The following is a 72,089-nucleotide window of genomic DNA, read 5'->3' on the forward strand; positions in this document are numbered from 1 at the left end:
GAAGATATACCAGGCAAACACAAGCAATTTAAAAACTAGGGTTATAATGCTAATAACTGAAATTAAAATCCAGAAAAAATTTAAAATACAAAAATGACACTTTATACTGATAAAGATATAATTATTAATTCCTATGACCAAAATAACACAGATATATATTCTATCTATATAATGCAGGGGTATGAAAGATACAAGGAGAAATAGAAATACACTAATAACACCTTTTACAGTAGAAAATAGGTCAAATGGACAAAATTTCTAAGCATATAAAAGAATTAAAATTTCCAACAACATAATCAATAAGGTAGCTTTTATAATCACCTATTAATCCCTACAATAGATCAATCTCAAGTGCACTTGAACATTCACAAAAATGATCATATATTAGGGCCAAAGAAAATACATTATGTTCCATAAAGTTCCATAAATAAAGAAATATTTAAAGACATTCTTGGATCACAATGCAATAAAAAAGAAATTAAAAATAAACTCAATCCCTACCCGCCCACACAGAAGCTTTAAACAGCCAGTATAATTGGCAGAAATTTATTTCTTAAAGCTCCAGAAAAGAGTCAAAAGACTACAGAAACAGGGTGAGCACTGGATTATAAAAAGGCCATCTAATAGCAGGAGAATCTTCTGGCACCCTGGCTGGCCCCTCACCATCCCTCACCAACTTGGCCTAGAGGTGGCCCATACTCTCAGTACAGGTCTCTGGTCATGGTTCCAGAGGGAGCTGAGTAACCCTCATGAACATGCTGGGAGCATGGATGCATGACCCAGTCCGTCTGGTGGTGGGTGGCCTGAGGGACTCGCTGACCCAGAACTTTCCCTGCATGTACTAGACAGCTCATGGAACTCTCCTACAGAATGTTTTAGGAAATCAGTCAAGTTCTGCTGCCTGGGGTAAGGGATTGCAGGCTGTAGGATATACAGTGCACAGCCTGGGACTGCAAGGAAACTTTCCTAGGGAACAGGGAACATTCAGAACCATGTAAATGGGGGAATTCATAGAACTACACATGCACAGTCAAGTCAAGATGTATGCACAGAAAGGATCAAGAAGACTCCAATGCTTTGGCCTGGAGATATTCTCTAAACTGACTGTGTGGATAAGGAGAGCATTAATACAGGTAAATCTGCAAAGACTGGGAAAGGTGTTTCCTTTTTTACCACCACCGCTACCTTCTCCTCCTCCACCACTACCCTAACCACCACATCCTCCTCCCTTACCCTATTCCTCCTCTTCATCCTCCTCCTCCTTCTCCTCCTCCTTCTTTTTCATTAGCTCCTGGCAATCAAGAAAAGCTCTTCAGTAATACTTGCTGGATATAAGCTTAAGAAGCAGGTGCTAATCTGCTAATTTAGATGCAGAGCCGAAATATGATAACACATTAACGTATCAAAATGTCCATGTTTCTGGTGGTGATGGTAGCACGTTGTGAGTATGACTAATAGCATTTAATCATGGGTGTGGAGGTGGTTTAAAGGATATATTTTAGGTTGTATGTGTGTTGCTAGAATTAAAATTTTTTTAAATATATGAAAGCCCTTGGAAGGACTTCAGAGATTGAAAGGGATGCCAAATATAAAATTGCCACTTCTTTTTCCAACAAGTATTTTATGTATGTACTGGGGACATATCCACATCAATTAGACCATAGATACCAGTGTGCAGAAATGCTCAGTTTACCTACATTTTCTTGGACTACAGATGAAGAATTCTGTTCGATCTTAAAGGTGGTACAGTAATAGTCACGTGGTCCAGAAATAAGGTTCCACGATGGTTTTCTTGTTGTGAAGTTGGATTTTTTTGAATATTGAGATATTTTGTCTATAAATTATTTTATTGTGTCTGAATGTTTTCCTTGAAGTGTAAAAAATTCGTAAGTTAAAAAAATTCACAATATAAAATGTTATATGGGGGAAATGGTTTTGAAACACTTCCTTCTTTCAGTCAGATATACCATAAAGCCCTGAATATGTACTCCTATATAATAAATAATCTCATATACTAAGTACTTACAAGGACTTAACGCTCTAATAAGTTCTTATAAGTGTTACTCCAGCCTAATAACAGTCTCCTTGTAAGTATTTATTTTAAGAGAACCACGTAGAAATTGCTGTATTACAGAATAGTATTAGCCAGGGAGTCTCATGTCTAATAGAAACTGAAGCAGATGTCACAGTTAATCCCCTCATCACCCGAATTGTTTCAGCTATAGCAAATTTTTAAACTATCTTATGTTGGAGAGAAGCCAACCCCTCTCTCTGCTCACCAAAGTCTTTTACTTCTCATGGGGGCAAGTATATGGGAATTCTGTATTTTCTGCATGCTCTTTCTGCAAATCCGCAACTTTTCTAATTAAAACAAAAAGGGTAAAAAGGCCACATTTCAATGAAAGTTCACAAGACATTAAAGAAATGCGAAGTGATGGCCCAGCCAAAGGAGAAGATTAAAGCATTAGAAACCATCAGTGAGGAGATACAGACCTCAGACATACCAAAGACTTCTAAAAAATTGTTGTAAATATGCTGAAAGAGCTAAGGAAAACACGGACAAAAACTAAAGGAAGTCAGAAAAATGAAAGATGAACACATGGGAACATCAATAGAGAGACAGAAATTATGAAAAGGAGCCAAAGAGAGCTGAAGACTACAGTAAGAGGAATTAAAAATTCCCTAGAGGGTTCAACAGCAGATTAGAGCTGGCCAAATAAAGGAACAAAGACTTGTAGGTAAAATAATTGAAATCATTCCGTCTCAGGAGCAGAAAGAAGAAAGAATGGAGAAAAGTGAGCATAGCTGAGGAAACTGGGGACAACATAATATACACATTGTGGGAATGCCAGAAGGAGAAGAAAGAGGGAAAGGGGCAGAAAAAATATTCAAAAAAATTCAGATTTTTAAAATTTAATGAAAGACATGAGTACACACATCCAAGATGCTCAATGAACCCCAAGCAGGATAAATCTAGATAGACATATGCTGTGGCCTATTATTATCAAATTGTAGAAATAGTAAAGAGAAAGGGAAAATTCTGAAAGCCACAAGAGAGAAGCAATATGTCATGTACAAGGGAGCCTCAATAAGATAAAATGCCAATTTCTCATTGGAAACCATGGAAGTAAGATGGCAATGAGATGACATATTTAAAGAACTGAAAGCAAAAACCTGCTAGCCAAGAAATCTGCATTTGGCAAAGCTTGTCTTTAAAATAAGAGAGCGCAGTATTGTGGGAAGATGGTGGAGTAAGAAGCTCCAGGAAACAGCAACTCCACCTAAACAACTATTAAGCATCCAGGAATTATCTGAATCAACTATCTGGACTCCAACAGGACACTGTGCAGCATCCAGGAAAGAGTGGGAGGAAGAGGCTGGTAAATTCCAGTAAATACCTCTGAACTGCACACTTCACCTGGTAGCAACCACTGTCCATGCCTCCACTTTGCAGCATGCAGCAGTAAGGTACTGGCACAGCTTGCTGGTACCAGGGCGGGTCATAAAAACCCAAGATCCAGAGGATATGGTCGAAACACTGATCACTGCTTTTGATCAGCTACTTCAGATTGCTGGGGACCTGGCTCTGAGGGTGGCCATTGTTTCAATTACCCCAGACAAAGGCCGCAGAGGAGACTTAAAAATAGTACGACTACTCAGATAAGGCTCAAAGGGTCATTACTGAGGCACATGAAAAAAATTGGAATATAGATGGTGAGTTTTTAATCAGTGTTAACTGCATTTAAGGTAGTTGCTTAAGTGAATATCCATGTTCTTAGGAAATGGAGTGGAGCGTGACACAGACAGTACAAACTTAACTGGTCAGAAGATGGGTGGGTGGATAGAATAATACAGCAAATGTGAATGTGGCAAAATGCTAAAATCCACGGATTTGGGTGTCTGAAGGTAGAAGTATGCTCTAGCTCTCTGTATGGAGTTTGTATTATTTTGGTAACTGTCCTGTAAGTTAGAAAGAATTTCAAAATGAAAAGTTAAAAATAAAGAAATAAAACCAAAGAAAGATCTTCCACCTCAAAATTGAATAAACTTTAGCAAGTACTTCTATTAAACTATTTTGGGTATGAAAAGGGACATAAAAACAGAAATTACAAAATTTCAGAAAAATAATAATGAAAATTCAAACATATCAAAAACTGTAAAGTATATTAAATTATGGGCCTAAATCCCATGTCAGCAAATATGAAAGAATAAAAGCTAACTGAATTGAATTTCAAGATAAAAGAACTGTAAAAAGAACAATACCTTAAACCAAAATAAAGTACCAGGAAGAACGTAAAAAACATAAAACAAATTAATGTGAGAAGAACAGAAAATCAATAGATCAAATTAATAAATAGAAATCCTGGCTCTTTTTTTTTTTAACATGGGCAGGCACCGGGAATCGAACCTGGGTCCTCTGGCATGGCAAGCATTCTTGCCTGCTGAGCCACTGTGGCCTGCCCAGAAGTCCTGGCTCTTTAAAAGCAACCCTCAAAACAAACAAACCACTAGTTAATTAAATCAAGAAGAAGAAAGAAGTCATAAACATACTAAATGAAGTATTATATACAGCTGAACAAAAGAATGAAGATATCCATAACCAATTTGGAGTGATTTCCAGGATATACTGTTAGGCAGAGAAAAGCTAAATACAAAAGATTATTATAGTTTGCTATCTCTTTGTGACAAGGGGAAATTTTTGAATATACATATAACTATGTTTTGGCAAAATAGAAACACAGGTTGGATAAATCAGAAAGCAATAATGTTTGTTGCTTACAAGAGGTAGGGAAATGGAAAACAGATGGAAGCATAGGGGAAGTGGGAAGCAGTGGGCATATTCTAAATATACCTTTTAATGTGTTGGATTTTGTGTGTATGGGAGAAGGCTGTTAAGGTTCTACATATCCAAAACAGCAAGGATTGAAAGAAAAGAAAAATGAAAACAAAAAATAGATGCAAAAAAAGAATTCAAATGTAAATTGAATGATATAACCATACTAAAGAGAATAAAACAAATTCAAGTAACTTTTGAACACAGTACTTTGAATACATCTCACAGGCAGAGGTGGAGATGCAATTGGTCTTTTTATAGAAGGCTTTGTGTGTGTGTGTGTGTGTGTGTGTGTGTGTGCATGTGTTTGTGTGTGCATGGTACTGTTGTGACAATTCTGAAACTATTTATGTGTGTTGTAGGATTGAATGACCTAAGGGCCAGCACTCTTGCTGAGGGAGAAAAACTGTAGCATATCCATACAATGGAATATCCCTCAGCAATAAAATGATTGATACATCTCAATCAGCAGCATGCGTGAACACCAAAAACTCGATGCTAAGTGCAAACCTTATATCAAAAAGTGGATATTCTATGATTACATTTATATTAAATTCTAGAACAGGCAAAACTACTATATGAAAGAAATCAGAACTGTGGTTACAGGGTTGGTCGATGGTTTACTGCTGAGGGAGTCAGGGATTGCCTGGAAAGTGGCGCCAAGGAACTTTCTGGGCAAATGAAAATATTTCAGATTTTGATATGGGATGTGGGTCAAATGGATATACACATTTGTAAAGCCCATTTAACTGTGACACTGCAATTCAACTGTGTGTAAATTATATCTCAATAAGAAAAAGTTAAAGGAAAAATAATGGCCTAGCTTTATAATTTAGCTTTAATTATAATTATAAGCTTTCATCATCAAGGGTTCTCAGTATCAATGCACAAATGTATGTAAAAAACACAGTTGACAAACTTTGGATCTTCTTTCCAGCAAATGTAAAATTACTGGTAAAATTCTTTTGACTTTACCTCGTCTTTATACCTAATAGCAGGATTTCCTCCCATGGCTAGCTGCACTCTATTCCTAGCATAAACAATGATCTAAAGCATCAGGAATAAGCCCTATCTGATCTGCTGATAAATCCACATGTAAGCCATGTGCCCTGAGTGATAAGCAGCATGACTGTCTCTTGTTATGAAATACCACTATCATACACGCAATGCGATTTACCAAGCTGTGGTCCTCTCTCAGACAAGATGCCCTTTAAAACAATGCTTGTAACTTTACCTGAAATTTCACATATCTTAAGAGGGAGGACAAGAGTAATTTCCCCTGAGAAAAATTCCTACAAGGAAACTTGTATTGAAAAAGTCTACGAATATCTTTTATTACTGGCAATTAAAAACTACTTTGATCCAGAATGGCCTTCGGTAAAACAAACTACTACATTATTATATGGTTCAGTCTGTTTCTCTGGGTCTAATAACTCCCTGAGTAAAAATGTCCAGGCATTTTCCCTGCAAATAAGATTTTAATTCCATACAGTACATTTCCATGTTTGTTTAGATTCTAAAATCTTAATTATGACAAAAAGAGGCACTTGTTACCAAAATAGAAAACATATCTTATGGTTAAGTCTTCTTCTTGGCATGGTTAACATTTTTGTACATTTTAAAATAGTAAAAAAAAAATTTCCTGGAGTCAAGAACTCTTTGTAAATAATTTAAAACTAATTCTACATGTTGATTATCAATATTTGAATCTTAGAACAGTAGCACAACTTCAGAAAAGTTTGCTATAATCACAAATGGATATTTCCAAATTAATTCAATTAGATCGTTTTCAGTGAGTCTCTTAAGCAGGTAAGCTAATATAAAAAAAGAAGCCCCAGATAAGAAATAAGTATTTCAATTCTGTGTGGACTTTTGTATACTTCACAAGCTTATACTATCATGCCAATGATATCCTTCAATCCTTTCCATTAAACTAAATAAATCTAAATTTTTGGATTTGGTCTTATTTTTTTCACTCTAAGCTACTGCAATTCAAAATTTCCAGTCTCTATAAAATAATTATGCTTCATTTACAGAAGGATCCCATTCCTACCATTTCACCAAAATCTAGCGATATAACTCATTGTATTTAAAACAATGATTTCTTCAAATGTGTTTTTTTTCCCCCGTATGGATTATATTCTGAAGGCCCGTGGTACACCCTGCCTGCCAAAGGGAAAAAACAATGGGAAAAACATGGTTGTAAACAGCACCACTGGCATATAGCCACTAGATGTCAGTCCTGCAGTTAGCAGCAATTTACATTCTTAGTCACGATGGGCACAAACAAATTTTATGAAATCTAACCCTGATTAAGTACGACTATAACACAGAGATACCTAGAATTTTACATGGTAGAAACTAAAGTCTTATCCCTAAAACAAAACAAAAGCCTGATTTTTGCTCTTGTTTGGACTCTATAAAATGTAGGGGTTTTCTAAGTGCCACTGTTAGCGGAGGACAGTTGTGTTGGGAACACTTGTGGTGACTAATGAATTGACAAGAAAGGGAGATGTGCTACTGTGAGCAATGTTTTGAAAGAATTCGCTTGTGGAAACAGTGAAGCAGGAAGCAGAAACTTTCATATATACATAAAATTGAAATTTAAAGAACCTCTTTGTGTCTCCCAAAATGAATGCTGATTATACTCACAATAAAACATTCTTGCAGAAATTGATTTAAGAGTCAAAACACCTCCAGTTATTGCCACCAAAATCATGAATTAGTTCTGTTCTTCCAGTCATTTGATGTGCTCCTTGGTAAAATAAAAATGAGGTTTATCAGAGAAGTCCCCAAGGATTCTTGTAGAAACATGACATATGAGGTGCTTGCCATTTCTGGAAAGGGAGTAAACTGAACTTTTATTCATTTATAAGACAATTTCCTTCTAATTCAACACATCATCATAGGCTGTGCTAGAACTTCTCACTGTATGGCCAATCTCACCATAATGCTAAGCATTCTACTTAATTCCTAAATAAAGCAGGAGATAATTTTTTTTAAAGGCTCATAAATGTCTTTTGCAAAATCTTAGCTTCATCCATTACAAAATTAAGAGAGTCAATTAAGTGGCCACAAATTGTCCTTCTGTTTTGTGATTCTGTGATATGACACATCTTTTTTCTCAAAATAATGAATTTTTTTCTGATTACTAGCTCTAACATGTTAGCTGTTGTTAAAGATAGACAAATGTAAATGCCCATCATCAATTACGTTGCTTATCATTAACCGTGATCCCTGACTTTTGTGACCTAAAAGTTTGCAACTTTTTCCACCTCTCACACCAATACAAGTCAAGGGCTTCTTTTTCAGAGTTCTCCTTCTGCTCCCTCTACTCCCATAACTCCTTCCCCAACCCAACTCATCACCCCTCATTCCTGCCTTCCCACACCACACAGGCGCCTCTGAAGAAATATTAAGTTGGTGAGTCAGTGAGATCCTACCTGTCTAAATTTTGCTGCAGACAAAAGCACAGTCATAATAATTCATGTTTATAGTATGTTTCTAATGTGTTAGGAGCAGTGTATGGTAACTTGAGTACTGCTAACACCCCTGAAAGGATGAAATCTCCAAGATGCATTGGATTTCATAACTAGAAAACAGATAAGCATACAACAGCATTTTATGCATGTTAAGAAGAACAAGAAGCAGAATTTGGAAATTTAAAATGAATAGATCCAAACCATGCCCTCAATCTGAGTATCATCCAATTTCTAAGTATCCTACTAGCATAATCATGTATTCATTCTGTTTTTCAACAAATATTTGTCTGCCTACTTTTCTCCAACCACTGTGCTGAGAAGTAGAGGGGAAGCTATAACATAGGCAGATGCAATCTGACCCAAATAATGTAAAGTCTAGTACGGATAGTGATGAATCAAAGCACATAGATTTCTAAGCAAATGGTACAGAAATAAAATCACTGGAAAAATTAGGCTATTATATCTGTAATACTGTAAACAGTATTCCAATATATAAAAGAAATGCTGTGCAGAGCAGGCATGTAGTTTCTCCCAAGTGATGAGTCCTAACCTGCAGGATGACTGTAATATAAATCCCAGAGCTTTAGTCCAGGGAGTCTCAGGTGCATGTTGGGACCCTACTAGAGAACCCTTTTGTTCAGTTACTACTTTAGAAATCTGGGGAATGTTGTGTGCTCTGGGACCTGGATGAGACCAAAGCAGCAGATTTCTCAGGGAACAGAGTCTAACCTACTGTTTTCATTATTAATTTCACTTCTATTTCCTCAAAAACCTTATCAAAGTGTGTTGCCAACTACAAGAGAAGAAAGAACTGAAATGAAAGCCCACTGCCTTCCTCCTTTATAGTTTTGATGTTTGACTCGCTAGGAAAGACTAAATAAAAGCCCCAGAAGGCCTCAAAGCCAAACTTGCTGTCACTTTACACAACTTACAGAAGACGAAAAAGCTAATAGACTGTCAGAAGGGAGAAGTTTATTAAGCCCAGTAATTAGCCTTTTACTTTAGAGGGATCGGTGAGACTAAAGAAAGTAAAATGCACAAGGTAATTTGCGCTTTTTGAAAGGAAGAGAAAAATATTCAGGGCTACAGGAATAAAGGTACAAAGATTTAATGAACATTTGTCCAGCAATTTCCTCTGTACCAATGGCTTTCCTCACGATCACCCTGTTAAGGAGGTAGGACAGATGCAGGGTCTTTTCGTGATCTCTGCATGTGGGTCATCGAGAGCACAAGGAAACACATGACCTTGTGAATAGGCTACCGAATGCACTGCCTCACAGCATCAGCGGCCGTGAATGAGGTCAGTAAGAACAGAAGGACAGGAATTTCCAAATGAGTACCACTCTCGGAAGGTAGGTTGGGAAGGTATTAAGCACAAAGAAGCCAGTCTCAGAGAGGTTAAGCTGACTCGTTTAAGATTACGTGGATTAGACCCCCACTTTATTAGGTGTCCAGGTTGACAGTCTTCCTAATATACCCTATTTTCTCTTTAGAAGGGGAAGGAGTGGGCAGATTGACCTCCGGGGAAGGCCTACTATGTGCAGGAACCATTCTAGGTGTCATGTATGTATTATCTCATTTAATTTTCACAATGTCCCTGGAAGATATCATTATGATCTTCATTTTACAGATTTAGAGACTGAGTCTCAGAACATAAGTTACCTAGGGTTATCTGGCTATAGATATAAAGGCTAATTTGAATTCAGGTCTCACTTATTCAAAAATCTGTGAATCATTTCAAGTTGTCACCCATCCTACTACAAAGAGCTTTTAAGCTTATTCCATAGTACTTCCCCTACCTTTCTCAGATTGCTTAAGGTACATTTTCTAAATTAATACCATGCTTACTGACCTCAAAATATATGTATGCTTTAGTTTCCTTGGCTGTACAAGAAATACCATGAAATGCATTGGGTTAAACAATGGGAATTTATTCACTCATGTTTTGAGACTCAGAGAAAGCTGAAATTAAGACATCATCAAGGCAATACTTTCTTCCTGAAGGCAGCCAGTCAAGGACTAGTTGTCAGCAATCCTTGACTCTTCTGTCGCATGCCAATGCACATGGCAGCCTCTCCTGGCCAGCCTGTTCTCTTCTGGATTCCATTACAGTTTAGCTTTTTGCTTTCTGTGGCTTTCTCTCTTTCTAAATTTCGTTCTGCTTGTAAAGGTCCCCAGTAATAAGATTATGACCCATCCTGATTGGGTTGGGTCACAACTTAATTGAATAACCCTATCAAAAAGTTTTACTTACAAAAAGTTCAGCTACATGAATGGATTAGGTTTAAGAACATGTTTTTCTGGAGGTACATACAGCTCCAAACTACCCCAATTGGGTTGCTTCCTGCCAAGTTGCTTCCTGCCAAGTTATCCAAAGAGGTATTGGGGAAAACATTAAAATACTTAATTCAACAATTAGGAGCTATAATGACACAAAATGTTATAGGAATAGAATTAAATAGATAAATGCCAAAATATCTAAATAAAGTATTGATCAACTGAATCTCCATAGATTACCTACGAATAAATCAATGCTTTGGAGAGATTAGGCAAATATTTGCATATCAATATTCCTCAATTAATTTGATTAATATTAAAAGGAAATAAGAAATCACATTGTCAATATTAGAAATATTTCCATGTACAGTGAAATCTATTCTCAAAGAACATATTTTAGCAACAAATTGCTGTAAAAGAGGTAAACACATATTAATTTTTCTAAAAATTAAATTATATTTTCCATGCCCTAAAGAAAATAAAAGCCTATCATTAGTTCTCTTACAAAGTGAAACATTATTTTATAAAGCAAATATGTTACTCCTTATCCCAATTTACCTTCCATTGTCATAAAGCAAATGCCTCAGGTGCTGGTCATATCCTGACATGAAAAATAATTAGATTGCTCTTAGATAAAGGAGATTATAGACTGAGCTCTTTCATACCCCAAAAATGCTTTATCCAAAAGCAAGCAACCTAAGGATTGTTCACCATCAGGAAAACTGTTCATCTATATCCCCTCCCACTTCCTCAATATTCTGACCTGACCCCATCTGGTCAGCCAGCCCCACAATCCATTTAGAGTCCATAGCAGAAATAAAACTCACACATACTGTAGCTGTAATTCAATTAATCTTCTCCTTGGGTTTCCTCAGCTCTGTGCCAGGGTCATTTGTAAGGCCATCACTCACTCCAAACTGTTGCACCTGTGCTGCTATTGAAACACCCCATCCTCCCTTCCACCCCTCCCTCCACCTCTATCCTCCCAGGCATGGTGCCCTAGTCACCTTTTTCCCAGGCACAAAAGCTTTCCTCTGCAAGCGAGGAATGCTAGAATTCCCCCAAGCATTGGCAAGGAAATATTTAAATGTAATCAGAGGATCTTCCTTTGTTTAATTTTTTTTCCTAGGGAAATTAATCTCTCTAAGGTATTCGATGTATTCTTTTGCTCTTCCGTGAGGCAACATCATCACACAGTGCTGAAGTGGTCACAGCTTGCAAAGACTAAATATTTTCTTCTTCGCTGCTGACACAGTACTACGTGCCTGGTTTCCTTGAGCATCTCTAATTGAATACTTTGCATCGTTTATGTTGTTTTAAACTTGGCTGTGAGAAATGTGTGTGTGTGTGTATTCCACTCCTCCCCCACCAGAGGGTGAATGCTGAATCCCTGGCAGCTGTGGCTCCCCAGACAGCTGCCCCCATGCACGGTTCCCTCTATACCGTAACAAGCTGGAGAAACTTACCTCAGCTCTCCCTAAGACTTTGTCCTAGTAAAACAGTTAGATTCTGGTACTTAATCTTTATACGGTTGAAAGAGCTTTGAATGCCAAACTGGGCTTAAATCTCTGCTCTACCCCTTATAACTGTGTGAGTTTAGACAAATTATTTGACCTCTCTGAACATCAATTTCATTATTTATAAAATGGAGGAATACAACCTCATAGAGTTGCTTTGAGCATTAAATGGGATAATGTATACAAAGTATCTAGCATAGTACCTGGCATCCAGTGCCTGTAAATGTCCCTCATTTCTTTACTGTTGTTTAAGAATTACTGAGCATCCACAAATTGCAATTAGATCCAGCAGGCAAAGATGCAGGCAGGCTTAACCAGTACATCATTGCTGTACGTTGACATGATGTAGACACATCAGAGGGCTAGAAGGAATCCAAGCTCTTAGGCAGTGGTTCTCAGATTTACCAAGCTCAAAATCACCCTGAGTTTTAAAACACAGTACTGGGCTCCAACCCCAGAGTTTCTGACCCAGGAGGTCTGGATTGAGGCCCAAGAATTTGACTTATAAGAAGTTCCCAGGCGCTGTGCTTGCTGCTCCTGGTACTGGTTTAGAGACCATATTTTGAGACCCACCCATTTAGGCGATGTGAAAATGAGCTGCTTAGGGGAAAATACCGGGCAGGACAAGATAAACAAATCCCATATTGAACAAAATCAAAGTTTTGGGAAAACATCCCCAAAGGAGATCCCTCCTCCACAAATGGTGCCTGTATTACTTAGGCAGGGCTGCCAGAGTAAAACTCTAGACTTCCTCCCCCAGTGAAAAGACCCCTCTGGGATTTTTCTTTTCTTCTTCTTCTTCATTTTAGTTCGTTGTTTGTTTGTTTTTAAGATGCACATTATTTCCTCTTACCTGAATTTTTTGGTTAATAGGGTCAAAGTTAAAGTTTGCAATTTATCTTACAGAGGTAAATTACTCTCAGCACTGGTCCCTCTGGTTGCATACCCTAATTCGGTGATCAACAGAGGCAGATAATGATTCAAGTTCTCATCTCCCAACAACCAAGTACAGGAGGGACGGGTGATGTCAGGAGAACCAGTCAGGCCCTGGAATTGGAGAGCTGGGTGGTTACATACAGGACAACCTCAAAAGTAGCCCTGGCCACTGATGTGAACGGACATTCGAGAATAAACTTGAAACATGTCATTGGTAACAGAGTTCAGCAGGAGTTAGAAACAGGGTAAGACAATGGGTAATTGAAGCTGAAGGGATACAGACTGTGCAACAGGACTAGATACAAAAACTCAAAAATGGACAGCACAATAATACCTAATTGTAAAGTAATCATGTTAAAACACTGAATGAAGCTGCATCTGAGCTATAGGTTTTTGTTTTGTTTTGTGTTGTTTTGTTTTGATTTTACTATTATTACTTTTATTTTTTTCTCTATATTAACATTCTATATCTTTTTCGGTTATGTTGCTAGTTCTTCTAAACCAATGCAAATGTACTAAGAAATGATGATCATGCATCTATGTGATGATGTTAAGAATTAATGATTGCATGTGTAGAATGGTATGATCTCTAAATGTTGGGTTAATTTCTTTTTTTCCGTTAATTAAAAAAAAAAAAAAAAAAAAGAGAAGGGATAATTGGAGATGAAGGGATACAGACTGTACAACGGGACTGGATATAAAAACTCAGAAATGGACAGCACAATACTACCCAATTGTAATGCAATTATGTTAAAACACTGAATGAAGCTGCATGTGAGGTATAGGTTTTTTGTTTTTGTTTTTTTTGTTTTTTTTCTTTCTATTGTTTTAATTCTTATTCTGTTGTCTTTTTATTTCTTTTTCTAAATCGATGCAAATGTACTAAGAAATGATGAATATGCAACTATGTGATGTTATTAAGAATTACTGATTGTACATGTAGATTGGAATGATTTCTAATTGTTTTGTTAATTCTTTTTTTAATTAATAAAAAAAAAAAAAAAAAAAAAAAGTAGCCCTGGGCACTTTATGTGAACTCATTCAATCCCCATTAGAATTCTATAAGCTAGATATTACTGTCTCCGTTTTACTGGAAGCAGAAGACTAAAGCTCAGAGGGCTAAATCACGTGCCCATTTCTCTAATTAGTAAGTGTGTAATCTGGTGTGTGACTCCAAAGACTGTATTTCCACTATGCCGTTACACCTCTCTTGTCTGTAAAATGAGTGGAATGAATGGCATGATCTGTCTGGTTCATTCTGCAGCTTAGGAAGTTTCTTCTTCTAAATGTACAGTGAAATTAAAAAAAAAAAAATCCCAACACAGTCTCATAAATAATATCATTCTCTTAAAGTACCAAGCAGCATCTGAATATTTAACAACAGATTTTTCACCACCTGAGCTTGCCTCTGTTCTTTGACAGGGTCCTGACATCCCCCCCCCCCCCCACCAGCACCACCACGTTGTTAAGAATGAATTAAAGAAAATTTTGCATCTAAGTAAGTTGATAAATTATTATGAAACAGTGTAGATTGTGAGAAAAGTTGCTAGATTTTTAGCAAATGAAAATACAAGGTATATAGTTAAATCTGAATTTCTGATAAGCAATGAGTTTTTCTGTATAAGTTTGTCCCATGTGATACTTGGAACATACACTTAAAAAGTTATTAGTTGTTTATCTGGGATTCTAATTTAATCGTATATCCTGCATTTTATCCAGCAATCTAGCAGTAAAATTTCCTGCAGGCTTTGTCTTACTGGAAAGAAGGAGAGGAGAGGGGAGGGAAGGGGAGGGGAGGGAAAGAAAAGAAAAAGAAAAGGGGGGGGGAGGCGAGTTTAAAATTGAACAATAAAGATGACAAAGGAAAGCCCCTTTCCTCCTCTGGACTGGACACTACTGCTTCCGTCTGCACCGTGCACTGCGGTGAGGGAAGGCTTGTTAACTACAGCTGCAACATCACTTTATAAATCATTACTCACTTCCCGTCCATTAACATTACCAAACAGCAAGGGACAACTTGTAAGCTATTATCTGGGAGCCAAGCCCTTGCTTGAAGGTGCATCAAACACATTAGCTCACCAAGTACACTCATATATTTTAAAATAGGATTGCTCTTGCTTAAGGCAAATCCTAAATTCCCCCACTATTACCACCTTTTTAAAATTATTTACTCATAAATGTCCTGATATCCCTCTCTTTCATTGCATCCTTATCAAACAACCAAAGTTTCCAATTTTTACTCTTTTTCCCCATCATCATCAACACAGCAAAGGCATTGATGAAACACCTAAGACGGTTAGATAATGTATAAAGACAATTCAAAATATCTGCCCCTAGAAATTTTGCTAGGTGCTGGGGGTACAAAGATGAATAAGATATCCTTTTATGAAACCATTTTAAATGACTGAGAAATTTAAAATAATTTGGAAAATACTCATCAGATGTTTTGAACTACAGTGGATACCCGGTACCTACTCAAAGCACTATTAGCCTTTTCTTGGCACTACCTCTACCTCCCAGAGAAGTGGGTCCTGGCAATAATCTGAGTGGAGTCATTGCGTCCTTGACCCCTTGGCCATGGCAGCAAATTGTACCAAAGCACATGTTTAATCCAAGCTGTGCCAATTTTATTTTCTCACCTGGGAATTTGGAATCGAGCAGGGAAACAGCAGCTCAGCCTCAGAATGTGGTTGGGACAATGATGTGGAAACAGAGCAGCTGTAGAACAGTGGACTCTGTGTGTGGATCAGAAGCATGGAGAAAGCCAATCAAGAGAAAAAAAGAAGAAAGCAGACAGAGAGAATGAAGAAAGATGGCTTTTTAAATTCATTCATTTACTCAGAGTATATTTATTACATGCCTACCATGTGTCAAACATAGTTCTAGACTATAGGAAGAGAGAGTGAAGACACAAAAGCCCCTGCTCAACACAAAGAATCAATAAATCAAATTTATAGTGTGTCAGTTAAATGCTAGGGAGAAAAAAATTTTAAGAAAATAGAATAAGGAATTCTAGAAAGGTGTAGGACAATTTCAAACAGCATGGACGTGAAGACCTCCCTGAGAATAAGAAGTTTCAGAGAAGACCAGAGGGAGGTGAAGCAATGAAGTCGTTGAATGGAGATATTTTGACGCTTTGGAATTATCCTGAAATAAAACAACTGAGACAGCTAACTTCACAGCTTAAAGGCTGTGAAGGCTAAACACAGCTTAAAGGCTAAACTACATTTGCAAATACTCCCTATTTTAGTTTCATAGGTCGCTCAAGCAAATACTACCAAACTGGTTGGCTTAAACATTGGGAATTTATTAGCTAAAGTTTTGAAGCCAAAAGAAAGTCCAAATCAAGGCATCAAAGGGATGCTTTCTCCCTGAAGACTGGGGTTCTAGAACTGGCTACAGGCAACCTATGGTCCTTCGCTTGTCACAAGGCAAGGTGCATGGTGACATCTCCTGGTCTCTTCCTTCTCTTCCCGGTGCCTTTCAAGTCTTGTTTCCTGTCTCTCTCTCTGTCTGAATTTCATTCTGCTTATAAAGGACTCCAGTAATAGGATTGAGACCCATTCTGATTGAAATGGGTCGGACCTTAACTGCAGTAGCCTCATCAAAAGGTCCGACTTACAATGGGTTCATGCCTACGGGAATGGATTAAATTTGAGAACATGTTTTTCTGGGGTACCTGTAGTTTCAAACCACCCTCTAATATAACAGCTGTCTCCTCTGTCTTTGTTAAGTAGTCAATAAATACATTTTGTGTGCCTACTGTGTGAACTTAGGATAGGCGATGGGATGTAGTGAATGTAGAACAGTCACCTGGAGGTTGCCACTCCATGCCCCAGGCCAGAACTATGTGGGACATGAGAAAAGGAGCTGCCACCACCCAAACCGACCTCCAAGAGTGAGGTGTCCTAGGAGAAATGTTCACGTTCAATTAAAACAGGCAAATACTGGTCTAGAACTAGGATCAGGGAAAGCTACCCTGTTTAAAGACCTTGTTTGAACAGGTAGCACAGAATGTTTGACGCTTACTAATGGTCTAAAGATAAAATATTTTGTGTTCTTGTTTTATTTAAATAAAAATCATTAAAAGCCAGTCTATCTGTGTTTATGGGAGAACAGACTCTATTCCAACTTCAAATATATGTTTCTATGAGGCCATGAAGTCAGAGTAATTTCCACAAGTAGTAGATGACATTTTCTTTGGGTGAAAGGAGAAAGAACAGTAAACTGGAGTCTTCACAGGTTAGTAAGAGCAAACTAATATCAGTGCAAGAAAATGGAGGCCAAAGAATAAAGGAGAGAGAAATACACTGAAAGAAAGAAAAAGTGACACAGAACAAATCAGTTACACGGGGGAATAGAGTTCAGATGAGAGGCAATGGAGCACCTGCTGGCACTCCAGCAGCCAGTTCATGACGAGGCGTTGAAAGCTGGGCAGGTTCTTTTCTTGCAGGGAAGCTGTCAGCCTCTGGGGACTACCACAAACAAGCAAGATGTCTGAATTATTATGCAGCATACAATATTATGAATCACTTTAGACTTCATTAGGTTATGGGACCACACAAGTCAAGTTACAGTGCGCTTGGGAGACACAGAAAAATATTTTCCCATTTCTTTTAGGTCTGTAAATACCAAAGCTGGGAAGACCTCACTCGATTCAGTGTATCAATATAAACTTGGAGCACAACTGCTGTTGTATAATACACCACAGCAAGGTTAATCTGAACTGATGTTATAACCCCTCAAACAGTGATTTGGTTCCAAATCATCTCAAGTTTAGGAATGGGTTGGGAGGAAGGAGAGGTGGCACAGAGGGAAGGGAGAGGACATTAGAATGAAGGAAAACCTGAGAATAGGGTGAGCAGAATTTGGGAGGAGGGATTTCAGAATAGAGACCACCATCGTGACAAGGCATGACTCCAACCTGAACCCTGCCGATGGAGCCTGCTCCACCTCCCCGCCTGGCTCTAGTCACAATGAAACACTCATAGGACCCATCACAGCTGGATGTCACCAAATGTTTCTCACATCCGTACGGTAGGTCTTCCTGTTCTTTCTTCCTTAAATGTCATTTTCTGTCGTACACCCACAAACACTATTTTTCTAGAGCCAGTTCAATCAACACTCCTCTAGAATTTTCTGAAACACTTGTCTCCTTCCTCAAAAAACATACGCTTGGCCATTTCCTCTTTTGTCTCTCCTTCCCTCCCCACCCCATGCCAGCAGTTACATTTTATTACATCTCTGCCAGTTTTCCTCCTAACAGACTGAAGGCTTCTTGCAGGCAGGAATGATTCTGTTTCATTATTACTTACCAAGATCTATCAACTAAAAGGCAAGCAATTCAATTACCTGCAGTTTAAATTCTTTTGACCTCAACTCTCATCTTTTAAATAATTCTCTGATCTTCTGTAAATTCAGGCAAAAGCAGATGATGACTTCTGTCCAAGTCCGCAGACAGTGAGCTTTAACCTCCAACTGTGATCACAGCAGAATTTGAAGACATGCTGCTAACAAGTCAGATTCCAGCTGACATGAGTCACCATGGGCAACTCCAGCTCTTTTGGGAAGAACAGGAGTAAAATGAGGAATGGTCAACCTCTCAGTTACTCTTGCTCAAAATAATGGACAAGTAAGTGAGTGGTCAGAGGAAACTCATCTCAAATCTTTATCTCACTAATTCTAATTCAACTGTGTCACTGATATTTCAAAGTGGAAGCTCTGTAGTAACTTCAATCCCAGCTGTTCCAAAATTAAACCCATCATTGTCCCATTTAATCAACAATTCTTTCCAATAACCCCTCATCTCTTGGGATCCCCTGACTTGAATATTGGAATAATCGTTAACTCTCTCCTCCTCGCCTTCACTTCTCATGTAGAATTTGTTTTAGGCTCTACGGTTCAAAAAATACTCTGTCTCCATGCAATGAAGTTCACGCATTTTTTTAATGGTAATGCCAAACTAATATTCCTCAAATATTGCTTTCATCGTGCTTATGACAATACAAAAGGACTCAGCATCACACCATTTTGGGATAAACTCCAGGTGAGGGCAGTGTTTGAAAATGGTGTGGAGTAGGGACAGACACTCCCCGGTAGATTTCTCCTGGTAATGTGGATTGGAAAAAACTTCTGGAGAAAAATTTAGAAATATCCATCAAATTTAAATATGCACTAAGGATTTATCGCATGGAAAACTTCCCTAAGTATACAAATACATATTATAATTCACATTTGTTGCAGGATTATTCTCCCTAGTTCACATTTATAGAACAATCAACCCAACAGGGTTGTAATAAATATTCTTTTCAAGTGCACATAGAAGGACCATATTCTGGATCATAACACAAATAAGAAACATAAAAGAACAAAAATCCTATAAAATATGATCTCAGACAAAAGTAGTTTTAAACTAGAAATCAAAAACAGAGAGATAGCTGGAAAAATCATAAAATATTTGGAGATTAAATAACATACTTCTAAATAACTTATAAACCAAAAAGGAAATCTCAGAGGAAATAAAGATAAAATAAAAAACAAACCCAAAGAAAGCAGAAGGAAAGACATAACATAAAAACAAGTGGAAAACAATAGAGAAAGCCAATGAACCCAAATGTTTTTTTTTAAAAGATCAATAAAATTGATCTAGCCAAACTGGCAATGAAAAAACAGAGAACACTCAAATTACCATTATAAGGAATGAAAGAGTGGACCTCACTACAAACCATGCAAACTAAAAGGTTAATAAGGGAATACCACAAACATCTTTATGCCCATAAATTCAGCAACTTATATGAAAAAGGCCAATTCCTTGAAAGACACAAACTAAAATCACTCAAGAAGAAATAGACCATCTGCTTATTCCTATATCTATTTATGAAATTGAATTTATAGTTAAAAACCTTCTAGAAAAGAAAACTAAGCACAAATAGATTTACTTGTGAATTGTACCAACACAATTTAAGGAAAAAATAGTACCAATTTTGGACATCTTCTGGAAAATAAAAGTGATTCCCCCAAATCATTTTATAAAGCCAACACTACTTTAATACCAATGCCAGATAAGAAACTGCAAAAAAGGGAAATTACAGGCCAATACTCTTCATAAGCATACATGCAAAATTGTCAATACAATGCTAGCAAATCAACATCAGCAATTTATATAAAGGATAATGAATTGCAAAAAACCACTAGAACTAATAGAAGAGTTTAAATCATAAGATAGAAGGTCAATTTACAAAAATAAATTGTATTTCTATATAATGGCAATGAACAATTAGAATTCAAAATTATTTTTAACTATACCATTTACAATAATAGCACACACGATAAAGAAGGAAATACTAAGGTACAAATCTAACAAAATATGTGCAGGACCTATATGCTGAAAACAGCAAACACTGAAGAAAGAGATCAAAAATGTAAATAAATGGAGAGCTATAGCAATAAGTCGAGAGTCTTCATGGATTAGAAAACTCAATGTCATAGCATTGAATTGTAATGTTGTACAATTATTGTCATTGTATTGTAAATAGATCACATTGCAAGTGTATTATTGTTTATTGTAATTATTTAACATTGTAATATTGTATATATTGTAGACTCAAACTGACTTACAGATTTCTGATTTCTACTACAACATGTAAAGAGCTTAAAAGTCATCACCCGCATTCTAACAACAAGAAAAAAGGCTGGAAAAAAAACTGAAAAACAATAATTCTTCTTAGATACATTAGTCTGTTACCCTGAAAACCAAAGACAGGTGTATACAGATAATTACGGTTTACCTGGAGCAGAATCCCAGGTGCAGAGGCCCCTTGCTGGAGACAGTACTAGTAGGAAAACTTAAACTGTAATTGATGAATTGCTGGATGCTCAATGTAGATTAACTGAAAACTCCAGAGCCCCAGTCTTAGTAGGGCTTCCAAAATGTCATGTATTTTACCTCCAGGATCCCCAGCAGGTTTCCAAGGTGAAGACCTTACAAAAATACCCTTACACTTCAGCAGGAGAAGGGATAAGTAACCATTTTTAAATACTCTCAAAGCATTCTGTTCTCCTTAACAATGACCCGCCCACATGCAAACTACTTTGCCAAAGCTTATCCAACATAGATTTTAGCAGAGCCCAACTGAGGTGGGCAAAGGGAAATACCCAACTCCAGCCCCCTTTAACCTTCCTATCTCACCTAAGGGGTTGAGGGGAGCACAGTTTAAGGACTTGTGGAGATCACAGTTCAGGGGTACAGGCTCCCTGAAAGACTGAGACCTAACACTAGTATAATAGAACACTTCTCTTCACACCACTTCCTGCCTCATCAATAGAGCTCCTGTACAACAACATGAGATTACAGCTAAAGTAGCAGCAAGGCTCAGACTTTATTTAAGAATTGTCCAGGAAAATGCAAAGCTAACAGGGGATATAAACAAGGACAATGGAGGAAATGTTGGCCTCTGATACCTATATAATAAACATAGCCTAACTTCTAGTCAGAGAAATATACACCCTCAGGCTAACAACCTATTTATCTCAGTTTTTTGACCCAGTACATCATGTCCAGCTTTTAAAAACAATTATAATGTAGAATAAAGAACAAAAACACAATCTGAATTGGCCAAATAGACATTAGAACCAGACTTGGACATGGCAGAGATTTGTAATTATCAGATCAGGAATTTAAAATAACTATGATTAACTTTTACAAGTGACTTTGTGATTGTGAAAACTTTGTGTCTGATGCTCCTTTCATCCAGGGTATGGACAGATGAGTAAAAAAACATAGATAAAAGATAAATAATTAGTAGGGGAATAAAGGGTAAAATAAATTAGGTAGATGGAAATACTGTTGGTCAATGAAAGGGAGGGGTAAAGGGTATGAAATGTTTTAGTTTTTTCTTTTTATTTCTTTTTCTGAAATGATACAAATGTTCTAAAAATGTTCATGGTGATATATATACAACTGTATAGTGATACTTTGAGCCATTGATTGTACATCATGTATGGAATGTATGTATGTGAAGATTTGTCAATAGAAATATTTTTAAAAAATAACTATGACCCACCCCCACTTGCGGGTGGTGGCCCCTCAGTTGTGCAGCTTCCCCGGGACCACCTGTCTCCTTCAGGGTGTGGGGGCCTGTGTGGGACCGAAGAGCTGGCTTGGGACAACGCCCAGGCTCTGCCTCGCTGGGACTTGGCTGTCCCGCCCTTCGGTTGTCCACTGGGCACCTTGCTGCCCCCGCCACAAGTGGAGGAGATGGACGTAGCCAAGACTCTGCTTTTGAGTTCAGCCCCCAAACCAGAATCTCACCAGGGGGGAATTTTAATTTAAAAACTTAAAAAGAGAATTTTCTAACTTAAAAAAAAAAAGAATAACTATGATTAACATGCTAAGGGCTCCAATGAAAAGGTGGACAATATGCCAGAATAGATGGAAAACATAGGCAGAGAAGTGGAAACTCTATGAAAGAATCAAAAGGAAATGCTCAATATCAAAAATATAACAGAAATTAACAATGCTTCTGATGAGCTCGTGAGTAGACTGGACACAGCTGAGCAAAGAATCAGTGAGCTCAGATAGGACAACTGAAACTTCTCAAACTTGAAAAGCAAAGAGTAAATGACCAAAAAATGGAACAGAATATCCTAGAACTGTGGATAATTACAGAGGTGTTTCATATGTGTAGTTGGAGTACCTGAAGGAGAAGAAAGAGAGAAAGGAACAGAATAAATATTTGAAATAATGATGGATGAAAATTTTCCAAAGTGAAATAACAGATACCAAACCACAGATCCAGTAAGCTCAAAGAACACCAAGCAGAATAAATACCTAAAAAATCTATACTTAGGCATATCTACATAAATAAAGTCAAAGACAAAGAGAAAGTCTAGAAAGAAATCTGAGGGGAAAAAAACACCTTACCTATAGAGGAACAAGGGTAAGAATTATGTAAGATTTCTCATTCAAGCCATAAGAGAATGGAATGCAGTATTCAAAGTATTGTAACAAACAAACAAAAAACACCTAGAAGTCTATATACAGTGAAATTATCCTTCAAAAGTGAAGGAAAAATAAAGACTTTCTCAGACAAACAAAAAATGATTGAATTTGACAACAGTTGACATGTCTTGCAAGAAATGTTAAAAGAAGTTTTCCAGAGAGAAGGAAAATTGTATAGGTCAGAATTTCGGATCTACATAAAGAAAGGAAGCACTTTTGAGAAGAAATAAATTAAGGTGAAATCAAACATTTTCTTTTTCTTACTCTTAACTGATCTAATAGATAACAAAATAATAATAGCAACAGTAATCAGATGATTACATCTTATGGATAGATGAAATGAATGACATCAATATTACAAGGGATGGGAAGGAGTTGGGTATACTCTGTTATAAGGTACCTGTACTACCAGTTAAGTTGTATAGTAATATTTGAAAGTGTATTCTGATTAGTTGTAAATGTATTTTGCAAGCTATAGGGCAGCCATTAGAAATTATACAAATATGGTATTATTCCAACTATGTCAATATTCCCTTTAAATGTGAATGGTCTAAATACATCAGTTAGAAACCAGAAGCTGAGTGGATTAAAAAATAAAAGATACAACAATACATTGTCAAGAAACCCACTTTAACTGAGATGATATAATCTAGGAATGCCTAGCATATATAATGATAGTGACTAAATGTACAAATTTAAAAATGTTTTTGCATGAGAAAGAACAAAGGAATGTCAATACTACAGGGTGTTGAAAATAGATGATAATTCATATTTTAAATTTTAAACTTATGTGTGAGACTAAAGCAAAAAAATGTTATTTGGTACAAAATTTACATTTTGGCTAGTGCATTTCCTAATATAACTTTTATGTGGATAGCGTATTTGAACACCATAAGTACATGGAACCTTGAGTAGGGCATGAGATTTTGTAGGTTCGTCCAGACAGATGCACGGATAAATCCCAGGGTGACTTGAACAGCGAATAAAAAAGTTTTTGCGAAGTCCCCTTGGGAGAATGGTGAGAAAAGGAGAAAATTCAACTTCCCCAAGTGGAGAATTCCTGATATTCTCACAAGCAGTGGGGACAACCAAAGCAATAGGCTTAGCCCTCAATCTTGGGGTTTGTTCATATGAAACTTAACCCCACAAAGGATAGGCTAAGCCTACTTAAAATTAGGTCGAAGAGTCACTCCCTGAGAACCTCTTTTGTGCTCAGATGTGGCCTCTCTCAGCTGACATGACAAGCAAACTCACTGCCCTCCCCCATCTATGTGGGGCATGACTCCCAGGGGTATGGACCTTCCTGGTAACATGGGACCAAAATCCTAGAATGAGCTAGGAATCAGTATCAAGGGATTGAGAAAACCTTCTCAACCTCAAAAGGGGGAAGAGTGAAATGAGACAAAATAAAGTGTCAATGGCTGAGAGATTCCAAACAGAGTTGAGAGGTTATCCTGGAGGTTATTCTTATGCATTAAATAGATATCACCTTTTTAGATAAGGTATAATGGAGAGGCTGGAGGAAACTGCCTGAAAATGTACAGCTGTGTTCCAGTAGCCATGTTTCTTGAAGAGGATTGTATAATGATATAGCTTTCGCAATGTGACTGTGTGATTGTGAAAACCTTGTATCTGATGCTCCTTTTATCTATCTTATGGACAGATGAGTAAAACATATGGGTTAAAAATAAATAAATAATAGGGGGAACAAATGTTAAAATAAATTTAGTAGATTGAAATGCTGGTGATCAGTGAGGGAGATGGGGAGGGGGTATGATAGGCATGAATCTTTTTCTTTTTTCCTTTTATTTCTTTTTCTGGACTGATTCAATTGTTCTGAGAGATGATCATGGTGATGAATATACAACTATGTGATGATATTGTGAGTTATTGATTATATACCAAGAATGGAATGATCATATGGTAAGAATGTTCGTGTTTGTATGTTGCTATGTTAAAAAATATATATATATTAAAAAAAAAAAAGAAATCCACTTTAAATACAAAGACACAGACAGATTAAAAGTAAAGAGATTGGGGGTGCACAGGTAGTTCAGTGGTAGAATTCTCACCTGCCATGCCTGAGACCCAGGTTCAATTCCTGGTCCATGCACTTCCCAAAAACAAACAAGCAAGCAAACTGACAAAAAAAAAAAAAAACCCAAACAAAAATTCAACAAATGGTGCTGCAATAAAGGGATACTCATATGGAAAAAGAATGAAATGTGACCCCCACCATACAGCATACAAAATGAAAAAGTAAGAGGATGCATGGGACACCCATGGGAACTTGCTCTGTACTCACACACGTACAATCCTAAAGCATGGGCCATCCGTAACTAGGGGGAGAAATTCTATGGATAAATGCTTCCCCATTTCATTTTCTGGGTCAGACAGTTCTGAAACTTCATAAGGCTCTTCAGAAGGTTCTGTAGCTGAGTACCATCACCCACTGAATGAATAATGCAATAGTGCCTCCTTGTATTGGTTCTCCCTCATTCCCTGTTTCACTCCTCCATCCCTCACCCCTACTCACAAATAAACTATTGCAAGCAAAGAAAAAAAAAGTTAAGGGTTGGAGAATATATATGGTGCTAACACTAATTAAAAGACACTATTTTAATTTCAGGCAAAACAGATTTCAGAGCAAGATAAATAATCAAGGGATAAAGAGGAGCATTGCATACAGATAACAGGGTCAATTCACTAAGAACATATAACAACCTGTATGCACATATGCCTAACAACAGAGCAATAAAATACATGAGTCCAAAACTATAAGGAGAAATAGATATAGCCACTATTATAGTTGGAGATTTTAATGCCGTCTCTATCAATCTGTAACTGACAGATCCTTCACCATCAACTAGATTGAATTGATATTTATTGAATACTTCATCCAACAAATTTACATGGAACATTCACCAAGGTAGAGCACATCCTGGTCCATAAAACAAATTTTAGACTTTCTAAAAGTCTGAAATTATGTCAAAATGAAAAGTAAAGAAAAGGGAAAGCATCTAATGTCTGCACTCGGTTTCACCTCATTCATTAGATTCAAGAACAGTGTAGTCAGCCTAGTGATCGATGCCATTTTTCGGAGGAAAGGTTTTGATCACGGTTTCTGATCAAGGTTCTCTATATTTTTCCTCAAAAAATAAAAGGAATATTTCCATTTCAAGTGAATTTGTACAATGGCTAAATTCAGATAGAATATCAGTTCTCCTCTGGAAACCACCATTGCCTCAGAAGAATAAATAAAACCTCAGGAAGAGTTCTGGGTTTCTGAGAAATCAGGCTTTTCTAATAACATAAATCTTTTATATATGGATTCTTTGCATTTCTTCTCAAAGGAATTTTTGCTTATTGCATTTGGGAATTGAGGACAAGCTTCTCATTAGAGAATTCACACCATATATTTACAACACGGATTTCAGAAACACGATTGGTGGATTTTAGAATCTTGAGAAATGCATGGAAATCTTAATAAGTTCGATTGTCTTTGTGGAGACAATATAATGGAATTATTAACTTATTACAATCAGAGTCTATTTCATACTTATAGGTATGCTTGAGTACTATTGCAAATCTTTTGGTATCCTGGGTATCGTTAGTTAAAACCTGATAATATGATACAATTCCTGAGCTTCAATTTCCTGTGAATGTCCAACACCATCTAATAGCAATAACGGCTACGGTGGCAGACAAATAATAAAAATTATGCTAATGAATTAGTGTTGCATAATCTCTCTAGGTGGTCACTATTTTCTTTTTTTATGGTCTAATGGTTCCTTTTAGGATCTGACTGTTACAAAATCCTCAGGTTATTAATCTGTAAGAGTCAGAAACCTACTGGGATCCTTTTGGAAGGAAAGTACAATTTTGTCTTTGGATTGTGTGCTTACTCTCCATGTCATTGCTTACATTTCAGGATACTATAGAGAGCATTTTCCCACGATTTGCAAACCAATATATGTTATTGCGGTCTCTGAACACAGTTGCATTGGTACCCATCATGAATTCCTGGTTCCCTCTTCAGCAGAAGCTAATGGTATGTACTAAAAGCCCTATAGTGGTTGTTTAAACTGTATGATTATCTTATGTTGATATGCCAGAGTTCCTTTTAGGGTGAAGATTGCTGGAGTACTTAGCAAACTTGGAATGCAGTGTAGAACATTGTTTTAATTTATTTACTCTACGGTCTTTATTCGTGTAGAATCTTCTGCTCATTTTCTTGAACATTTAAATCAGTCACTGTGGTAACTGTATAAGACCTGCCCAGGAACCAGCATTGGATCTGCAGATATCTTGGGGCATGCTTTTCTGGTGTTGGGCAGGTCTTTTTATATTATTATGTTATGTACAATATGACTAAAATTTCTACTATCAGTTACTCCTTTAATTACTCTCCCAGGTATTGATAAAGGTCATTGGCCAAACCTTTCTCTGATCCTTCAAAATGTTATATTTAGTTCAATGTAGAGAAATTATTGAAGAGTATCCATTTTAAGTCCACATAATGATGATTAAGCAAGGTAGCATTTTAAAAATCCCCTAAATTAGAAATGTCCATTTCTTACAATACAAGTAGCAACATTCTCATAAAGCTCCAATACCAATTGTACGGTGTGAGCAATGAAACATGATATTGGTAATATGTATAATTTCAATTATATCACAAGTGTTTAATGCCTTAGATTTTAGGGCCCCACATCACTAAGTACCACAAAGTTCTTCAGTTCAGTGACTCCTATTTTATCTCCTTCGGATAGAAAACTTCCCAACATGTGAATCTAGGAAGCGGGACAGATGTCTATCACTTCAGCCACACACACAAACCAAATATTTTAAGCACTGAGTCCCAAAATCTTGAGAGTAGAATTTAATTTCAATTTCTGGTGAGAAATGTATGAACTTGAACTTTCTATTTTCTTGAGCTTTCTTTTTCACCAGGATCCCATCCTTGATGACAAATGACTACCTGGAATACCAAAAAAAGTAAACTGTAAAGAGCAACATTGAATAATCTTACTTTTTTAGATGAAAACATGTCTAGGCTAACCACAAGTTGACAACCCACAAGTCAGAGGAATTAAACACTAACAGCATCACTGTTTCCAGCATTTTTATCAATAATTCCAGAGACATAAAGAGTATTGTGAGAGGCAATATTCATTACCTTTTGGTCATAGTAGCTACATCACAGGCTGTCAGGTCTCCTTGATTATTCACTTAAAATTGAAACCCAGAAGTTGCCCAATAAGAGAAAGAGAACATGTTGGGCTCTGTAGAGATATATAGGGACCAGCCTTTATTTATGTTCAGAAAATAAACTTCATTCATGTAATGTAAGCAGGACTTTACATCCATTACAAATTGTATTTATGTAAGATTCATTTTCCACATTGTGTGCTTATTTTTCACCTGAGTTAGAGCCTCTGCTTCCTGGGGTGTTATTTTAACCTCCTGGGCTTATATCTCACAATGGTTACCTCTGACTGTCCTAGGTCCAGTGAATATTCTGAACTATTTCCCAAATGATCTGGCTCCAACAAATGCATGCCACATACTAAGATTTTATTCTTCTAAATTTTGTCCACATTTCTTTGCGGGGAAAATGTACTTCATAGGTATCTAACTTGTTTACCCTTAAATCACCAGAAGAAAAATTTAGTGAAGGTTATTTGATCATCAGGAAAGCTTTTTAAGCCATTGACGTACTTTCAGAAAACTTTAAAAAATATTTTTAATACAGGAAATTGCTTTTTTCTGACAGTATCTAACATGGTACCTAAAATATCAGCTCACATTCATCTACCATATATTTGTATATACTCTAAACTTGGAGACAAGCACTTATTTCGCCTACCAGGCAATTCTTTACTCCATTTTTCTTTTCTTTTTTTTCATGAGCAGGCACCAAGAATCAAACCCGGGTCTCTGGCTCGGCAGGCAAGAACTCTGCCTGCTGAGCCACCGTGGCCCACCCTCCTCCATTTTTCTAACCAAATTCTAAAACTTTTTGGAGAGATACCATGGCAGTATCCACTATTTAGAAGGCAGCCTAATTCAATAACATGTAGATTTCTAATGCTCCTTCAGTATGCATTTTAAATCCAGAAAAACCTGACCTCTGAACTACAGCTCCAGTTTAGAATTCTGAGATAAACATCATTAATCTGTGTTCCTTAAAAAATAATTTTAGGTGACCTTAGTATTTAGGAAATGCGGGTGAACTAATAAAATTAACCAAACCATTTAAAAACATTGGATATCTTAAATAGATGATCCATCTGTAGCTAGGCATTCAATTTTGGAGCCTTCTTCGTCATTCTACTATTTTACCAAAACTGGGATTTTCTACTTTCAAAATAATAGTAAAAGAAAAAAAAATAATAGTAAAATAATAATTCCGCATGTTCCCAGAATAAAAGCAAGGAGTGTGTGGACATTGTATTTACAACCACATCTTCCCTGTGTTATTCTTTTATCTCTTCCTTTGCTTTGGGTCTTTTATCAGTCAGTCAGCTAAGGTCAGACTCACCTCAATGGCTCAGCACACCGGTCTTGTTTCCATCACATTTAGAGGCAGAAAATCTGAATCCTTACAATGCTGACCTTATTGTTTTATGAGCTATTGATTATGGCTATCAAGTTTTAACAGTTCACTGGGGTCAGTCTCTGGCAAAAGAAAAGGCAGAAAAGGAAGTCACATTCCTCTCCTTTTTCTGACTGGACTGACTTCTCCATTAGTTAGATTTTGGTGTAATTAGAATGAATCACTGCAAGACACCACTCCTGTCTATTCTATGCCGTCCCTCTTGATTCGCCTAGATTTGGGGCCATACATCAGCGTGCACATCTGGTATGTAATGAGGAATGCACAGAGTAGAAAGGGGAGGTCAGGGAGAAGTGAATGGGCCCTCCATGGGAATGATTATAGTTACTGACACACAAATAAATGGCATGTATCACAATCCACAACCCTTAGGAAGTGTAAATCTCATACATGACATACCCTTTGGCAAGAGATAGACTTTATGAATCTTTTTCATATCACTAGAGCAGTTTTATACAAGGATACCCTGTCCTGACATAATTCTCAACCTCAAAATTCTTTCCTTATCTATCAGGAATATATATTTCGCACAGTAACTTTTGCAATGTATTGGACCTTTAGTACAATAATCACTAAACTGCGATGCGTTTGCCTCGGGTATGATTTCCTCACCTGGACTATTTTCTCTCTAATCCTGTGATCCTTGAATAATACTATCATATGTTAAATGTTTATAATATGTTAGGCTAATATACTGCTAAGCGATTTACATGATTAACTCATTTAAACCTCAACATCTTAAGAATGTAGACTTATTAGCTGAGGCAAAGTGAGATTAGGTGGTTTGCTCACAGTCAAATATTAAGTTGTAGAAACCTTGAACCCAGGCAATATGTTCCCATGCCTGAGTTTAACTGTAACATTTTGCTTCTTTTTCACTGAATGAACAAGTGAATGAAACACCCACTCACCCACCTACCAAATCTGTACCTGCCTTTTTGTATGGTGTGAGAGATACAAACATGAATCTCTCATTGTTCCATTCCTTATCTCTCACAGGATAATGACATGTGCCTAAACAGTTTCATCATAAGTAATTATAATAATGTGGCTAACATTTATTGCCTATTATGTGCCAGACAATGTATGAAATGCTTAACCTACTTTAATATGAACCTCACAACTCACCTAGGCAGGTACTATTTTTTATTGTCATTTAATAGAGAAGACAAGCAAGATGCAGGAAAGTAAAGTTTCTTGATCAAGGACAGCCAGCTCTGAAAGGGTGGATCAAAGATACAGGCAAAGGGGAAATGCCATAAGAAGTACAGTTAAAGGGCAGATTTCATTAAAACAAAAAGTTTCCTTTCAATAGAGAAGAATCAGGAAGGACTTTATGGCAGAGATGGCATTTGATCTAGACCTTAAATTCCAAGAGGAGAAAACAGTATGAGCTTAGACAGATGTAAGAAAATACAGGGAAAATATTGAGATTAGGTAATTGTCCAGAAGGAATCATGGCTGAGAGTAGTGATAAATAAAGACAACACCATGTAAATTTTGACACAGTTTCATTGAAGTGATGTTATTAAATAACATAATGTAAACTCGCTTAAGAATTTAACTTGCAATTCACCCATAAAAACAGAGGAGAACATGTTTTTAAAAATTTACTACACATGCTTTCCACATCGGACTTTGATTCTGCTATTTTATATTTACATGGCAGTCCAAAATCTGTCACGGTCTGACCTTAGGACATAGTTTATTATCATGCACTTTATCAGTCAGCATCTCAGCAGGAAACAAATGGCACAGACAAAATGGATGACTTGAGGAAGGTGTGCTTTCAGAGAACTATTAAAGCTGTGCCTGGATTGTGGGGTGAACACTAGGTATAGTGCAGGAAACTGGGGCTCACAGCAGTGAAGTATTTCCTCTCCTCAGTAAAAGGCACGAGCAAAGGGAGAGGGAAAGAGGTAATGTCTGAGAGTGAGTATAGAAGACTACCTTGAAAGTAACAGTGGCCTTCAGTTGAGGGACACATCCTGTTTGAGGAAACCTCAAAGGGAGCTGTTCTAGTTTGCTAGCTGCCGGAATGCAATATACCAGAAACAGAATGGCTTTTAAAAGGGGGAATTTAATAAGTTGCTAGTTTACAGTTCTCAGGCTGACAAAATGTCCCAGTTAAAGCAAATCTGCAGAAATGTCCAATCTAAGGCATCCAGGGAAAGATACCTTGGTGCAAGAAGGCTGACGACGTTCAGAGTTTCTCTCTCAGCTGGAAGGGCACATGGCAAACATGGTGGCATCTGATGGCGTTCACGTGGCTCTACAAAAGGGACTCTCTCCAGGGTGGGCCGCGGTGGCTCAGCGGGCAAAGTGCTTGCCTGCTATGCCGGAGGACCTCGGTTCGATTCCCGGCCCCAGCCCATGTAACAAAAACGGAAAAACAAGGTACAATAAAGCAAGAAAATGTTTGGAAATGTTTCCCTTTCTTCCTTCCTTCCTTCCTTCTATCCTTCCTTCCTTCTCTCTGTCTAAAAAAAAAAAAAAAAAAAAAAAAAAAAAAAGGGACTCTCTCCAAAATGTTTCCCCTTTTAAAGGATTCCAGCAAGCAACTCCACCTTCAGTGGGTGGAGACACACCTCCATGGAAATCATCTAATCAAAAGTTTCCACCCACAGTTGGGTGGGTCACATCTTCACGGAAACAATCAAAATGCTCCCGCCCAGCAATATTGAATGAGGATCGAAAGGCATGGCTTTTCTGGGGTCCACCACAGATTCTGACCTGCACGGGAGCCAAGTGAGATATCTCCTTTTCCTCCTACCATTTAGATCTAGGGGTAGTAGATGCGACTTCTCATTGGCCCAACCCAACTGGGGACCAGAAGGCATGGGTGCCATTTCTGTTGTCCCTGTAAATGAGCAAAGTGGAGACGGGTATTAGGAGTGTCTGGAGGGACAAAAGGAAGATATCCATTACATGTACAGTTTAAAAATTTGCTCTGCACATGTATAGTCAATTTTTTAGGAGTTTAAAGTTTGAATAATCATTAAAATATGAGATGTTAAGCCTAATAAATGAATGACACTTATACTTTCCAAGAAAATATTCACATATTTTGTGCCAAACTAATTATGTTGTAACCCTTGATTTGGGAAAGGGAAACTACAAGAAAAATAAAACTTATGATATTTATCCAAATGGTTGAAGAATTTTTAAAATAAGTATAGAGATTTATGTAAAACTTCGATTTAGATTAGAACGTCACAAACTTGGTTATTCATTGAAATCGCCTGGAGAGCTTCAAAAAGTTACTGATGCCTGGGATGAATCCACCTGCAGAGGGACTGTTCTATCTGGTCTGGGAGGCATCTTGAAAAATTGAAGTTATAGACATTGACAGGAGAATCTAAGGAGCAGCCAGAGTTAAGAGCCACTGATTTAATCTATAATGATCAATCACAAGTGGTCTTCTTTTTATCGGACTTTTGCAATATGATCATATTGTTCCTGTTAACTCAATATGACATTTAGTCCTCCTCGCAGCCAATCTTAAGACAAGCAACTGCATGGTTACACAACTAAATTATTGAACAAATCAAAATTACTATATGAACCTTGTCACCTTCCCTTTATTTTACCTCATGTCAACACTGTCTGAATCAAACAATTATATTGTACATGCAGAGCCTACACTTCTATTGCAAGGACACTTAGCAGACACAACATGTTGGTAGATCAACTTAATACCAGTACTGAAATGGAAGAAGTAATGGATGATTCCATCATGCTTAAAGCTCCAAATGATCAAGAAACACAAAGTATGGATATCATATTTACTGAAAGACAAGTAAAAGAAAAAACAATAAGAAGTCTAGAAGAAGAAATTTAATAGGAAAAATAAGCAGTGGATGGCATTACCAAAATAGGTCTCCAAAAAAACGACTCAAATACATAGAGATGAAAACTACAAATGAGAAATCATTGCAGGTATTAGATATACTTCAGCAACAACTAAATTCACTAAATGAGAAAAAGTAGAGCCTGGAAGCTGAATTAGCACATTTCCAGGTAAAACAGGAGGCTTTGTTGCTGCATGAAAATTTTATGAGTTGGAGTTCCATCAAGATCAAATAATGGAAGGCAGGGCAAATGGGGGCTTAGTGAGGTGTGGAATTTAGTTCATCCTCCAGAGCAACTAGTAAATAGCCAGGAATAGTATGTAACGACTGTGGGGGGAATATCAGTGACCAGAAACACAGTGTACACCAGTCTGGACCAGGTGGAACAGCGGAGACCCCACACAGAACTGTAAAGCCCTCCAAGCTGCAGAGCTAGTGCCCCTCCCCCATGGACACTGTAGGCTGGTTCCCCAAAGGGAAAGGAAACAGACATAACTAGTAACAAGGGCTTAGCTCAATTAAGCTCCAATTGTGGAGTTAATTAACAAATTCTGACTACTGAAAATAGGCCTAAACACAGATAAACTTGGCATAAACACTACAGGTACTGGGTGTTTTTGCCCTAGCAGAGAGTGGGTGGGGCTGATAGAAAAAAAAAAAAAAAAAACAGAGGCTTTTTGAGTCAGACAGCACAAAATACTGGGAAAGGGCTGGACCCCAAGAAAGGGGTCACATAGAGCCTGGAGGTAAACAGAGCCATGAATCAACTTAAGTTCTTGATTGACAAACCTGAGGAGTAGGGGTCTGGCTCTGAAAAGTCTTTTTTTTTTTTTTTTTTTTGCTTTTCTTTTGCTCCTTATCAGCTCATTAGATAGAACTAGAAGCACTCTCAGGCTCTAGCACTGCCCAGACAAGAGCAGAATTAAGCTTGTCTGAGAGACAAAGTAACTAGTCAACTGAAAGGAGTGTGTCTCCACTCCACAAATTCACCAAGGGTGTGTCTTCCCCAAGAGAAAGGTGGGGCCCAGCTGAAGTGGAATCCCTCCTTCAAGGAATTCAGGCCCCAGGGACTGGAAAACTGAAGCAATTAAAGCCATCCTACAACATCTGTCTGACTCAACCATGCTCCAGCAGGGAGACTCTGCTGAAATTAAAGGCACAACACCATTGTACACTGGTGGGAAGCCATGGGCAGACAAGTGCCATATGCTGTGCAGGATAAGAAAAACACGGTCTAGAGGTTTCACAAGAAAGTCTGTCATCCTGCTGGGTCTCACCCTCAGGGAAAACTGATGCTGACTACACTCCTTTCCTGAGATGTGGGCCTATCTGGTCATGGAAAATCTGACTAGGGTCTATAATATCTGAGGAGGCCCTTCTCAAAAAACAAAGCCTCCATATAGGCAGGACAAGAAACAGAAAGACAAGAACTGAAAAATTCTTATTAATTAAGCAGAACTTTTGCTAGAGGTCTAGAGTAAGTTGAATTGAAAGTCAAAGAACAGATAGAGCAAAAAGCCATCTGGCATGAAAATCCTATAAAATAAAAGAGTGAAATCCTATAGAGTAAAAGAGTGACAACAACCTTCAGAATAAACTAATTAAGGAAATCAAATGCCTAGACCCCAGCAAAAAATAACAAGTCACACTAGGAAAATTGAAGTTATGGTCCATTCAAAGGAGTAAGCCAACACTTCAAATGAGATACAAGATTTGAAACAACTAATTCAGGATGTTCAAACAGGTATGGAAAATCTCATCAAAAATCAAATCAATAAGTTGAGGGAGGATATAAAGGCAGCAATGGGAGAACAAAAAGAAGACTATGAAAGTTTGAAAAACAAATCACAGAACTTATGGGAATGAAAGGTACAATAGAAGAGAGAAAAAATAATGGAAACCTACAACAATAGATTTGAAGAGGCAGAAGAAAGGATTAGTGAACTGGAGGACTGTACATTTGAAATCCAACATAAAAGATAATTTAGGGAAAAGAGTGGAAAAATATGAGCAGAGTCTCAGGGAATTGAAAGACAATATGAAGCACATGAATATATGTGTTGTGGGTGTTCCAGAAGGAGAAGAGAAGGGAAAAGGAGGAGAAAGACTAATGGAGGAAATAATTACTGAAAATTTACCATCTTTTATGAAATACACAAAATTATAGATCCAAGGATCACAGTATATCCCAAACAGAATAAATCCAAATAGATATGCTACAAGACTTACTAATCAGATTGTCAAATGTCAAAGACAAAGAGAGACTTTTGAAAATAGTAAGAGAAAAGTAATCCTTCACATACAAGGGAAACCCAATAAGACTATGTGTGGATTTCTCAGCAAAAACCATGGAGGTGAGAAGGCAGTGAAATGATATACTTAAGATTCTAAAAGAGAAATACTGCCAATCAAGAATTCTATATCCAGCAAAATTGTCCTTCAAAAATGAGGGGGAGATTAAAATATTATCAGACAATCACTGAGAGAATCTGTGACCAAGATACTGGTTCTGCAAGAAATACCAGAGAGAGCTCTACAGACAAATAGGAAAAGGCAGGAGAGAGAGGTAAGGAAAATACTGTAGAAATGAAGACTATCAGTAGAGATAAAAAGAGAAAAAAATTAGATATAACATATAAAAGACAAAATGGTAAAAGAAAGTACTCCCTTTACAGTAATAACATTAAATGTTAATGGATTAAACTCCACAATCAAAAGACATAAACTGGCAGAATGGATTAAAAAATAGGACTCATTTATATGCTTCTACAGGAGTCTCATTTTAGACCCAAGGACAAAAACAGGTTGAAAGTGAAAGGTTGGGAAAAAATATTTCATGCATACTAGTGGTCAATGAAATGGAGAGGTAAGGGATATGTATGAGTTTTTTCCTTTTATTTTTTTCTTTTTTTTGTTGGAGAGATGCAAATCTTCAAAAAAAATTATCATGGTGATGAATACACAGCTATGTGATGATATTGTGAGCCATTGATTGCAACCATGTCAAGAATGTTTGTATGTTTGTTTATTGTTTACAATATAAATATTTTTACAAGATATTTCATGCGAACAATAATCAGAAAACAGCAGGAGTAGCTATACCAATATCTGACAAATTAGGCTTCAAATGTGAAGCAATTAAAAGAGACAAAGAAGGACACTATGTATTAATAAAAGAAACAATTCAACAAGAAGACATAACAATATTAAATATTTATGCACTGAGCAAAGTGCTCCAAAGTACATGATGCAAAAACTGACAATACTGAAAGGAGAAATAGACATCTCTACCATAATAGTTGAAGACTTCAATTCCCCACTGTCATCAATGGATGCAGAAGATCAACAAAGAAATAGAAAATTTGAATAATATGATAAATGAACTAGACTTAACAGACATTTACAGAATATTACACCCCATAACAGCAGACTACACATTTTTCTCAAGTACTCATGGATCATTCTTAAGGATAGACCATATACTGGTCACAAAGCAAATCTCAATAAATTTTTAAAGATTGAAATCATACAAAACACTGTCTCAGATCATAATACAATGAAGTTGGAAATCAGTAATAGGCAGAAGGCCAGAAAATTCATAATTACATGGAGGCTAAACAACACATTCTTAAACAACCAGTGGGTCAAGGAAGAAATTACAAGAGGAATCAGTAAATATCTCAAGGCAAATGAAAATGAAAACACAACGTATCAAAATTTATGGGATGCAACAAAGGCAGTGTTGAGAGGGAAATTTACTGCATTGTGCCTATATTTAAAAAAAAGAAAGCAAAAATCAAGGAATTAACCATTCATGTGGAAGAACTAGAGAAAGAACAGCAAACTAACACCAAAGCAAACAAAAGGAAAGAAATAATGAAGATTAGAGCAGAAATAAATGAAATTGAGAACATGAAAACAATAGAGAAAATCAACAAAAACAGAAGATGGTTCTTTGAGAAAAATCAATAAATTTGGTGTACTGTCATCTAGGTTGACAAAGAGAAAAAGAGAGAGGATGCAAATACATAAAATCAGAAATGGAAGAGAAGACATAACCACTGACCCCACAGAAATAAAGAAGGTAATGAGAGGATATTGCCAGCAACTATATGCTAATAAACTGGACAATGTAGATGAAATGGACAACTTCCTAGAAAAGCATGAGCAACCAACATTGACTGGAGAAGAAATAGATGACCTCAACAAACGAATCACAAGTAAAGAAATTGAATCATTCTTCAAGAAGCTCCAGAGGAAGAAAAGTCCAATACCAGATGGCTTCACATGTGAATTCTACTAAGCATTCAAGAAAGAATTAGTACCAATCCTGCTCAACCTCTTCAAAAAAAATTGAAGAAGTGGGAAAGCTACCTAACTCATTTTATGAAGCCAACATCACCCTAATACCAAAGCCAGACAAAGATACTACAAGAAAAGAAAATTACAGACCAATCTCACTAATGAATATAGGTGCAAAAATCCTCCACAAAATACTTGCAAATTGAATCCAGCAGCACACTAAAAGAATTATACATCATGGCCGAGTGGGATTTATTCAGTTTTGCAAGGACAGTTCAACATAAGAAAATCAATTAATGTAATACACCATATCAACATATCAAAGCAGAAAAACCACATGATCTCTTGATTGATGCAGAAAAGGGCTTTGACAAAATCCAACATTCTTTCTTGATGAAAATACGTCAAAGGAGAGGAACTTAAGGGACCTTCCTCAGCATGATATGAATGTATGAAAAACCTGCAGCTAATATAATCCTCAGTGGGGAAAGGCTGAAAGCTTTCTTTCTAAGAATAGGAACAAAAACAAGGATGCCCACTGTTGCCATTGTTATTCAACATTGTGCTTGAAGTTCTAGCCAGAGCAATTAGACAAGAAAAAGAAATAAAAGTCATCCAAACTCGAAAAGAAGAAGTTTTACTGTTTGCAGATGACATCATACAATATGGCAAAAATCCCAAAAAATCTATGGCAAGGATACTAGGACAAATAAATGAGTACAGCAAAGTGGCAGTGTACAAGATTAACACTCAAAAATCAGTAGCGTTTCTATACACTAGTAATGAACAATCTAAAGAGGGAATCAAGAAAAATATTCCATTTACAATAGCAACCAAAAGAATCAAATATTTAGGAATAAATTTATGTATACAGAAGACCTAGACACAGAAAACTACAAGAAATTGCTAAAAGAAATCATTAAAGACCTAAATAAATGGACAGGCATACTATGCTCATGGATTGGAAGACTAAATGTAGTTAAGATGTCAATTCCACCAAAATTAATTTGTAGATTCAATGCAATACCAATTAAAATCCCAACAACTTAATTTGCAGAAATAGAAAAACCAATAACCAAATTTATTTGGAAGGGAAGGCATGGATTCTTTGTGGAAAAAAAAGGAAATGTCTTCACATAGATTATGGTAGCAAAGTCATGTCTACACACAGATTAGATTTATGATGTATCAATAAAACTGTTTAAAAATGAACAAAGAAAAACAAGTGCTTTCTCTTTTTTGGAGAAAGAGACGTACCTATTCTCTGTCTTTAAGGAAACTGAGAGGTGCAGCTCCTTGGAGGGCAGCGTGATGTTCTACAGGAGACTAGGGGTGGGATTGCCATATAATCCTGAAACCCCATTGTTCAGTATGTACCTGGAGGAGTGCTGGAACACTAATGGCCCTTTGCACACTGGTGTTTCTGGCAGCAGTGTTCAAGATCCATAATGGATGGGGGTGGCCTAAGGGTACAACAATTGAGGAATGGAAGGGGGAACTACGGTGCATACATCAAAGTACTACTGAGCCGTTGAGAGAAGGAATAAAGCTGTAGAGCAAGCATCTAGGTGTATGAACCTTAAGGACTGTATGTTGAATGAAATGTCAGGAAGAAAAAGACAAATATTTTATGCCACACTCATATGGCCTAACTATAATATACAAACTTGATGAACTGAAGTCAAGAACATGGATAATCAGGCTGGGACCTATTGTAAAGGGTCCTAGATTGTAAGTTCTTACAGCAGTCACATATATTTAGGAGTTTTAACTGTTATTTCTAAATTCTGAGATACTGAGCTGTTTGTTTATAACCTGATCATTTCCAGAAACTTTGGGTATTTATGTGACACTTGTGACTCAGCATTAGAGCTCTAAAGCTATGAAAGTCAGCAGTACTAACTGTTTAAAAAAGTTTGAAAACTGATCAGACTGCAAGTGGAGATATGAATGAAGAGATCATATGGATAGGACTAAGGTAAATCAGAATAGAAGGAAAAGGATAATATCGTCCATGTTTTAAATTTGCGAGACCAAAGGAAGAGATGTTTCTTTGGTGCAAATTGATATTTTCGGTAATGTGTTTCCTAATTTAACTTGTATGATCAGTTTACTTGAACACCATAAGTACATGGACTCTTGAATAGAGCATGAGGTCTTGTTGGTTTGTCCAGGTTAGTGTGTTGCCCCAATATAGCCCAGAGTAATTTGGGCAATGAATAAAGAAGTATTTGCAAGGTCCCCTGGGAATTGGGGAGAAAGGAGGAAATATTCAATTTCCCCATTTGGAGAATTTCTGATGTTCTCACAAACTGTGGGAACAACCAAATCAATAGGCCAACCAATCTTGGGATTTGCCCCTGTGAAACTTATTCATACAAAGGATAGACTAAGCCTAATTAAAATTAGGCCTAAGAGTCACCCCTAGAAAAACCTCTTTTGTTGTTCAGATGTTGCCTTTCTCTCTAAGTCACCTGGGCAGGTAAACTCACTGCCCTCCCCCCTATGTGGGACATGACTCCTAGGGTGTAAAATCTCCCTGGCAACATGGGACAGAAATCCTGGGATGAGCTGGGACCCAGCATCAAGGGACTGAGAAAGCTTTCTTGACCAAAAGAGGGAAGAGAGAAATGAGACCTTATTTGGAACTTTATTTAGTTTCAGTAGCTGAGAGATTTCAAACAGAGTGAAGAGGTTATCTTGGAGATTATTCTTATGCATTATATATATATATATTGTTTTTTAGTTTATGGTGCATTGGGGTGACTGGAGAGAAGTACCTGAAACTGTTGAGCTGTGTTCCAGTAGCCTTGATTCTTGAAGATGATTGTATAAAGTTATAACTTTTACAATGTGACTATGGGATTGTGAAAACTTTGTCTGTTGCTCCTTTTATCCAGGGAGTAAAAAAATATGGATAAAAAAATAAATAAATAATAGGGGGACAAAGGGTAAAATAAATTGGGTAGGTGGAAATACTAGTGGTCAATGAGAGGGAGGGGTAAGGAATATGGTATATATGAGGATTTTTTTTTCTTTTTTCTTGTTATTTCTTTTTCGGGAGTGATGCAAATGTTCTAAAAAATGATCATGGTGATGAATACAAAACAATGGGATGATATTGTGAACTGCTGATTGTACAGCATGTGGGGAATGTATGTGTATGAAGATTCATCAATAAAATATAAAACAAACAAAAAAAAGGATCAAATGATTGCAAAAGACAAAACCATGGGATCTCCCAGTACAAGACAGAGAACATGTAAGCAGTTTAAAGAAGATTATCAAGAAATAGCTAGATAGAGAGCCAGTTAACAGATATAAAAGGAAAAAATAAATCTGTTTAATGAAGAAATTAGACAAGTTGACATGGCTTTAGAGGAACACCAAGGTGAAATGAATCAGAAGCACAAAGAGCTAAAAAAAAAAAAAAAAAAAAAGGAGGAAAACATAGGCACTTGTATTGAGACTTTTGAGGAAACTAAGAATCAGAAACTGGAAACTGAAGCCAACATTGCTGTAGTTTTGAAGTATTGTTGGTGAAATCTGTCATATGAAACAGTGATCCTCTATCATCAATTAAGAGTTGAAGATAATCAGAATGACTTCAATTTTTAATCTTCTGAAATGCAGAAGTCAGAAAGTGCAGCTAGGACAGGAAGTGCAGATGGTCAACATCTACAGTGGCAAATGAAACTTCTGGAAAGTAAGATGACTGAGGAACAGCATTCTCTAAAAAGTAAAATTAAACAAATGACAATCGATCTGGAGACATACAATGATTTACTCGCTTTGAAATCATCAGGTGAAGAGAAGGAAAAGAAACGACATCAGGAGAGAGCCATGTTATCAGCTGACAGAAATGTCTTTAAGAAAATCATGGAGAGGCTAGACAGAGAATATGAGGCACTATAAACACAACTGCAGGAAGAGGAGATACAGACTCAGTTAACAAATGTGGAAAGGAAGTGGCAACACCATGAACAAAATAACTTAGTAATGAAAGAACCCGTAGCAACCGAGAGTTGAGTGAATGATTACTGGCCAGTGTTGAAGAATGTGACCGAGCAGATTGCAGTGCAACCATCCTTGATACTCTGCACAGCACAAGCAGAAGCCGAATCTAAATCAGTCTCTATACAGGTAGCCTCTTGCTGCTAACCTTCGTTCAAAATGACTGAAAAAACAGTAGTTTACCTTTGAAACTTTTGCGTAATATTTCTTAATGTTATAATTTTGAGGACCTCGTAATTTTTTAAGAGTGCTATTTTCAGTATAACAGTTCATTAGATAGTTTACATATAATATTTTTAAAAGGTGTTAAGGAAACAAATTATTAAACCATTAGCATGTCTATACTTACTCTGATGATAGTTTAGGTATAAGGAGGAGTTATAAAATGAAAATGCTAATGGAAATAGCCAGACTTGGAAAAAAGATTATGGACTTCGGTGTTTGTAAATCTTAGATACTGATTTTGATACCATCACTTTACTCTCTTGCTTCTGTAGGTGTGGTTCACAGCCAAGCAAGCAGCATTGACATCACCTGGGAACTTCTTAGAAATGCAAATTCTCACACGCCACCCCAAACCTATTGAATCAGAATGCATATTTTACTAGACCTCTAGGTGATCTGGATATACATGAAACTTTGAGAAGCACTGACTTACTGGATATGGAATATATTAATTATATATTAGGTTCAGTTTAATGAGAAAAAAAACTCAAAACGATAGACACTTGGGCAGTGCGATAGTGGCTCAGTGGCAGAATTCTCACCTTCCATGCCGGAGACTTGGGTTCGATTCCCGGGTCCATGCAAATAAAAAAAAAAAATGATAGACATTTAATGATTATAAAAGCTAATATTTCACTTTCATGCAGAATTCCAGAGGTAGGGTGATCCAGAGCTGATTTTCTGCTCAATGCTACAAAATCTACATTGTCAGGACTTTTCAATTCTTAGCTAGAGTTTTCTACTCACAATCTAATAAGGCTGTCCAAACACCAGCTATCAAAGCTGAATTCCTGCCAGTAGTAAGAAGGTTTGCTTTGGGAAATCACAAATATTTGCTTATACCTCTTTGACCAGAACTCAATCATGTGGCATTACTTAGCTGCAAGAACACTCTTAAAGTGTCTTCATTCCAGGTAGTTTTATAACCAGCTAAAAGTCTGCAGGGATTATTATTGGCTAAGTAGAAAAGAATGAATACTGAGTGTTTTGGTTTACTAAAGCTGCCAGAATACAATATACCAAAAATGGGCTGGCTTTTACTACAGAGATTTATTGGTTTACAAATTTACAGTTCTAAGGCCATGAAAATGTCCCAGTTAAGGCATCAATAGGATGCTTTTCTCAAGAAAAGCCACGGACATCCAGGGTTCCTCTTTCAGACAGCAAGGTACATTTCTGCTGGTCCTTCTCTCCTGGGTTTTGTTGTTTTCAGTTTTGTTTCAGTGGCTTTTTCAACTTCTATGGGTCCCTGCTTACTTCTCTGGGGATACCTCTCTCTAGGTGCTTCTCTCTGACTTCTCTCTTTTAATCTCATGAAGCACTCCAGTAAAGGATTAAGACCCACCTTGAAATGGGTGGGTCACATCTCCTTGGAAACAATCTAATCAAAAGACTCCACCTACAATACCTCTGTACCCACAAGAATGGATTCAAAGAGCACGGCCTTTTCTGGGGCACATAACAGCTTCAAACCAGCAAACGGGAACAACCAGCATTTGCCATGACATGGGGCCTTTGGCATTTTACTTAACCTACCTGAATTGCATATTCTTCTGTGCAAAATGTGAATAATAACACCCACATAGGACAGTTGTTATGAAGGTAAAATGAGATACATATAAAATGTCTCACATGTAGTAGGGTTCAACAAATGATCTCTCATTATTTTAGAAAAAGTGCATCAAAAGCTCAGAGACTCTTTACATATGCATTATATAGAAAATATATTTTAGAAAAAATAATTATATATAATGTATATACAATGTTGGTCAGAAAAACAATCAAGTAAATGTCATTGCAAATGTTATGACTTATTTCACAATTTCATCTTTCAGAAAATTCAGCTGAAAGCGCAGTTCCCAAGAAAGGTTTCACCCAGTAAAGCAGCATTTTCCCTGCACTGCACAGTGGCAGCTCCATCTAGCCCTTCCATCACCTCTAAATGAGGATCTTTGAATGAGAAAAAGCACCATAGCATATGAGTTAGGAACTGGACTCCGAAGCCAAACAACCTGCATTTGACCATAGTAAGAGCTATCGGCATATGAGCCGTTTGTTATCAACCACAAAACTGGAGGTGAATTGTGTGCACAGGAAGAATTCCTTTCCTTCATCAGATCTTTCCTCTCAACAGCGCATCAGGTTACCAACTGGGGTTTAGTTAATGTGCAAAGGTCATTCATACAGCTAATTCTTGGCTTTAGAAAGTATATGGGAAAAAATCAATAAATACACAATTAAAAAGAAAAGGAATTAGAGTTTTCATATTTACATTGCCATTTCGCTCAGGAGCTTTCTTGATAAACACTCGCTGATACTGCAATCAATAAAGGGAAAGATTTGAAGATCATGTCTCCAAAGAAATAGAGAGCCAATGGGAAGGAAGTTCATTTATGTCCTCTAGGATATAAAAGCAGAAAGTTAATTTCTGATCAAATATTTAGTTGAATGAGAGTGATTCAAAAATCGCCTCGATTATGACAAGTTGAAAGTTTTCTCTTTGACAAGGGACAAGTTCCCAACCCATCTGCATGCAGGTGGTTTATATCGATCCTGCCTAACGAGATATAGAATATCTCCTAAACATTGACACATTGGAGGCATGCTTCACTCAGCATGAAGGTTTGAGACCTCAAGGATACCTTGAGCATCCTCAGATTCAACTTGTCAGACAAATTGGTACCTTCTCAACCAAGGGTAAAATTGAGTTTCACATTTCTCCTAGGTGGGGGGAAAAAAATGAAGGAGGAAATCACTCTGGTTTAATAGTTCCTTTGTTAAGACAAACACAGAGAACCTTATCATCTTTGTGTGCCTCTCCCTGACCTCTCAATTTTTAATTCATTGGTTTTAAATGATCCTTGACAGTTGAGCTCCTTCAGTCAACTCCTATGTGCTTACCATAGAAAGCGCCGTGGCTAATAATATTAGTCAAGCCTGTTTCCCTTGTTATGCATTTAACAACCTAGTCTTAAAGAAAGAAAAATTAAAATTGTATTAATATTTGATGAAAAGCCTAGATAATAAGGCATAAATCAGATTCCACCTTAAAACATTATATATGGTCACTTTTTAAAAAATTATAGGTATGTTAAAAATGTTGTTCAAAAAAAAATTTTTTCTTTGTTCAGTCCAGTTCATGGGTCTAGTTAACCACTTCACTTCAGGAAGTAAGGGGATCACTCTAACATCTTAAAATTCCTCCACAGAAGCTTGAGAAAATGCTACCTTATAATCCCATATAGTTTAACTGCATTCATCCTTTCTTTCTTTCTCTTACAAATAATTTTTCACTTTGTAGATCAGAATGTAAAACATGAAAACTACTTTAAAAAATATTTTGTTATTGTCATTATAGTAAAACTATATATGTATCTAGAGTTTAATTTTATAGAACCTCTATGCTCCAGAAAAATTTTGACCAACTCTTTCCCAACCCCCACAAAAAAAAATCTCTTTGTGGCTAATCAAACCCTAAACACAACAAACCTGGTGTGAGCACGAAGGACAGTGATCAGAAGGGCCTTTCTCTGGCACTCTGGTTGGTCAGCTTATTCTAAAGGAAGAAAGATGAGCTGTCAATCACAGGCTGAGTCTTTTCATGTGAAAACACTTTTTCAGTAGAAATCAAAGCAGGTAGGTGGAAGAGCTGACAAAAGTCAGAAGAGTCAAAGAAGAAGAGATGAAAGAAGAGGAATGAGTCACAGAATTTTAGAGTTAGAAGAAATCTAAGCAATCATCTTCTCTGTTTCCCTCATTTTTTAGAAATTAGGAATCTAGAGCAGCTAAGTGACTTTCTCATAGTCACACTGTTCCCTGACTTCCAATGCCTTTTCATTTTTCAGTAAGGCATCTGGGATTGGCAGCAAAAGAGACGACATCATGGGTTCAATAAAAGCAGTATATTTACATCAGTAATAGGTATGCCAAGCTGCAGACACTGGCAGAGAAGGAAACCAGTGATAACTCCAGACCATGCAACAACTCTGCAGAGGGGACTCCTCAGTGGGGAAGCAGGCTGGAGGGCCACTTTAGGCCAGCTGTGTGACCTTTTGTAATGGCATCACGTAGCTATTCCATTGCTGAGGAAGCTGAGTCAGTCTCTGGTTATATCTCTGACATTTTCTGTCCTCCCACAAAGTTCCCCCATTGACTCAATCTGCAAATCAAGGTGTTATTAGGAGAGATTACCCTAGAAACTCGATTCATGTGCACAGATCTTAAAAATGATTAGCCTTATTATACCCTTATAAAAGGAATTTTAAACCTAAAAATAAAACATTGTAATTTTCTTTCTTACTGCAATCCAAAGAAAACTAAGATTTACTGGGTTCTTACATTGTGTCAGGAACTGTGCTAAGGATTTTTGTGTAGAGCATTCTATTTCCTCTTCACAATAACACTGTGAGGCAGAGTTTTATTATTATCCAGAGGAGGAAACCAACATCAAGAGAAATCCTAATAATTGTACATCCAAAGTTATGCACACAGAAAGTAGTTAAGCTGGGGTTTTGCTCCCCAGGTCTTCTGACCACCAGCCCAGAGTTTTTCCATAACATCATACTAAGGAGACACATAAAACAGAGACGAGAGTACTAGCTTTGGAGTAAGATAGCTCTGGATTCAAAGTGCTATTGAAAGGATGCTATGACTCTAATGCATGTAAAGTAATAAGTGCAAAATAGGGAAGGCATAAATTTGGACCATTTTCTTCATTGCACTTAGAATTCCTAGCACTTAAAACAGCATTTAGCATACAGTATATATTCAATAGATATTTAGGGAATAAATAAAAATGAAATCACCTATTATACAAGAGAAGCTCAATAAATGGCAACTTTTGTTATGGAAAAGACAGAGAAAATTTGTTCTGACATCATGTTTCCAAAATTACCATCTCCTGATAATGAAGGATACAGAAATTTTAAAATAAGCTCTTCCCTAGCAAAAAAAAAAAAAAACAGTCTCGAACTGTTAATAAATTCTCATTCTCAACTTTGATGACAAAAAAGTAGAAGCAGGATAGAAGAATGTGTCCAAGTGAGCTAGTGGGAGAGGGAGCTACCTTGTCAGTAATACAGTTACTCCAGATAGAATTTGAAATGGTGCTAACAAACGAGAGAAGACTGCTGGCAACAATGAAGATGATTTCTAGACACTGGAAAAAAGAAAACAATTGGGAGAAAATGGCTTAAATACTTAACTCACTAAATCATTGAGCTGGAAGCTTATGGTGTCATGCTGAGCAACACACACATCATCCATTCAATCATTAATCTACCAACAATATTTTCCTAGGCCAGCCCTACTTTATATGACACTGACAGAACCTGGGAATAGAATATGAACAGCACAGCCCCCTTTTACAAGTCACCAGTAGTGCAGTGAGTGAGACAGCACCCAAGACCACTTCAGCCAGGTTGAAGTATGCCAGGAAGACATCCCAGAGAAGGTCATATCTATACTGAAATTTGAAAATTAAGTAATATTTCAAGTGAACAAACTAGGGGTTTGCATGCCAGGCAAAGAGACAGAGTCATGTGAGAACATAGCCTGTGCATGTATCTCTGAATAGATCGAAAGTCTGAAACCTAGAGTTAGATGAGGCCCTGGACAGAGATGAAATTAATCAGTTAAACAGGCCTACACAGGTTACTCAAATGCCTAGGATTCTAAAAAGCATCTACCAATTACTAGTATTGGCCTAAATACCCCCACAGTGGGATAGATACATGGGACTGAATTTCACCATTTCCCTCTCCCCCAAATAATGTCACTGAGGTCATGGGAAGGGATTACATTGCTAGGCTGCAATCACATCGGGGGCAGGTTTTTAAATTGTGCTCACATTTTTTCCACTATAGCAAAAGGGGGCTTCCAGGATCCTGGCTTCCCGACAAAGGTCTTTATCCAGTTCAGTGAGTGTTAAATTTTATCGTTAAATATGGCCTCCTGTTCTCTTTTTATGAATTTTGAATGTATTAGGAAATGAATCACTGAAATCTCTGTAGGGCATAAAATTTCTATGTATAACCATTGCTTAATCCTGACTTGCATGGAGTTTCAAGAATTGTACACCTCCCGAATGTTCTGAATTTGCAAATATACCTCGGCCCATGCTCTTCTCTTGTAGTTGTTTCTGTTACTATTGGACTAGCACATTGCATCTTATGCAAATAGAAAGCACAAATCCCCATGGGGAAAAAGTCAAGTTTCAGATCATAGGGAATAATATGCAAATGTGTTGCAAGCAACCTATTTGGATGGATGGATAATCCCTAAAAGACTCGTTTTGTTTGCTTGCTTGCGTGCTTGTTTTCACTTTGAGGCATCTACAACAAGTTTATTCTTTATTTTTTATTTTATTTTTATTTTCTGGAAGTGCAGGATTGAGGAATGAATCCATAGAGTTTATTTTTGCACACAGTTGTATTGCTAGAGACTGTACCAGTTCTTTCATTTTAATTTAACAATAAAATTCATTTCATATTTAAAAAAAAAAAGACTTATACAAACAGCTGTTTGCCATGCAACAAAGAGTTTAGATTTTACCCAGTAGAGATTTGAAACACTTGTTGAGAGTTCTTGTGAGATAATAACCAGTAAGATAATTCAGGCTAAGGTTTAGCACTACCCTAACATACAGTAAGCAGTCAATAAGTGGCTGTAATTAGAAGTTGAGGTTCTTTTCTTTCCTTCCTCTCCTTTATTCCGTCAGCCAACTAACGGCTGTAATTCTTCTTTGGTTTATCTTTTTTTCCCTGGTCATACTCTCCCCTTCTAATTTACTATCATTTCTTGCCTAAATTATTGCTATTATTACTGTCTCACCAGTTTTTGTGCCTTAATCTACCCAAATCCATACTAATTCTATCATGAGATTAATCTTCAGAATTATCACTCTTTTCAGATCATTCTCCACCAAAAAAAAAGAAAACTAACCTTAAACCCAATTACCTATCACATCAGATCTCAGCTCATTATTCTGAGATTTCACTCTGCAACATGTAATGCTGCTGTCTGTGTTTCTCCGTTTACCACCACTCCACATCCCAAACCCTCTGTATCTGTCTCTAGAGTTTTGTTACTGCTGTTACCTCTTCTACTTGACGTAATCCTTTCTCTACTCTCTCTAAGCAGCTCCACTTTTATCCCAATACTGCCCATACCTTTAGGCTCAGGACAAGTTCATTATTCCAATCCACAATAGCCTCTCTTTTTTGTATTCCTATACCATATCTTCATTAATTTTTAGCAACATATAGGCTACTTCTCCAACAAGAATATGACTTCTCTGAGACTGGAAACATTCTTATACTTTCCAGCATATTAAATTATGTGGCATTGTTCACACAATTGGCACCAAAAACTTCCCACCACGTTACCTTTGAATGAAATTTGTGTGTTTATGCCTTGGCACAAAAGGGATTAAAAACTCTTTAAAGGAAAAAAACAAATGCTAATTTTGAACAAACTTGGAAATCCAGTAGTGCTGTTGGAACTCCTGTCAAGATGGCTTAAAAATAGGAGACAATTCTAATTTGGCTACTGACCCAGATGACCAGGGGAAATGCTAACTTAGCAAACTGCCTCTGAAACTATAATACCGCTTCCTTTTTAAAATGGGCAGAAAGTAATGGTGCCTGGGAAAATTCTGACATTTCTCCTGTCCATTTTGTCTGGAATACATACATCAAAGCAGCAATTTGAATTCACAACCAACAGACTTGGAGAATTTTACTGAGCTTGTCTTATAATTATAAAATCATGATACTCAAGGTTCCTGGTGGCTGGAAAAGGGCAGGTGGTAGAGCAATCTTAGACACTCATTATCCAGCAGTTAAATGCAAGGTGTAGTCTTGGACTGGACCCTGAAAAGGGCATTAGTGGGACAAACAGCAAATTTGAATAAGATCTGAAGATGCGTATTGAGAATTCATGTGACTTCCCTTATTTTGGTAATTGTGGTAGTCTTATGCAAGATGCTAACATTTGGAGAAGTTGGGAAAAGTTTCTCCAAATTCTTTGTACCATTTTTGCACAATATTTGTGAATCTAAGATTATTTCAAAGTCAAAAATTCAAAAGTATAAAAAACAGAAATCACAGAAATGTGAAGCATTTTAAATAATCATACTAAGCACTCCGTAACTTAGACAACTCCCTCCCCAATCAGTTCACCTCAACTTGACTAACCACAGCTGAATAAATCCATAATTCATATTTTCCTTAACTTCCTACTTCCCACTTCTGGGCCTAAAGTATGAGTTGAGCCCATTTCCGATTCCCTGAAAGGGAAGAAGAAATTGTCTACAGTGGAAAGTGACCAGGATAATCACAGAGCTCTACCTGCCTGTGGGGAGATAAGAGACAGTCCCTTTCTAGTGTTGGTGCATCCTAAGCATTTGCAAATAAAAAGCACAGCTGTGGGACATTTCCTGAGGAATTTTGAAATTTCATTCTTGATCAGAAACTATTAAGGAAAGCCACATCAGAAATATATAAGATCTATTGCCATCCCAAGTCCTAGCAGTACTTAGTCCTGCCTTTTTTGGCTAGAAAAATGCATGCCCCGAAACAGGACATGCATCTTCTCTTGGTTTCAGGTAATAGACTCCCTAAATCTTCCCAAATCTCATGCTGTTCTATCAGTTATGTTCTTCTACAAACCAACAGTCAAGCAACTAGAATTGTACATATTTTATAAAGAAAAAAAGGTCCTTCATTAATTAGAAGAAGAAATACAACCTCTTAAACTGTAAGTCCACAATTGGGGCTATTTTGACGCATACATAGTAGTGTAAACTTCTATACTATGACAAGAGTGTGTGTCTAGATGTGGCTACAACTCTAAAATATTGTAACCCTTTTGGGGCAGAATTCTAAACAACTTTACACATCCAAGTATAAAATGACCTAAACTGAGAAGTTGAAGGAGGTTCTCCTGGGGAAGTGATATTCACTATCTGAGAAATGAGTAGGAGTTAAAAGTGAAAGATGGCAAAGGAGCTGTGGGGCCTTCCACACACAGGAAACAAGATACACAAAAATACTGCAGTGAGTGGGGCAAGACACCCTCTGTAGGCAGATCACAGACAGCAAAAGAGAAAGTTGCAAGAGGACACTGGAGATAGTGGCCATTGCATGTGAGGATTTGTAGGCCACTCATTCCTAGGAGTCAGGGCATACTGGACTCTATGTCTTGCCTTCCCCTTGTTTTTTTCCCCTTTAGACTTAGCAACACAGCCATGAACTTCTTCATGATTGATTAAAGGGTCCAAAGAATGCTATCCTAGTATTTGCCCTAGGTACCAAACATGGCAGCTGAGGCTAAAAGATGCTGAGCATCAGATAAGCTGCTGAATACTTCCAAATAATCCTGGGTCTCTTGTTCCATCTAAGGAAGAAAATTGGACACCAGCTATGCCTGTTTGAAAGGATTTATGTACCCTAGAAAAGTCATGTTTTAATCCTAATCAGTTTTGTGGGAGGAATGGCTTCTTCTAATCCTTATTTAGTACTATAGGTTGGAAACTTGATTAGGTTATCCCCATGGAGATGTGACTCAATCAATTGTGAATATTAAACTTGATTAGATGGAAACATGTCTCCATCCATTCTATGTGGGTCATGATTATTTTACCGGAATCCTATAAAAGAGGAGACATTTTGGAGAGAGTTTCCTTTTGAGAATGAGGAGAGAGCACCAGAACCATGACAGCAGGACGAGAGAACCACAGAGTCTCCCAGCCAGTGACCTTTGGAGATGAAGAAGGAAAGTAAGTGCCTCCTGGGGAGCTTCATGAAGCGAGAGACTTGGAGAGAAAGCTAGCAGACCCAGCCATGTTTGCCATGTGCCCTGCCAGCTGAGAGAGAAACATTGAATGTCATTGGCCTTCTTGAACCAAGGTATCTTTTCCTGGGTGCCTTAGATTGGACATTTTTATAGACTTGTTTTAATTTGGACAGTTTCACAGCCTTCAAACTGTAAACTTGAAACTTATTAAATTCCCCTTTTTAAAAGCTATTCCATTTCTGGTATATTGCATTCCGGCAGCTAGCAAACTAGAACAATAGCTAATGTGGAGATAATGTTTTCCAGACATTGGCCTGTGTTTGTTTTCTTTCCCCCAGTACTCTCCCTTTTACCTTATTCCTAGTCAAGTAGTTGGATGCTGTAGGCTCTTTGTCTCAGGGAAACGCTCTAACAACCAGCAAAAAGAAGAAAATAGAACCTGGGAAGTTCTAAGAGCAGGGAAACTGAAATAACTAGAGTCTGACTATTTAAATTTAACAAGAGTTTGGCTATTTAAATTTAAAATTGTTAGTTTAAACTAAATAAAATTAAAAATTCAGTTCTTCTATGACACTGGCCACATTTCAAATTCTTGAACACCTCATGTGTCTACCTTTTGGGACAGCACATATGTGGAACATTCCTGTCATCCGACAGAGATGGAATTGGGCAGTGCTGGACCAGAGTGGAGATTAAACATTTGTGATGAAACAGGAAGAGCAGGAGTTCTCCAGCAAACTATCAAATTCCTTTAAAATGGGAGAAATAAAGATATTTAAGCCCCCTTCTTCTTTAATAATCAGCCTAAAACAATAGTGAAAGTGAAAAACTGAAATGCAAATTCCATCATCAGTGAAGCTATGAGATACTGTAACCTGAAACCACACTAAACAAGGAAGGGCAGCAGCGGTCTAACAGGTGTGCTGCAAGATAGTAAGAAAAGACATCTGTGGTTGCAGATTTCAGAGAAAGTCTATAGACAGTCCATAGATAATTCTCAAACCAGATGATTGTAGGAGAGGTAAATCCAACAAACCCTATCCCTGAGAGAGAATTTGAGGGGAACTAGTGGACGGAGCTTCTTTGAATCACATTTGGCAACACAGAGAAGCAGAGGCTGTGGTGCCAAACACGGAACATACAGATGCTTTTTTTGCAAAGGCACATTAGGCAGGGAACAAGGAGAGGGGCTCTGGACTGAGAGCGGTCAAATGACTGGAGATCTCCGTCAATTTTGGAAAAATAATGGTAAAACAACTCACTCAACCACATAAACTTATGCCATAAGGAAATTTCCTAAGATCTGGGGAATATACAGTGAACATATCACAGGTTGTTCCCCACCAATCTCTTGCAAAGAGCTGGTCCAGGAAGAACTCACTTCGTTTTGAGATTAATAATAATAACCATCGCAATAATAATAAGAGAAAAGTATTTGTACAAAGATAATATAAGAATAATAAAGGAAAAGAGCAGCAAAACAATTGGCAGTAAAAGAAAATTCACCAGAAAAATGTTGCATGTCACAGATGAAAATTAAGACCCTTTGTATTTCTATAAACTAAGGACAGAAAACTATATATATTTCTTTAAAAGAAGCACTAAAGCAGGACTCAGAGAAGATAGCAAGAAGATAAAAGATGAGTACTCAGAATTGAGGAAAAATTGGAAAGAAAAAATTCATCATGTAAATGAAAGCCACACTGGAACAAAACACAGGAAAATATGCACTACATAAAATACTGTAGGGGACGTGGAGAGCAGGCATTTTTTAAAATGAACAAAATATAGTGGAAATAAACAAAACATTCGAAAAGAACAGAGAAATAATCGTTATGAAAGACAGAAGAGTCTAAATTATAAATACCTGATGTTACCAATAAAGACTAAGACAAATAGAAAAAAACACAGAGTTGCACAAAAACGTTCCTATATCCAGGATAAGTGGGTATTGGACAGCCATCATTATTTATTAATAAAAAAGAAGGGTGTTAAATGACAATTTAAGCACATACAGTGTAATCGATACTGTTGGTGTGCCTCTACCTTCCTTGGATCTTTCAGGGGACTCGGAATAACTTCCAACTACAAGTACCTGCATCCATACCTGAGGACATTCCCCCAGCCCCAAGGATGAAAGATGGTTCTTCCCAGGTGTATGGTAGACCAGAAGTGTAAGGGGATTAATATTAATTTATCAATAAAATATTCATTATTGTAATGATTGCTATTTGTGCTGGTTTGAAATTGTTATGTACTCCAGAAAAGCCATGTTTTCTTTCCTAATCCAATCTTGTGGCGGTAGACCTATTGTTTAAAGTGGAAACTTTGATTGGATTTCTTTCATGGAAAGGTGACACTCAATTGTGGGTGTGACTTTGGATTAGATGGATGTGACTCCACCCATTCAAGGTGGGTCTTGATTAGTTTACTGGAGTCCTTTAAAAGGGAACCAATCAGATGTAGAATCCCCTAAAGGCCACGCCTTAATGAAAAATAACAACCTCAAAAGATCCTATTTGAAATGGGTTCACACCTACAGGAAGGCTGATAAGATTATCTAAATTAGGTTACATAATTCAATCAGTCACCATTGGCAAAATAAAGCAAAGAAGTCATTACCAAAAAAGCCAGCGCATTGATTAACTTTAGTTGAAATGAGTGTATTGATTGGGATTAGGAAGAGACAAGCAGGGAGCTTCGGAGTGCTGGCAATGTTTTGGTCATATTTGCTTTATAATAATTCTTTCAGTCGTATATATGTTTCATGCACCCTGCTTTATGTTATTTTTCACACTAAAATAAAGTTTTAAAAACCATGTAGAGGGCGGGCCACGGTGGCTCAGCTGGCAAAATTCTCGCCTGCCATGCAGAGACCCAGGTTCAATTCCTGGTGCCAGCCCATGCAAAAAAAAAAAAAAGAAAGGAAAAAAAACCCATGTAGAGGACTAATAAATTGCCATAGGTGCTATTTGTAATCTATGAGTTTTACTCTAGGGTGACTGACTAGTCCATTTCAGGAGGACCCTTTGATATAGAAGCTTTGAGTCTTTCTTCTCAGGCTGGTCTGGTCTTTTAACCTCCTCCCTGGAGGGTAACATCTGGGCTGCCAGCATTCTGGGAACCAAAATGAGTTGAGGAGGGTTGGCGAGTGTGACCATTTGGAGCATATAGGCTTGCTGGATCCCCGATGGTAGCAGAGGACCTGCTCCCTCAACTAAACCTGCAGCTCTCATTACAGAGCCTTGATTTCACCATTTCTAGAGGATGAGCCTCAAATCATCTGTGAGAATTTAAGGACAGTCAGCCTATAGCGAAGAGTGGGAAGAGGACTCTGGAGTTCTAAACACTTCTTGAACAATTTAATTCATTCTCCTTACTTTAGCATCCTGCGTTCTTCTGCTTCCACTTCCAAAGGTACCTAGTAGTAAGCATTCCTGAGCCTCCAGGGGATTCTACATCTGATAGCTCTCAGCTTTCCATGCTTTGCTTTGCTTTCTCTTGTGTGTCAACTCAGTTGTAACTCATCCTTCTACTTCCTAGCATTCACAGGCTCTATCTTCTCCCAGTCTCTCCATCTCAGCAGTTGTATTTCTGAAGTATATATTTTTAAAATCCCATATACCACTATGCACCTATTAGGATGGCTAAAGCCCAAAACACTGACATCATCAAATATAAGGATGTGGTGCCACAGGAACTCTCATTCATTGCTATGGGAATGCAAAATGAAATGGTACCTTGGAAGACAGTCTAGCAATTTCTTTCAAAACTAAAGATAGGCTTACCATACAATCCAGCAATTGCACTCCTTGGTATTTAACCAAGTGAGTTAAAAACCTATATCCATGCAAAAAGTTGCACACAAATGCCTATAACAGCTTTATTTATAATTTCCAAAAACTGAAAGCACTGAAGATGTCCTGTAACAGGTGAATGATAAACTTAACTGTGGTAGATTGATGCAATGGAGTATTACTCAGCAATAAAAAAGAAATTAGCGTTAAGCTACAAAGAGATAGCTAAGTGAAAGAAACCAATATGAAAAGGCAACACACTGGATGTTTCCAACCTATGACATTCTGACAAGGCAAACCTATATGGACAGTAAAATCAGTAGTTGCCAAGGCATCTTAGTTCCCCAGGGTTGCCATAACAGAATGTTACAAAGTTGATGCTTAAAAACAGCAGAAATCTATTGTTTCAGTTCTGGAGGCTAGAAATCAGAAGTCCAAGCATCAGCAGGGCCATGCTTCCTCTGAGTCTGTAAGGAAGCATCTATTCACTGCCTCTCTCCTGGCTTCTGGCGGGTTGCTGGCAATTCATCGCATTTTCTGCCTCAGCTGTCACAAGGATTGCTCTCCTCTGTCTGTCTGTGCGTATCCACATTTCCCCTTCTGAAAGGACACCAGTCATATTGGATTAAGGGCTGACCCCACTCCAGTATGACCTCATTTTAACTTGCCTTCTTCCAATCTGTAACGACCCTATTTCCAAATAACTTCACATTTTGAGGGGCTGGGGATAAGGGCATCAATATATCCTTTGGGAGGACACAATTCAGTCTATAACAGAGGGATTCAGGGGAAAGGGAGAGGGAAGAATTAGTGGGACACAGGGCATTTTTAGAGCAGTGAAACTTTTATGTATGATACTGCAGTGGCAAGCACATGGCATTATGCATTTGTCAAAATCTATGGAACTGTACAACACAAAGAGTGAACTCTAATGTAAATTATAGTCTTTAGCTAATAATAATGTGGCAGCGTCAGTTCATCAATCGTAACAAAGACACCGCACTAATGTAATGGGAATAAAAGGAGAAGCCCGAATGGGAGGGGGAAAGAGGTCTATGGAAGTCTTCTGTAAATTCTATGTGATTTTTTCATAGCCCTAAAACTGCTCTAAGAAACAAAGTCTGTTTTAAAGCTCCTTTTCCTATGCTTTATTTTTAGTGAAGTTTCAAAAGAATTAAAATTAGATGCATATATTCAACCTGCTATCTTTCTACAGAAGGAGTTTTAGTCTCTTAATCTGTAAAATGAACATCAAAATGACTATCTCGTGGGGTAGTATGAATATTAAAAAGAGATTTATGTATCTAAAGCAAGCAAAATCTTTCCTTGTGGCTATTAAAGTGGAAGGACTTAAAAATGCAAGTGAAACCACACCACACGCATACACACACCATGCACACACACACACACACACACACATACACATACCCAAATTCAATCAATGGTAGAATTCAGATGTGGATTAATTGGACATGGGCCTTACTCTGAGTGCTGGGCATTCTTGGTCTATGGTGAAAAAATATAATTGACTACAGGAACCCTGAGGATATCTAGATAAGAAGCCTCATACTTTCTCTCGAAAGATGCTATTAAAGCAGGACACACATTCATAATCAGTTGTGCGTCTGGGGAGATATTTGGATTTGAATAGGACAGTATTAGTAAGCATTAATGGAATAAGGTCTATTGCCTGACTTGTGAAATCTAGTAGTGAAAGAGGATTACAGTTCCCTGTTAATTAGGACCACCTACAGCGTTGGAAACCTTTCTGGATGATCAAAGAGGAGGCATACTTAACCCTGGAGATGTTGACATGCTCTTCAGCTTGTTAGCATAATATAAGTTGCAACTAAGTGCTTGATGTACAAGCTCTTTTATGCTCTGCAATAGTTTTGGTTTAATAGTTTGTGAAGCGATGTTCCTTACATAAACAATGAATGCTACATGGAAATTTGATTTGCATTCGTGCCTGTCTGTATAATTTAACACTGAATACGCTCTTGTAATATTTCTTCCTTGCTGCAAGAATTACGAAGTACTTTAAAATATTAAGAATGTTAGTCTCACTTTTGAATCTGCAACGGAATCTATAAAGATCTAAAAGGAACAGGCTCAGATTACATAGGAAAGAATCCATTTCCCCCTTGCCTACTTTGCAGCAACTGAAATAGTGGTCCCTAATGCTGAACTTCAGGGAATTGAGAAAAATGCCTTCTTGGTAAGGGGCCTCAGATCAATGACTTCCTGAGCACGAAGGGAATTTTTTTAAAGCCTCTTTGGTCTATATAAATAGACTGTGGCATAAGAAGACGATCATTTCCTCTGGATTAGATAAACGAGCTCAAATCCTCACTCCACCATTTACCATCTGTGTACTTTGGGGATGTTAATCCTGCAGTGGGTAAAAATAAAGGAATAATACCAATTTTTAAGGTTATGTTGAGGCATAAAGAAGAAACTGTCTATAAGCCACCCAGTACTTTTGAGCCCTCAATAATTGCAGCTTTTACTAATATACAGATACCCAATCTACACTCCTTTTTCATCTAAAACAAGAATAAGATTTCTTATAGTGGAAGGTATAGAGATATTGGTGGGAAAAGAAATACTATAAAATATTCAAAATAATATTTCAACCCACTAACTCTACAATCCATCTGTCAAATATTAGATTTGTTTTCACAAACATCCATTGAGCACTTGCATGCCAAACTCAGAGCAAAGAGCTATAGGACAGGTGCTTGGGGATCCCTGACAAGCCTGATTCAGCAGGCCAAGAGTTTTTTGGCCACTTCCTTTGCAGCGATGTGAGCACTTGGAATCAGTAAACCACCACTTTCCATACCTATGAGCTAATTTATAGCAAGTGAAGGGAGCAAAAGTATATTTTCTCTGTACATTTTGTAGCACATTGAGAGGAATTTTGACTGCTTGTTACTTTATAACGTCTCTGTTAGAAAATAGAGAATGGACAAAATGGGAAGTAAACACAGTGGATAATAGCATGGCCAACCCCCTTGGGTATAAGAGCAGGATCAAGTCACCTCAAGGGGACAAGCCCTGAGCAGTGGTGTCCGTGAAGCGTCTTCCATTAAGCGCCCTCAGCCCTGCTCTCCGGCACGCCATTCCCTCCCCCATGCCCTGCTCAGCAGTCCAGAGACCAAGGGTTAAGGTGTGTGCAGGAGTTTGTCAGGAAATGAGGCTGAAGGAACAGACTGGGGCCAGGCTGGAAGATGAGCCTTCATCCTCTAGGCACCGGAGAGCCAGAAGAGGTCTTTCAACAGGGAAGCCATGTGATCAGATTAGCTTTTCAGAATGATAACTCTTGATTGTGGAAAATGGACTGTGCACGAAGAGACGCGTTAAGGGAACCAATTAGGAGGCTGTTGCCTTATTGGACTTTCTTATACAATAACAACATGTTATTCTATAAAGCATCTCTATGGACCTCATACTGTAATTTATGTTTATTTAATGTTCCACACAATTTTACTCCCTGAGCATTTTCCTTCACTCCTCATTAGTATACGTTTTAAATGGTATCCTAATAGACAATAAAAATTATATTCAACAAAAACTTTAAGTTATTCCCAGCAATTTCAACCCTTCCAAAAGAACTGAAAGGATAAAATATGCATGTTCACTTTGAATATGTATATGAAAATCTTACATTTGAATTTAAAAGAGTCTATGTCGTATGCAAATATTTAGATGCTTCCTGTTCCTTGGTACTTTGTTTATTTTCTAACAACAAAAAAAACTAATATCAGAGAATTAGATAATAAGTTGGATCTTTATTAAATTGTACAGCATCAAACGATGTTACACTAGCCACCTTCATTTTTAACACGCTAAAAGAAGTTTAAATATCTGTGTGAACCCACACAGTCTAATATGAAAGTATTAATAGAATTTGCTCAAGTTGCACTTTGGAAATTCATTCTTTTTAGAAGTTGTGAAGTATTCAGAAAAGCTGAAAAAAATGTGCAAAAATTTGCATTGATGGATGTTTTCTTATCCTCCATCAGGAAATGATGTACTTGAAACTCATTATAGATCTTCATAGAAACTCGAGTGAACGTGTCTTGGGCTTTGTGCTCATCAGCACATACCTACTTGACTGCATAATTCATATCTCTTGTGTCACATTTAATGTATAACATGTATTTCCTGTTAATTATGAAAATAAAAGCACATCACATATTCTAAGAGCACAATTACAAAAATATTTTTGAGGTCTATTAGCCAGTCTCTCTTTTAAAAATATAGAGAGAAGGTTATCTTCTTTTGCACTCTTTTTTTTTTAATCAGTTTAACAATGCTTCCTTTTTCCCTTCCACCTGACTTTACAGAATGATATAGAGGCTCCATAACATAGGAAACAGGAAATAATAGAGACAGAGGAGTTACCAACTCTATCATCTTGAAACAGTTAGACAAATAAATAAAATGTGCTCAAGACTTTCCAGGACAGAACTGAGATTGTTCTCTGGATATGGAGACCAAAGCAATCCACTGATTAGTGATTAATTATTTTTTTCTCTTTTAGAGACATAATTTCTAAAATGTTTGTAGTGCATGGAAAAACAAAATTCCATAAAGGCCCAGAACTCATTAGCTTCCAGCAATCAAAATTCTCTTAGATAACATCTCCCTTTATAAAGAGAAAATATATCATATAACTAAAATTCTAACTACTAAATAATTATAATTTGGCTCGAGAGGATGTCTTAAGTATCATGTAGGCCCCATAAATCTTGAACTGCATGTGAAGTTATAAACCTTAATGCAGTCTAAGCTTCCACACCTACATAATATACAAGCTTTGGCAGTAGGAGGCAGCCACTGCTCTTTGGTTACTAATTAAATAGGAATGATATTAAAAATTAATTAGCTACACAATTAATATTGCATACTTGTCATAGGTACTGATTGTGCATCTTTTCCCTTGACTCAGAGGAGAGAAACTTTTTGACATTAAACTTCAGTGGATTAATTTGATTCACTGCTTAAGAACTTGGGCAGAATTGTTAGATTAATTGTCACCAAGAAGCAACTTTTCCACATGGAAGCCAAAGACACAGACTTTCAGTTCCTTAAAGTGACTGCTTTGCCCTAAAAACTCTATGCTGTGATTTGTTCATTAATGCATATAACATTCGTGGATTTATTAATTGTCATTAATTTACCTATAAGTGCCATTAGAAACTAACATGTTTATAAACATGAACATTAAAATTCCTATTCTCAGGCTGTGCGAAGGTGGCTCAGTGGCAGAATTTTTGCCTGCTGTGCTGGAGATCCAGGTTCAATTTCTGGTGACTGCCCATGCAAAAAAAAAAAAGCTACTCTCAGGAATGGTGAATAGGTCAATCACTTCCAATCTGTTAGCATTAGCTATCTGACATAATCACACAAGTTCAGCAAACACTAATAATAGTAAGAGCTATTATTATGAGGATACTAATAAATTCCCATAAGGGAAGGTTGTGGTCCATGGACCAAGTACTGGCAGACCTTGAACAAAGTGTTACAGATACTGTTATAGAAGCTTGTAAAAAGTACAATGGAGGCACCGAAAAGAGCAATCTTTTCTCCCTGTGATGGCCGCAGAAGTGCCTCATGATGAGTTGAGTTGCCCCAGAAAAATTCAAGGCAAGATGAACTAGTGAGCAATTGAATACCTCAAACAGTTGTTGAGGGCAGAAATCTGGACTTGAAATATAGATTTATGAGTCACCAGCTGATTGTTGAAAGATGAGGAAATGTTTTCTAGGTGAACTAGGCTGAAAGGGCATCTCTGACAATGGCACCAACTTGAGCAAAGGAACATCATGCTCGGCTTATTTTATCGTTCATCAAGAGAGAAGTATTAAATGTATTTCCTGGGTGCAGAATGCAAATGCTGAAGCATTGGAACCTGACTGGCTAGAAGGAAACATCAAACTATGATTTTATGGTTCACTAATTTATATTTCTCAGAGATGAAGTATATCCCAAAACCTCCATATTTGTATTATTTATATAAATACATTATATTTGTTTACATATTTTAGCACTCCTAATTGTAACGTAAATAGGTTGAAATTCTTTTACTCAGTAGTATCTCAGATAAGTACTTTTGTTTATTCACTATAACTGCTGCTTTAAGACCACTGTCAAATTTAAAGTATGTTTGAAGTAACTTCAGCATATCCTTCTGTTTGATAATGAGAAAGAAAGGGAATGATATGTTAATACAGGTTTTCAAATCCACTTATATTCTTAGGGATTCATAATTAATGGCATTCTTAAGTATATGTAAAAGAGATACACAAGTTTATTTAGGATTTGCTTTAACGTGTCAAGACAGTGAAAAAAATCTTAGGTTTTTTTTTTTTTTTTTTTTTTTTGATCTTAGGGTTTTTTGGTTTCTGATTCTGGGCAAATTGCTGAAAGTCCCATAAATTCTGCTTCTTCTCAACTGTATAAAATGAGACAAAGCATGTACAGCATGTAAGTGCTAATAAATTACATTTGTATATTTTTAGAGTATATTATGGGATGTTATATATGTTCTATGCACAAAGCAAAGAATGTGTTGAAATCAGACAATTTGAATGCAATATGACAGTCTGAAAATATTAAGTACTCCAGAAAAGTCATGTTTTAATCCTGATCCAATCTTGCAGCAGCAGTTGTTTCTTTTAATCTTGATTCAATACTGTAGGTTGGAAATGTTTGATTAGATTATTTCCATGGAGCTGTGACCCACCCAATTGTGGGTATGACCTTTTGATTAGATGGAGATGTGACTCCAGCCGTTTCAGGTGGGCCTTGACTAGTTTACTGGAATCCTTTAAAAGAGGAAACATTTTGGAGAGAGCCAGAAATGACTGAGCTGACGGAAACTTCAGAGCAGAGCTGACGCAGATGCCAACACTTGGAGAACAGAGACACAGATGCTTGGAGATACTTGGAGTCCAGCAGATGTCGCCATGAAATTTTAAGCAAGCCAGAACCTGGAGACGGCCAAGGGAAGCCAGGAGAGAAAAGCCAGCCCCAGAGAAGCAAAGTGAGGAACTCCCACAGGAGCAGAGGCTGAAGGCAGTGGAGCCCAGGAGCAAGGGACGAGCAGAAGCCAGCCCTGTGACTACCCACCTGACAGAGGTGTTCCAGACCAATCTGCCTTTCTTGAGTGGAGGCAACGCCTTGTTGGTGCCTTAGTTTGGACACTTTAACTTCCTTAGAACTGTAAGCTTGCAACTTATTAAATTTCTTTTTTAAATTCCATTCCATTTCTGGAATTCAATATATTCTGGCAGCTTACAAGCTAACAACACATTAGCTAAGGACTACATCATGTAGTTTTCGCTTTTAAGAAATTAGCAATTGAGACTCGTAACAAATAAAAGATGTCAAAGCCAGTTTGCATGAGGAAAACAGTCTACACAATATTGTTCAACCGAAATCTGGACTATCAGCAATTAACAAATGATGGCTTTTGTTAATGTAATCTAAAATTTAAAAGAAAACTTTTTTAAAAAAGAAATCCTTTTAAATGATTTCAAAAATTTTTAATTAATAATTTGATGGATGAAGTAGTAAATTTTAAAGAACTCACAATATTTGTTAAGAATAGTTTTTTTTTTTATTACTGTACGTTATTTTTAAACCCCCGGTTGAGGTCATTGCTCTCGTTAGCCAGGTCCCATCTGCAAATTCAAAGGTTAAGATAGATTGCAGTTAGGCATAGTCTAATTTGTCCTCAGAATGGAACCCAATCTGCTCTTGTTTCCTATTTCCTCCTCCTTCTTGCAAAGATTTATTTTCCAATTTATTTCCCCTTTTCCCATGACTGATCATTTATGGTTGGTTATTTCCCATTCAATAAAACCAGGTTGGGTGTAATGCACCACAGAGGACATTGAGGAACTTAGCTAAGGACCTTCTGGTTGAAGTGAGTTTCTTGGGTGATTTCATCTGATCTCATGGCTTTAAATATCATTGGTTGCCTTTAACTACCAAATATTTGCCTTTAGCCTCAGCCTCTCTCCTGAACTCCAGATTCACATCGAGCTGCCTACTTAACATTCCCATTAGACAGTCTAACAGAAATCGTGAACTGAAGCTCAATAGAGAAATCCTACTACTCCCTCCAAAACTGCTGCTCTAACAGTTCTCATATCATTAAACTAAAATTCCAATCTTCTAGTTGCTCAAGACAAAACATTGCCTCTCGTCTCCTTATCTGACCTGTGGAGACATCTCACTGACTCCTCCTTGAAAGTATAATCAGAATCCAAACGCTTCTCACCTCCATTGCTAACAATCTAGTCTAAGCAACTATCATTTTTCACCCAGATTATCCCACTAGTCTGCTGACTGAGCTCCTTGCTTCCAGCCATGCCCTTGCAAAGTAGATTCTCTGCAAAATGGAGTGAAGTTTTTAAACAGAAGTCAGATCACATCACTCCTTCCAAGGACCCCCACCTCACTTAAAGACCAAAGTCCTTCCCATGGCCTAAGAGGTTCTTGGATTGACCCCTGCTCCTTCTCAGACCTTTTTCTTCCTCCTCTCGGCCCATTGCTATTCGACTCCAGCTCCACTGGCTCTTTGCTGTTCCTGAGACATATCAAGCATGCTCCTGCCATAGGACATAAACACTTGCTATTCTCTTTGCCTGGAAAGCTGGTTCTTTTGAAATGTCATCTTTATCATTGAGGGTTTTCTGGACCACTCTATACAAAATAACTATAGCTCCAAACACACACACACCACACACATACACACCACTCTCCCCCATAACCTGCTTTACTTTCTCCGTGGTACATATCATTTGCCCCTGTATACACATATGTAATTGTATACACACACCCATGCACACAAACACACACACACACACTGTTTGTCTTGTTATCCTCCACTAGTACAAAAGTTCCTTGTGGATTGGGATTTGAGGCTGTTTTGTTTTCTGCTAAATCCTCAGTTCCCAGAACATCATAGTACCCAAAAATATTTTTAAATGAATGAATATAAGGCTCCATTTCAAATCAATATCCCATGATGAGTGTTTTAGTTTGCTAAAATTGCTGGAATATAATATATCAGAAATAGATTGACATTTATAAAGGATTTATTAGGTTACAAGTTTACAGTTCTAAGGCACTAAAAATTGCCAAACTAAGGCATCCAGAAAAAGATACCTGGACTCCAAAGAAAGGTTGATGTCTGTCATATGGAAGGGCACGTGGCTAGTGTCTGCTGGCCCCTTAGCTTCTGATTCAAGTGGCTTCTGATTCCAGTGGCTTTCCCTTTAGGCATCTGTGGGTCCAGACTTAGCTGCTCTGGATCAAAACTCTGGGTTTAATTTCTTAGGTTAACATCGCATGGAAAGGCACATGGCGACGTCTGTTGGGTTCTGGCTCCTGTCTAGCTGCTGTCGGCTCTCTCAACTCTTGACATCTCCAGGAACTTCTGCATTTCCAAATGTTGACATTTAAGCTTTCTCTGTAGGTACTCCAAGTATCTACAAATGTTTGCCTCCATGTCAGCTCTTTTAAGAACTCCAGTAAACTAAATAAGACCTACCTTAAATTGGCAGAATCATATCTCCATCTAATCAAACATCACACCCACAAATGGACGTGTCACATCTCCATGGAAGCAAGTTAATCAAGAGATTCCCCCCACACACCTAAAATATTGAATCAGGATTAAAGAACATGGCTTTTCTGGGGTACATAACGGTTCAATCTAGTACAGTGAGATACTTGGCTTTTCTGGGGTACACAGATGTTCAAACAAGCACAGTGAGATACACTAAACTCCTTCCATCTCCCTCCTCCCAATCGCTTCACCCTACTTTCCAACTCCATGTCATGAGCTTCCCTGAGAACAGAGACCAAGACTCACTCACTCCTCATCTTTGCATCCAAGAGATCCTGCACAGTCTCAGGTATACTGGATTCAAGAGGAGAAAAAAGAAGTGGCTTTACTAGTCTCTTTATATTTCTGAAACACGCCAATAAAACAATAATCACTAATTCAGTCAGAAATAATTCCTTTATCTCCCAATATTACTCCAGAATCACAACCCTCTCTAGTTTGCCACTGTAACGGTGGGGACAGATTGGCCAAGGAGGCCACCCTAAGCACCTGCTCTATGAAGCATCCCCAATCCCACCTTACCTCCTGGAGCATGAGACTACAAAGGGGACCAGAGGTGGACTTACTGTGAAATCAACAAAGCTTAAGGAACAGGACCCCTCAGTTCATGGACTCCTTCTACGGTAAGGCTCATTTTAGCTTCCAGCCTTACAAAACTTGGATCAAGTGGGAATTCTCTTAACACAAAGTGGAAGAAGATACAACCCATCAAGCTTTGGGATGTGCATGCACCGTCACCTCACCTGTGACCTCCCCATTTCACGTGTTCATTTTCCTACCCAGATTTCACCTTGTATGAGAATGCCTGGCCTGGACATATTTTTAAACTTAGGCTGGTTTTGTCAATTTTCTTATGGTTATACACTATAATTTTCATTCTAATTCTTTTCAAAATAGTTTAACAAATTTTCTTCTTAAGAATATTGCATCACAAAATCACAGTGTATTTATTTCATGCCAGCTTTCCTTGTGATTTTTTCCCTCACCAACCAAGTCATGGCAAGTTTCCTACTATTGTTTTCTTTTCCTCCTTTTACATTTCTTTTTCTAATGTGTGGGCTCAAGAGTCAACTTCCCTCTGCGGAATCTATAATTTATTGAGGAGGTTACCGTGTGTCAGCTTTATCATTCTTTCTCTGGACTGCTATTTGCGGTTATGTTTCCTTTCAAGGACTGACACAGCACTTGGCATTAGAGGCACAAGATGAATAAATGAAATGTAAATCTAAGGGAAATTACTTTTGAATGGCATATGGTGCCTGCTCTTATAAGGAGTTCACAGCTGCCTGTTCATTCATAGATTCAGAATCCCCAAATTGTATTATTCATAGACTCACCCACAACATAAAGTTGTTATAAATTTAACATTTATAGAGTGAATGCTAGAACCTGGATTGCCCCTTGGACTTTATCTAGAGTCCTGAAACTCGGCGAATTCTCAATTTTTTAAAAATGATTAAAAAAAAAAAAAAGAAAGTGCAGATCTTCAAAGTAAAGGACTCCTGAATTTATAAGGTTACACATTCAATCAGCCAAGATTTTATTTATTGGCTGAGGCTTAACAGGAATGAATCAAATGCCCTGACATCTAAAATGTGGAATTTCTGGTTGTCCCAGCATTTTACATCCCTATAAACTTCCTTTTAGAACATGATCTGTATTTTAACCAACTGATTTTTGTAGGTTTTCAGAAGGGAAAAAATGATTTTACTTTAACAATCTAAATCAACACAAAGAACTTCACATGGCACTTCCCTTGCATTTTTCTGTAAAGGAATCTATGTTTAATATGTGCCTAGCACATTTCCTTGGATTAACAAGAATGCAGCGTTCACTGCGCTCCATATTTCCTTGCCAGTCCACAGGCTCCAATTTGCTCATGGACAGCTGAAATAATAGACGTTAAAGAATGAAAGAGCCTCGTCTTTCTGGATCTTCTCTCTGGCTGCATCTGGCCTGAATGTGAGATCCTTCTTCACCAGAAGGCTCTAGATTTTCTTTCTTCTCCTTTTATATCTCACCTGTAATTCATATCAAAGTCCTGCCGTGGAGTTGGGTCAGAGGGGAACAGGTGCCACCAATGATATTCGGACACAAAATTGTATAACGTAGAAATCATAAAAAGAAGGATATTCCCTTTTTAAGTCTGTTCTACTCTTTATGGGGAAATAGAGGAAAATTCCAAGTTTGATGCCAGCATGACATTTAAGTTTGCTCTAACTTTTCCTAATATTCCTTTTTAATACAAAATTAAAAGTCAACCACAGGCCCAGAGCCTCAACAATTCACAGTTAACTAATCAGAAGTCACTGATTAGTTTTCATTCTATTGACTAATAATATTGTCTTTCATATAAGTAGAGATACAAAGTTTTCTTTTAACGAAGATCTATGTAAACTTATAATGACAATTTAAAATAATATTATGTAAGTAGTAGGTGTTGAATAGATGCGGCAAAAATCATGAAGATGGTATGAGAATGAATAAAATTTAGGAAACAGGAGAATTCTTAAATGGCATTACTTTATAGAGACCTTTAGTAACATATTCTTTACCTGGAAAAATGGCCTTTGTGGTTCTCCAAATTTCCCTGACACCTTGGCTTATTTTTCAATTCAATAAATGGTCTTTTTAAAAAGAAACCAAAAGCTTCACCCACATAAAACCCCAGGAGAGGTGCTTTGGCTATGAGGAAGCAGAGCACAGTAACTGGTCGAGTGTTTTAGGGAGTAGGAGCAATGGAAACACCGAAAGGGGAAGGTGCACTAGCCACCTGGAAGTGGCGAGATGGAAAGAGAAAAATCCAAGCGTGGACCTCAGAGGCTAATGATGACCTAGAAGAGCGGGTGGGAGGGTGGCGGGGACTGAAAATAGAAAGGTGCCCACCTACATGGGGGAGGAAGGCAGGGTAGCAGCAGCAAAACAACCTCTAATTCACTCCTTGATACTCAAATCACTATCTATCAATTCTTCGACATCTTTGGGGCCTGCCAGATCCTCAATTTTCCTCCCTGGCAGCCTTCATTGAATAACTACGGCCAGGAAATTCCAGTTCTTATACTTACCTAAGAATTTCAGGAAGCCTCCTAGAAACATAGAACTTGTTACTAACTATCCTCTTGTAATACCTGTGCTCTTTTATATGCCTTGCTCAGCAGCACCCTTCCCACTGCATCCCACCGCCACACATAACAACACACACACACACACAAACACATTACTACAGTGTTTGCTTAGGGAAAAAAATATATATATACTGAGAAATCTTCAGTTAGGCTAGTACTACTCTCTGATAATGAAACACAAATTTATGAACTTTTAGAGAAAATTAAACCAGAGAGTTTTCCCAAGGCTGAAGTTTAGAGAAGAAAAGCAGAACTTAGAAACTGGACAAAGTAGCAGGAACAGAATTTTAACTGAGCTTGAAAGTTCATTGAGAACTCTAGACAACAGTCTTTTTCTTATCTGGGACATTTTTAGAATAAAATTCAACCATTTGGGGGTTGTTGTAGTGAGTTGTGCACTGCACCCCCAGAAAAATATTTTGTAACTAATTGGAATTGTATTTGAGTCCTCCTTTAAATTCTTTCCAAAATTAATGAAGGCATGTAACACATAAAGGTATTCGGAGGGAGGCAGGCAGCATCAGGAGGCATTTGAGCATCTCACGTAAATGCAACTGGTAAACAAATCCACACATGCATAAAAATGGCAATGGGGTTTTTCTTGTGAAAACACCTTAGAGGGATTTTATTTTACTTCCTGAGTAAAATTTTAAAATTTGAAACACTCCCAGGTCTATTGTGATATGAAACCAACTCTTTGTGCTTGCATAAATAGTTTGTTTCTTTTTTCTCTTTGACTAATCATATATTGTGACTGCTGAATATTAATCTCACTTATTTTAAAAATAATGTACATTTTTGTCTCATCATTCAGAGTTTTCATAAATTCTTCAATTTAAAATTTGAAGCGGATTCATCCAATAACATGTCACTACTCCAACTACTTCTGGGGTGCCAGCAATCTAAATGTATAGGAAACAGAAAGAGAGTAAGGGGACTTTGAACTCATTAGATGTTTTATGAGTGGCTCCTATTTCCAGAAAAAGTAAAAATTTCTTTTCCAGATTTGCCCTCTCCCTTTGCATGTGTCCATGATGAAAGAGGCAGGCCCTCTTTTATCTTATTGAGATCTTGGTTACGTAGAAGATATAGAAAACAGAAGACAATTGTAACAATGGATTTCATGTTTCTAATATTAAGTTATATAAGTAAATTCCGGCACTAATCTTAAAACCATCTACAACGAATGCAACCATGGTGATAGCCATGACACCATCATATACTCTTTCATCCCTGACAACATCTACACATGTAAGGAAGTAGTTGTTTTTCTGTCCATTTGATACCTCCTGATTGTTTCCTTTTTCATTAAGAGTGTAAGAACCACTTGCCTCTGGTGAGTTTGGCTGTCTTTTAGCCTCTGGGTTTCCCCCTCTTTTCTCCATTACTACATGTAGAAACATCTGTGCCCCCAGTAACAATCAGAGATGTAAGAAAGGGGGGTGCATGCAAGGGAGAGCTCTACAGAGCGCCTGCAAGGAGGCAGGTTTATAGAGCATAGCAGAAAGAGTGGTTTTAAAACATGATTTTGGTGGCTCAACAGTCAGAGTTCTCGCCTGCCATGCAGAAGTCCTGGGTTCGATTCCCGGTGCCTGTCCATGCAAAAACAAAACGTGATTTTGGCTTTGGACCCAAACCATAAATTGGGTAAGAAGGAAACTCATCTCCTACAACTTAGAATATGCAGACCACTTTTCAAATGCATGGTCAAGTTCTTTGCCAGACTCTAAGGATTTACAGCCATAGTGTTTTCGTGACTAATAAATGGTTTGTATAATTGATATTCTCTTTTGAAAGTCTATTGAATTTCAAAACACTAGAATTATCTTCTGCATAGTCCTGCATCAATGTAATCAATTAGAGTATGGCTGTGTGTCAGTGCATAAATCATTTGCCTTAGAATTTACCCAATTCATAATAATATTTACCTCTTCTTACTCCCAAACAATATTTATTTGCTCTTTCCCAAAGCAAGTTATCCAAGTCTGGATTGAACATGGTTCTGCCAGTAGCAGTTTCTCTTTAAAATGTTTCAGAGTTCACCTCGTTATTTGTTCATTGTTAGGCATGGTGAGAGAGACTATAATAGATGGGCAGCCTCAGCTGGCTGCTGGAAGTAAGACTAGATCTGGTATTATTAAAAGGATAGATGCTATATTCTATGCCCTATGGAAAATAGTTTTATAATACATCTTGACCCAGAACTTATTAAAAAATCTATTACCTTTTTAATTCAGGTTCATAATGCCCTTTGGAATTTCAATTTAGGCATTTCTTACCAAAATAATAGGTAGCTTTATTCCTGAACATGGGGAATAGAGTCTGTCATACTGACAACTCTCTTCCATGAGGGCTATTAATCTATTATTGACAAATTCTTCATTTTAGTCCTCAAGAAAAGGGCATGTCTTTTCCTTCCCAACAGACCTTACATCAACTTTGCTGTTTCTAGTGTTAATCTTATGGTGGTGCACAAGTTCTTTTTATTGGGCTGTTAATCTTTCCCTAACAGGACCTGGCTCAATCCTGAGCCATAAAATCCACACCCCGAAGACAGTTTACTAAGAGAACAACTGTATGCAGATACCGAGAAAGAAACTCACTGCACATGTCATTGGTAAGGCCATAATTTTACACGCAACATCAAAGAACACACTCAATCGTGGGCGATCCAGCCGCTGCCTCGCCTTGTCAGTCAGTCATCGCGGCCGGGAACTGGACACCTGCTCCCCTCCTTCTGCCAGGCACACTTACAAGTCAAACACATTCTCCATTAAAAATAATACCACTCTGCTCTGACATGTTTCCTTCCCATCTGCCTGGCTTTAAAATGAGCTTCAGTTTGTAGTGTGGGGCTTGTTAAGAGACAACGTTACCCTTTTGCTGCAAACCTCCTGCAAGGCAGACTGTGTTAATCTGATCCTGCTTGCAGAACACCTCCTTTCTATAGCTTTCATCTTTTTTGTTGTTGTTTTTTCCCCATTATATCCTTGAGCCTTTTAGGTTCCTTCTTTGATGTACTAACACGAGTTTCCCACAGCCATGGCTAAAAGCAGTTGAAGGCAATGCAGTACCTTCTCTCCTGAGCTATAATTTGGGATCTAGGTGGCACAATGCTCCTTTGCAAGTTTTTCCAAACCAACTCTCTGTAATTATTTTAAAATAACCTTCTAGCTGAAAATTGCTTATCTGACTATTAAATGCTTTGGTAATTGTTCTAACTATCCCAGGGAACTGGAGAATCCAGTTGAGAGACTTAGCATGATTACACAGTGTTTGCTTATTATTTCATGCTAATTGGCACCATAATTCTACAAAGTTAACTAATAGGCCAATCCACTACTCAGATTTTTTGCACAGACTGAAATGCTTCAAAGGCCTTCCATCCATCACAAATTTACTGCAACTCTTAAAAAAAAAAAACATCAAAACAGCAGGTACATCTCTACAGGAATTTCAGAAAATATGTAGACTATTATTTAAATGACTGTAGTTGTTCGTGGGGAAAAAAAACTGAGAAAATCAGTTCTGAAAAATCAGTTGTAAATATAATGATAAAGTCACTTTCATTTCTGGGCTTTTTCTGAATGGTCAAGTCACTTTCTTCATGCTTTAGCACCAGTCTTTCCCAAGAGGGTAAAAGAGAAGAGACTATACACTGCAATT

General features: G+C 37.4%; 1 pseudogene; it reads left to right on the forward strand.

Annotated features, from left to right (window-relative positions):
- Window positions 1–32,503: 32,503 nt before the first annotated feature.
- LOC143680245 (intraflagellar transport protein 74 homolog pseudogene) lies at window positions 32,504–41,945 on the forward strand (annotated as a pseudogene).
- The last annotated feature ends 30,144 nt before the right edge of the window (window positions 41,946–72,089 follow it).

This window comes from Tamandua tetradactyla, chromosome 4 (assembly GCF_023851605.1).
Source record: "Tamandua tetradactyla isolate mTamTet1 chromosome 4, mTamTet1.pri, whole genome shotgun sequence".
Classification (NCBI taxonomy): domain Eukaryota; kingdom Metazoa; phylum Chordata; class Mammalia; order Pilosa; family Myrmecophagidae; genus Tamandua; species Tamandua tetradactyla.